General features: G+C 39.4%; 1 protein-coding gene across 1 annotated transcript; it reads right to left on the bottom strand.

Annotated features, from left to right (window-relative positions):
- Nucleotides 1–21,604: 21,604 nt before the first annotated feature.
- Nucleotides 21,605–54,068, bottom strand: INO80D (INO80 complex subunit D). Its single transcript, XM_004674356.2, has 10 exons — nucleotides 53,979–54,068; nucleotides 53,627–53,873; nucleotides 48,048–48,793; nucleotides 39,447–39,555; nucleotides 34,880–35,104; nucleotides 31,134–31,243; nucleotides 29,777–29,910; nucleotides 26,051–26,268; nucleotides 25,162–25,319; nucleotides 21,605–23,061 (listed from the first exon to the last, which is right to left on the bottom strand). The coding sequence occupies exons 2-10, from the start codon at nucleotides 53,842–53,844 to the stop codon at nucleotides 21,896–21,898; spliced, it is 3,084 nt and encodes a 1,027-aa protein (XP_004674413.1). The 5' UTR covers nucleotides 53,845–53,873; nucleotides 53,979–54,068; the 3' UTR covers nucleotides 21,605–21,895.
- Nucleotides 54,069–70,135: the final 16,067 nt, after the last annotated feature.

Below are 70,135 nucleotides of genomic sequence, written 5' to 3'. Positions count from 1 at the left end.
ATCGAACTCATGCGGAAGTGGCTTTAGCTTCTCAGTGCTGTGCTTTAACCCGCTGCGCCACCAGGGAGGGCCTAAAATCAGTTTTAAAGGTTTTATTTTATCCAGTCATTCAAAATATTTCAATATGTAATAACATAAGGGTTTATTAAGAGAGGTTTTACATTTGCTTTTTCAATACTAAGTTTTGAAATCCAGTATTTTATACTTCCGGCTCATCTCAATTTCAGTGAACCCTGTTTTCAGGGCTTGGTAGCTCCTTATGACTAGTGTCAAGTGTAAAAGATCTAGGTCCTTCTCTGGCTCTGTAATGCCCAGCCTGTGATATCACAAGCAGCCAAGACCAGGGGGAATTATTTCCCTCATTTGGCTCTATTTTACCCTAGTGGGAGCATAGAGATAAGGACTCTTATCTTCTGAGGGCTACTTATCAGCGACAGGGAGGGGCATGATGAGGAGAGGGAAGAGGGCATTTCTAATTGGTAGCTTGCAAACAGAAATCCAGCAAGTGCATTAGGAAGCTATGGGTGGCTGCCCCGGTTTGTGAGAGGCAGGGCAGCTGCCCACCCATCTCAGATTCTCCACTGCTCTTCACTGACCGAGCGCTGCTGGGTTTATGCCCAGGGTCCTTAGGTCACAGCCCACCATACAAATCAGTGGTTTGAATTTAGTATCAAAAATAAACATGGAAAGAAAGAAGTTAATTAAAGAAAAAAAAAAAGGTGGGGGGAGAGGAATGTAAAGAGGGAGATAAAAGAATCCCAGGGAGAAGCTACATGCAAAAAAATGAAACTAGATCACTGCCTCACTCCAGTCACAAAAATCAACTCGAAGTGGATTAAAGACCTAGACATAAGAATGGAAAGCATAAAATACCTAGAAGCAAAGATGGGTCAAACACTTCACAACATACACTTCAGCGACATCTTTAAAGACAGAGCACCCAACGCCACAATAGTGAAGGCAAAGATAAATAGATGGGACTACATCAAGTTAAAGAGCTTCTGTACAGCAAAAGAGACATTACTAAAAACAAACAGACAGCCCACTAATTGGGAAAACATTTTCTTACACAAAAGTAGCGATAAAGGACTGATCACAAAAATATACGGAGAACTGATGAAACTCAACAAAAATAAACAACCCCATCAAAAAATGGGCAGTAGAGCTAAAAAGACACTTCTCCAAAAAGGAAATGCAGATGGCCAACAGGCATATGAATAAATGTTCAACATCACTTGCAATAAGGGAGATGCAAATTAAAACCACAATGAGATACCACCTCACCCCAGTGAGAATGGCACATCTTCAAACAACTAGCAACAACAAATGTTGGCGAGGATGTGGAGAAAAAGGGACTCTCCTGCACTGCTGGTGGGAATGCAAACTAGTACAACCATTATGGAAAACTGTTTGGAGGTTCCTCAAACTGCTAAACATGGAGCTTCCCTACGACCCAGCAATCCCACTCCTAGGTATCTACCCAAAAGACACAAAAACACTGATTGAAAAAGATACTTGTACCCCCATGTTTATTGCTGCTTTATTTACAATTGGAAAAACATGGAAGCAGCCCAAATGCCCAAAAGTAGATGACTGCATAAAAAAGATGTGGTACATATATACAATGTAATATTACTCAGCAACCAAAAAAGAGAAACACATGTCTTTTGCAGCAACTTGGATGGAGCTGGAAAAGATCATGCTTAGTGAGATAAGTCAGAAAGAGAAAGAAAAATACCGGATGGTTTCACTCATAGCAGGAGTATAATGGACCAGGAGAGAAAATAACAAAAATAATGAACAACCATATACCAGAGACATGTTGTGGGGGTGGAGTGGGGAATGGGATCAAAAGGGGGGGGGGGGGGGGAAGGGAGGGAAATGCATGGGACTATGGTGGTGGCACATGGGTGATTTGGTGATGGGAAACCCGCAGGGATTACAATCGAGATGGAAAAAAAAATGTGCAAAATGATGTAAAAATAAACTTTTGTAATAATTAAAAAAAAGTGAAATTATAATTCTAATGCTAAGAAGAAAGAGAAAGACCATAACAAACAGGATACACTCTAAAATTACCCAACATAAGAAAACTGAAAATATAACCAGTTTTCATGGGACAAGATAACCAAATGTTGAAATTACCAGATAACATCTTCATTGTTTTTTGTTTTGTTTTGTTTTGTTTTTATTTTCTGTTGGGGTAACATTCCTTTAAAATACTATATAGCTTTCAGGTATATAACATTGTCTTTTAACATCTGTATGTACAAAATTATAATTTCCACTAAAATTTTAGTTACCACCAAAAAAAAAAAAAAAGAATCCCAGGGAATCTAAACACTGAGTATTTGTTTCCTCACTTCCTCACTCTTAGTTTCAAGTCTACAAATACGAAGTTTTGGAGACTCACACACACACACTTCTGCATTAGCTCAGAGACAGGATGAGGTCTGTCTCATGGCTATATAAGACAGGAGAGGCTCATTCTTGAGTCTTCCACAGAATTTGCTTATGGAAGTCATAGAACTGTAGGATGACTGATCTCAAACTCCTTTCAAGGAAGAAAGTCATTCAGAAACAAATATATGCATACAAGGACTGGGATACAGGCCAGAAATGCAGGTTGGTGAGAAGATTCACCAGAGACAGAGTGGGGAGCAGAATAGGCAGATCAACTGAAATACACTACTGAGGGGAGCAGTGGGTGGGACAGGAGAAGTCTGCTGTGCCATGTAGATCAACTCCCTGGTGGGGGATCGAACTCGTGCTGCAGTCACTACAGACAGTCTCACAGAGTTGCACTCTAACCCCCTGCACCATCAGGGAGGCCCCGTTACCAACTTATTTTTTTCAAGAAGGCTTTGCATGAGCCTAAGATGGGCAGCCCAAAGAATCTTCCCAGTAGAGAACTCCCATGAACTTGACTTATGTTTTCACAATATCACTGACTGCTGTGCGGTGAAAGAGCCTAACAAGAAGCATGGACAAAATCAGGGCTACAGGCAACTACTGAGATAATCCAAGCAAGAAATGACAGTAGCTTGGACCAGTATAATAAGGATGGTGGTAGTTAAATCACAATAATTGATCATTAGTGGTCAAAGGATGTTGTGGATAGTTTTGGATAGTTTTCAGGATTTACTGAATAACTAGAAGTCGGTATAAAGAAAGGCATAAGAATGACACCGAGGTGTTAAGCTGCAGCAAGTGGAATGACAGTATTAGTCTTAACTCAGATGAAGATCATGGAAGGGTGGAGAGGCTCATACTAGAAACTCAGCTCTAAACGTTAATTACCAAGCCTCTTGGACAAACAAATGGAGATTGTCACGATGGGTGTGCCTGGAGAAAAGAAGAAAGACTGGAAGAGATAATTTAAAAAAAAAAAAACAAAAAAACAGAAAAATGTATAGAGCTTATTGGCCTCATTCAATAATTCCTGAATCGGGCAGCATCCAATCTAACAGAAAGACGCCATGAAGGGCTGTACAAAATGAAAGGCTTTCACAGGCCAGAAGGCAGCAGGAACAAGGTTTATGGCAAGGTTACTGTCCTCTCAGGGAGGGGAGGGTCTATCAGGCAAATTGCTTAACTGGTACTTATTGGGTGATTCCTGATTGACTGGTTTAAGATTCCACTTCTGGGAGAGCCCAAACTATAATTAAATGTCAGTTTGGTGATGTGAGAATTAGCATAAGCAACTTCATGTTGGGGTCTGTTGACTAGTTTTTAACAGACCAGGAGCTATCAAACCTATGACAGTTAAAGCCGGAAGACTGGCGGAGATCACTAGAGTTTGAGTGTGAAGAGAAGAGCTGGAAGGTCACAACCCTGGGACTTCAACTTTCAAAGATGAGGGAAAAGAGGAAAGATAAATATTGGGTGATTTCACTCATGTGTGGGATATAAAGAAACAAAGCAAAGGGACAGACAAAACAAAACTAAAACAAACCCTAAAATGCTGACTGCAGAATTGAGGTTACCAGAGAGGGAGGGTGAGAGTTGGGGAACAAAAGAGAAGGGAGCCTAGTGGGCTGTGGTGGAGGACTGTGTGTGCTTTGGTGGTGAGTGGAGTGTGGTGTGGTCATGATACAGGGTAACTCCAAGGGGAAATGGAGTGCATCTTCATGGTGGCCCTTCAGAACTCAGGAGTAGGGCCCTCCCTATTGGCGCCAGGGGTTAAAGTCCAGCACTCTGAAGCTATCCACAGCCACTGCACCACGAGTTTGATTTCCAGCCAGGGAGCTGACCCACATGGCGCAGCAGACCTCTCCTGTCCCACCTGCTGCTCCTTTCAGCTTTATAGTTCAGTCTATCTGCCTGTTCTGCTCCCCACTCTGTCTCTGGTGAATCTTCTTACCACTTCCCCCACCGCTGGCCTGCACCCCGGTTCCGTATGCATAAATAAATAAATCTTTAAAAACAAAAACAAAAACTCAGGACTAGACTTAAAAGCAGCCCTGCAGAGAAAAGTTGATAAAAGTTTCAGTTGTAAGAGAAATGAGAAGAGGGAGAACACAGATTAGTTGGTCAATTAGTCCTACCAATAATGCTGAGTGAGAATTGGAGATGCAAGCAGAAAACAGGAAAACCTAGAGCCCACAAAGCCCCACAAGTATTAAGCACAGCTGCTTAACTCCACTCGTAGTTCCCAGCAACGCCCCCTTCAGGCAGTCAAGAGTCATGGCAAGTGTCTGGAAGACAGCTACAAGCCTTAGCACCTAAACTCTTTTTTTTGGGGGGGGGTGGCGGTTGGAGCATGTTCAGATATATTTTTCCTTGGTCCAACATCTGAAAAAGTGTAAACTTAAACCACTAAATCAGGCACAAAGCTGTCAAACAGCATTACTTCAATAAAAAATGATACCTTTCAAAAATGCAAAGTGAGAAACTGAGAAGCTTGCAAGTGAGGCAAGAAAACAGACCAAGAGAATCAAGCATTCTAAAAAACCAGTGAAGGGCCCTCCCTGGTGGCGCAGCGGGTTAAAGCACTGCACTAAGAAGCTTAAGCCACTTCCGCATGAGTTCGATCCCCGCCTGCCCCGAGGAGATCCACATGGCGGGGCAGACCTCTCCTGACCCGCCCGCTGCTCCCCTCAGCAGTGTACTTTGATCATCTGCCTGTTCTGCTCCCCGCTCTGTCTCTGGTGAATCCTCTCACCCTCTGCATCTCTTGCCTGTACCCCAGTTCTATATGAATAAATAAATCTTAAAAAAAAAAAAAACAGTGAAAAAAAATCTTTCAAATCGAGTGGCCAACACTGTCAAGTGTGCTAGTAGGATAAGTCAAGTAAGGAACAAGGGCTGACCTTGAACTTCAGAGGTGTGGAAGACATTGTTCGGGGAACAGATGGGGTAGTGAAAGTCTCAAGGGTTCATGAGAGAAGGGGAAGAGAGAAACTGATGACCTTAAACATACGAACTCTTTCAAGGAGCTTTGTTCTAAAGAAAAGAGAGAATGAAATAATAAACACAAGAGGAATGGAAAGGGTTTTGTGTGTTTGACTTTTTAAATGTTTCTCTATTTATGGCCACAAGAACTGGGATTGCCCTGTAACATAGGACCAAGGAAGAAGATGCAGTAAATGCACTAAGCAGCTAGCTGTGCTTAGTGTAAAGCAGACGAGACTTCAAACAAGGTAGGAACAGGTAGGACTTGTCTTTGCTTGCTTTAATTTTCTTAGTAAAATAGGAAACAAGGATATTTGCTAGTTGCAGATGAGGCTAACTAGAAGTTAATATCCAAGATATATAAAGAACACATACAACTCACCATCCAAAAACAAATCAGTTGTAAAACCAAGAGATCTGAAAAGAAACTTCTCCAAAGAAGATAAACAGATGGTCATCAGGCCTATGAAAAAAACGCTTATTTATGGTCAGGAAAGTGCAAATCAAAACCACAATGAGAATCTGTGAGAATGACTCATCTCAAACACCAGAAATAACACATGATTTCACTCATGTGGAATATAAAGAAAGAAAACAAAAGATCAGGCAAAACCAAACCAAAGCAAAACCTTGGAATCCCACTGCAAAACTGAGGCTATCAGCAAGGGACAGATAGGGGAGAGCAAAGGGTGGAAGTTTGGAGTAACACACATGGAAAAGGTGTGAACTTACACTTGTAAAACAGAGAGTGTAGAAAACCATCATTTCAATATAAATAAATAAATAAATGAAACTTGAAGAAGGGTCTCCCTGCTGGTGAGGAGTTAAAGGCTCAGTACTATCAAGCTATCACCAGCCACTGTGGCATGAGAGCTGACCCACATGGGGCAGCAGACCTCTCCAGCCTCACCTGCTGCTTCCCTCAGCAGTGTATTTCTGTACATCCACCTGTCCTGCTCCCCCTCCTCAGTCTCTAGTGAATCCTTTCACCCGGGGGGCCTGGACCCCAGTTCTTGTATGCATAAATTAAAAAAAAAATTGAAGATTAGGTATAAGGTGAGGCTTGAGGAACATGGAGAAAATTTGCCCTTATCCTCTAATAGAGAAGAATCAAGGGTTGTTTGCTAGGCAGCAGTTATAGGTGCACGTTAATGTAGCAGCTATAAAATTATGTCTGTAATCCCACCTCTAATAACTAGGAATCAATAAAAAAAAACTGATGTTACTACTAAAATCATAAGACCTAGACCTATTTAATTACAAGATTCTTTAAATACAATCATTCAGCTTCTATAATTCAAGACATAGGAAGTTAAGACATTTGCTAAACTGGGTTCCCAAATAACCAAGTGGCAGCACCCAGATCTCCATTGTGGGGAAGAGAACCAGCATTTGATAAACATGCCCCTAAATGCAGGCTTTGCAGCAGTGATTGCAATTTAGAGATTTCAGCTGCATATAGTTTTCTTATTTGACATCCAGTAATGGGATGGGCTATCTGAGGGGGAGGAAGGCAGAAGAAAGACCTCAGTAAAGAATGGTTCTGGTATTATGGGTTAGCTTAAATTATATTCTGTTTCTCATAGTCTAGTGTCAAAATGGGATGTTCAAGAACACTCTGTACTGGCTACTAAGGGTATAACAACAGAGGCAGTGTTAGGACCAGTAGCATAAGACCCTAAGTTCACTTAAGAAGCCTCCTCCCCGGGATTCTTCAGTTACACCTTTCAGAACTGACTGAAGTTTCCTACTTGCTGCGTGTGTACTTGTGTTCATACCACATGTGATGTCTGAAAGACAAGTTGGAAGAGTCAGGAGACCCAGGGAGCTTGGAGAATAAACAGAAAAACTAATTATCCTTGAATAATTAATGAACTTAGACTCCAAGGCTGTTAGTCCAACCAACACTCTCAATGGTACTAAAACGAATATCAACATTTCCCAATGCCAACCAATGAGTGGATGACAAATTTGCTCCAGAAAAGCACTGTGCAGAAATTATGAGCATGTTGCTATTCCAAAAATCAGGGATTGTGGGAGCAAAGAAGGTGTCTTTAAAATACCATCTGGGAAAGTCCTGTCTGATCTAGTTAGTTCCATCACTTGTTTGGAGAAGAACTAGGGGAAAGGCAAGGGAAGATAGAACAAGTGGAGTGAGGGAACTCGATTTGGATGGTAGGGAAATGGAGCCCGTTAGATTCTAACAGTTTTATATGCACATAGATGACAAAAGGACAGTGAGCAAATGGGCCGGCTCCCCATGTCCTTTGTCTCCCAGGGCAACCCCAAAACAAAAGGGGCCAGATGACCCCAACACAGAAAACAGTCTGCTCTGTTGCTGATGAGTCACTGTCAAGAGGGAACAAAGCAGTGTTTTAGCAGAGGCTATATTCTAAAAGGGGACAGACTTCCTCTTCAATCTGAAGCCAGGAAGGCACTAGAAACTGTCTCCTAGTGGCTTTTCAGGAAGAGTGGGAGACACGTGGGAAATAGTCTGATAGCAGCTCCTTACAAGTGCCCATGTTCTGAAATCAGCATAGGGATCACGTGGACACAGGGCTGTGCTGGAGTCAGCCCTATACCTTGGTGAGCCAGAAGAGGGTCCTGGGAAAGATTATAAACAGGAAACAAAGGCACGTGTAAAGTCCATTAAAAAAGCCAAAACGCATAGTTTGACTAGGAAGCTTGTGTACTGGTTAGTCATCCTGAGCAAAGGCAGGAGGTTACACGGGCAGTAGTGGCTTGAGGCTGGGTCCACCTGGTGTAAGGAGGCATCACTCACTGGAAAGGCCAGTGGACACCACATACAGGAGAGCCCAGTCTCTGCCCAGCACATGAATGCAGAAACACTACTTTAGATCATCAAAACCAAAACAGAAGAGTTTAAGCTTTTCAGAACAACAAATTTGTAAAGGCTAGCAAAATAACAAAACACTTAAAAAACCATTGTTTGTGGACCTCCCTGGTGGCCCAGGGGTTAAGCCTCAGCACTACCACTACTGTGGCCTGACTTCCATCCCCAGCAGGGGAACTAACCTTCCTGTCTCACCTACTGCTCCCCCTCAGTAGTGTATATTAGCCAGTCTGCCTATTGTGCTCCCTGCTCTGTCTCTGGTGAGTCCTCTTACCCCCTACACCTCTGGCCTATACCCCAGTTCTTCTATGCATAAATAAATCTTAAAAAAAAGAAAACGATGGGCTTGTCACATGAATGTGCATTGGAAGTTTGTCATAGCGTGAGCTCCCTAACTATTGGACTCAACAGACCATGTTAGAATGTGGGTACTTTTTTAATTTTTTAAAGATTTATTTATTTATGCTTATAGAACTGAGGTACAGGCCAAAGGTATGGGGGGGTAAGAGGATTACCAGAGACAGAGTGGGGAGCACAACAGGCAGATTGACAAAGAACACTGCCAAGGGGAGCAGCGGGTGGGTCAGGGGAAACGCCATGTGGGTCAGCTCCCTGGCCCAGGATTGAACTCATGCTGCAGTGGCTTTGGAGAGCTTCATAATGCGGTGCTTCAACCCATTGCGCCAACAGGGAGAGCCCAAGAATGTGGGTACTTTTAATCCTTACTTTCCACTGTGAATCTGGTAGAGTAAGGAGGGAAAATTGTGACTTTTTTTTTAATTTTTAAATTTTTTTTAAAGATTTATTTATTTGTACATACAGAACTGGGGCACAGGCCAGAGGCTTAGGAGCAGCGAGAGGCTTCATCATACACAAAGAGGGGAGTAGAACAGGCAGATCCATGAAGTACGCTGCTGAGGGGAGCAGCCAGCGGGTCAGGAGAGGTCTGCCGCACCATGTGGTCACCTCTGGGACAGGCGGGAATCGAACTCGTGTGGAAGTGGCTTTAGCTTCTCAGTGCTGTGCTTTAACCCGCTGGGCCACCAGGGAGGGCCCAATTGTGACTTTTTTAAAAAATGGGTGAGCATAGGAGGTCAACTCTATGGTGATGGATGCAAATTAAATATTTTTTAAATATTTATTTATTTATGCCTACAGAACTGGGGTATAGGCCAGAGGCACAGGGGAGGTGAGAGGATTCACCAGAGACAGAGTGGGGAGCAGAACAGGCAGATGGATGAAGTACACTGCTGAGGGGAGCAGTGGGCGGGTCAGGAGTGGTCTGCCGTGCTGTGGGGATCGAACTCATGCGGAAGTGGCTTTAGCTTTAGTGCTGTGCTTTAACCCACTGCGCCACCAAGCAAGGCCCAAAAATTACACTTTTATAATGATCATGATGGAGAGCATAGATAAGTCAAATTATAATGATGCCTCTGAAACATGTTATAAACCAATGTTATTGTAGAACAAATTTATTAAAATAAGGGGTCCAAAAGCTTTTTGCTTAGTAGTCTATATTTCTAGGAAAACTCCCTATTTTCCAATGAAAATAAAACTTTATTTTTTTTTAAGATTTACTTACTTATGAATACAAGAACTGGGGTACAGACCAGATGTGCAGGGGTGAGAGGATTCACCAGCGAGACAGCGGGAAGCAGCACAGGCAGATTGACTGAAATACACTGCTGAGGGGAGCAGCAGGCAGGTCAGAAAAAGTCTGCTGCACCATGTGGGTCATCTCCCTGGCCGGGGATCAAATTCGTACTGTAGGGCTGTGGAATGCTTCATAGTGCTGAATTTAAAGCCAACAACCATGTAACTGAAGAAATGGACCAATGTCAACCATCACTCTTCATATCAATTTGTAAAGCAGCGCCATGAAGTTACATCAGCACCAGCCACATCACCAGTTCTGTGTGTATCTGCTTCTGGTCTCACGTGTTCATTTCTCTTAGAGAAACAAGATACAATTTTAGAATGTATTTTAAATACTGGACCCTCCCTGGTGGCGCAGTGGGTTAAAACACAGCACTAAGTCCCAGCCACTAGCATGAAGAGGATCCCCGGCCAGGGAGCTGACCCACATGGCCCAGCCCACCTCTCCTGTCAAGCCCACTGCTCCCCTCAGCAGTGTATTTCAGTCAGTCAGCCTGTTCTGCTCCCCACTCTGTCTCTGGTGAATCCTCTCACCCTGCACCTCTGGCTTGTCCCCCAGTTCTGTATGAATAAATAAATCTTTAAAAAATAAATAAATAAACATGCCTGGACTAGAGACCAAGGAAAACAATTCAACTGCTCCCACACAATGTGAACTGCTACAAAAGGAACACATGCTCAGATTGCTAATTTTTGCTTGTGAGTTTTTTCCTTGCTTCTATGTGTACCACAAAAATCTGTCAGCAATAAAGGCACAGGAAATGAGAAGTCTACATTTAAAAAAGTGAAAACGGATGATTCATTTCCCAGGAGACATTAAACACAGTAATGCCTTAAAGCATAAAGTGTTTCAAGGTTTGTTTGTTTGCTTTTTAAACTTTGGTTATTCTACAGCATCAAGTTTGTATTTGTGAAGTTATGGAAATGGAGGAGCGGCATCTGACTAGAGCCAAGACTATGTCTTCTTAGTTCCTCATACAATAGAACATACATAAAATTTTACTCTATTTTGGGCCTCCCTGGTGACACAGGGGTTAAAGTCTTAGCTCTATCAAGTCATCACCAGCCACTGCAGCCTGAGTTTGATCCCCGACCAGTTTGCTGACTGACCCACATGGCACAGAAGACTTCTATATTGCCCGCTGCTCCCCTCAGCAGTGTATTTCAGTCAATCTGCCTTTTCTGCTCCCCACACTCTCTCTGGTGAATCCTCTCACCAACTCTGCACCTCTGGCCTGCACACCAGTTCTTGTATGTATAAGTAATATTTTTAATTTACTCCTATTTTTTTTTAAGATTTATTTATTTATGCACACAGAACTGGGGTACAGGCCAGAGGTGCAGGGGCAGTGAGAGGATTCACCAGAGACAGAGTGGGGGCCAGAACAGGCAGACTGGCCAAGTACACTGCTGAGGGGAGCAGTGGGCGGGTCAGGAGAGGTCTGCCGGTGGGGATGGGGATGGTACTCATGCTAACTGGCTTTAGCTTCTTAGTGCTGTGCTTTAACCCGCTGCGCCACAAGGGAGGGCCCTTACTCCTATTTTAAAACAAAGTGGAGGTGGGGAGGGAGGAACACCTGCCCTGTATTAGCAGTTTCCATCAATATCAGACAATTACAGTAAAACCAAGGCTACTTCACAGCAAGGTTTATTAATACATCCAAAAGAAAGAAAGAAAAATCATTTTGTCACACTATATACAGATAATACATACAGTGTTTTATACACATATTACATCAGTTTTTACACAAGAAAAATATACATAAAAATGTAAACTTTTGTATACAAAAACCCTTAAACAAATTAAACAAGGACCAGATAACAAAAGGAGACCAATCCATTATTATTTCATCAAATTTTTAAAACAGTAATACAGTACATTCATTGAGATATATATGGAAAATGGGAGCCATCTCTCCGTGTTTAAAGGGAAATTACAAACCAAAAGCTCATCACCTCCCACAGTGTGGTCTCCCCAGCAACACCACACCGTGCCACAGAAATGCCTTTCTATCAGAACCCGGGGCTCTGAATGAGACCTGCCATTCTCTTCTCGCTCCTATAATCTGTGCAGAAAGGAGTGGCTCCTGGCTTTTGTGCATATTAAGTTCCCAGCCACTATTAACACAAACACAGAGAAGGTTCTCAGTTTGTAAGTTCCCTTTAAGCAGCTTTTTCTTTGTTGTAAATATTTTGTAATGTATGGCCTGTTCAACATACTTGTGCGCCAAGGTGAATGAGAACACTGAAAAAGAAGAGCTTTGAGAGCTGCTAGTCCTTGCTACCGTGCAGTTACTTTGTTAGATTTTAAAACTGGGCAACCTGTCTGGCATTGACGGGTTTTGAATACACTACCTCACCTTTGATCTCCCACTGCAACTTGATTCCACCTTGATACCACACTCTAGTTAGTACCACACAACCGCCACGGGGCTTTTGTTAAAGGCTGCTTCTAATACCAAGTTTGAGCTAAGCTACTCTGAAATCACTCAAACCCCAATCTCCCCATTTTTGTCTTCAGAGGGTATTCTTTCTTCACGGTTTTTCCCTAACTTCTTAAAATTGAGGATGATCTACCTTCCTCTCGCTGTAAGATCTTACTGCCGACTCATCACAAAATAAAATATTTAACAGCTTTTGCTTAATATTCCTTCATTCAGTGTGTCAGATTGATATACCAATGAAAAATACCTGAAGCTGTGGGGAATAACAATTAAATCTATTAAGTGCATACAGACTTGGAGTTCTTTTTTAAAAAAAAAATGTCGGGAAGACTTTTAACTAAATAAAGCAAAACATGCTTAAGACTGCTTCATGAGAAGCTGCCACCTCTCGAAGTTGAGTTTTCAAAAAGGCAGAATAATAATTAGGTGATAGATTTCCCTGCAGCTAAAGAGTAGTTAACTTTCCCCAGGCAAAATGATCTCAATGATCATTATTTATTAATGAATGGAAGAGGCAAATTGGTGAATTAAGTCAACCTAAGAGATAGTGGAGGGCACGCACTAATGGAAATGTCTGGACTGCTTTGCAACTGAAATCAACAGCCTGGTCTGTGGTGCGCCTCCATCTCAGAGAGGAAAGCACACAGGGTTGTCCAAGCGGGTCCCCACCTCTCTCTTATTCCCATGGGACAGATAGCATTTTTAAAATGACAGTCTCCCTCAGTTAAAAAAAAGGAAGAGTAAAAGGGAAAGGAAGATAAATAAATAATGTGTGAAAAAAATGTCTTTAGATGAGACTTCTAATGTTCTTTAAATAATTTTTGCTAATGTATCTTAAATCATTACATACAACTGCCATTGCAGTGACAATATTCCAGTAGGGCAGCATTTTGCTAAATGTAAGATTGCCATTTAAAACTCATACATATACATGTGTATATACAGTATATCAACACTATTTATATACATATATATCTAGAGAGCAACATTTCATTGCCTTTGAGTATCTATAGATCTACTCACACAATATATACTGGAGACATACTGTGTGAGTCTATACCAAAGTATATGTACACATGCTTCAACATGTATATATACACTTTTGTCTGTGTGTGCATAAGAGCTTTAAAGGCACAATATATAGGGATGCAAGTTTTCTAAAGAGCTGCAGCAAAGTTAAAACAGAATGTCACAAGTGTAAGAAAGGTCAGAAGGAAATGTACCAGAATTCACTACACAAGTTTTCAATGAAGCAGTTTCATCATGAGTAAAATGAGTTCTCGAATTCAAGAGGCTTACGTTTGACATTTTTCCATTATTCAAAATGCTAAATTTATGACTAACCACAAAAATTGATCTTAAAGATAAATCCATGATAGTAAATGAGAAAATGGACCTTAAACTAATGTTAATCATAAAAATCATTATCACTTTTTTTCAACTTATGTGTCCCAAAATTAAGGTAAAACTGTGATTGGCTTTGTATGAATGGTGTTTGTTGTAATACAAAGTGGAGTGGCCAATTTCTCAAAATTGCTACAGAATTTGTTGCCAAAACTTTTTTTTGTCTTCTAGCAAACTTCAGAGATAAGTATCTTTAAAAGAGAAAGAGAAGTGAAATGAAATCAGTTTAAGTCTGCTGGCTAGAAAGTACATAATGAAAGAGAAAAAACCACAGTAAAGTATGGTTTTTATGATGAGAGATTGACTTTGAAGGTAGCAAAAATGAAGAAAAGTAGAATTGGCAAGTAAGAATAGTTCTGGCAGGAACTAATTATAATAACCATACACAAGACTATAATCCAAAGGACTTCCATTTCAGTATGCTCTGATGATATATTCGAAACTGTCACCTCCTTCTGCTTACAGAATCCAGAATTTTCCATAAACATATAATCTTGCTTAACAAAGGCTGTTTATCTAGTATACACACACATTTTTTAGGGAAATATATGTATATAGCTTTATCTATACACACACATATACATACGTGTATATATAGATTTATACAAATGTATAAATAAACATAATACTTTTCAATCTTTCCATGGACAAGGCAAGTTCACATTCAGCAAAGTGCCACCACACCCCATATACACATCTCTGTACAGATATACACAAAATGGTTTATTTTCACCCTTCAATCAGGGGGAATTTATTCTAGCAAACCCCATTAACCATTAACTGAAGGGAGAAATGGCACCGATACAAACTCCCTTCTTTCATTTGCATGCATATGTACAAGAAATATGCAGGTTTTTTTAATCCATAAAGCAAGAGTGAGTGAAACTGGGAGAAAAGTACAACTATAAAAAAAAGAACAATATATAGTTTTCCTAGGTCTTGACTGTATCTAAGATGAGTGAAGCTTCAAAGACAACTACAAATTCAGTGTATTATCAGTTGTTTGACATATTCCAAAGTACAGGTTTTTTTTTTAATATTAAAAATAAATGTGATCAGAGCATTTAATAACAAATCTAGTTTTGACTATTTTAGACCACCAGATACGCCAGTAATGAATGTATAGCAACATGACAACTTAAAACTCAAAATACAGGAATAGCTATATATATATTTTTTTAATTCCATATGAATCCAGGTAAAGGATAGCATAATTTTTTCCTGTAGCCAAAATATGATGTTGGGGGTAGGGGCACTCTAATGTCATAAATAATATATGCCTGAATAATTAAAAACACTTTTTAGAAATTACTGATATCCTGAAATCCAATCCTCCCAGCTTTGAAATATGCATGGTGAACACAGCAGCCCCTTCAAAAACATAGTTTTTTCTTTTTTCTTCCACAAAGGCCTATAGTTTTCTTAACTTCACCAAGAAAACATGATAAACAATTATTTTCTAACTCAGAATATGAAGAAATATATTAACATAAAAAAAAAAGATTCAACTGATCACTGGTCCCATCATCCTATGAACAAAAACTGCTCACATGCTGATTTGTCTCTCCCTCTGATTTTTATGCTTTTAAAAGCGAGGCTGGTCTTCTAACCCAAAGTTTTGCATGTTATTTTAAAAACAAGGCGCAATATATGTTAATCAAAAGGTTAAAATAAAAAGCACGTGATATCAGAGTTAGCCTTTTAACATAGCATAATGAAGAATTTGGTGTATTTATACAACAGAGACAACAAGAAAGTAATTCTAATACCCTCAACAACATAAAACATAGTTCTATAATACATTCTGCCCCCTTTCTCCATTTTTACCTAAGCACACATTCATCTCTCACACACGTGCCCCCAATGTATATTTTTGTATGTGTGTAAAAACACAGACATCTACATGTACACAAGAAGTTTAATTCTAATTTTAAGTCACAGTGGGAATTCCTTAGTGAGGAGGGATAAAAAGTTCCTGAATAAGACACTGAGAACATCTAGATTGGTTATTTTCTCTATTTCACTTCCCAACTTACAAATTAAATGGTAAATTAAAGAATAACCCCATAGGAAATAAAAGGTCTTAAAAAACAGTTTACAAATTTCAGCTACAGTAGTTGGGAGTTTTACTTGATCTATGTTTTTCTATTTACCCTGTAACTAAGCTTCTAGCCATCATAAGTGTAAACCACCGATCATTTACTAAAGAAACATGATTCTCAACAGTTCTATGAGCGGTGATAAAGGTCTAAAGGTGTTCTACATTTTGAGGCCCCAGGTTAGCCTTTTATTTATATACCTGCAAGGTAGCAAAGGATAGCTAGACACCTTGACACGGCAGAGATCCAGTGTAAAAAGGTGCTTCACTAGTTTGTTTTGTCAAAAAAAAAAAAAAAAGCTCATATATATTTTTTAAGCTATTAAACATAGGCAACATAATTCATTACACTCAATACAGCTTTAGTATAAAACTTATAATTTATGAGGTGATGTTAATAGCATAAATTAATATACCTTTTCTCTTAAAATCTACAATAAGTATTCTGAAAGCTCATTGGGGAAGGAAATTTTTAAATAAAAGATTTAAAGCTGTGCGTGATGGGAAAGGATGCTGGGTGCTGAGAGGAGAGCCTGAAGGAGACAGGAAAGCGGTCCTGTGCCGGACGCTGTGGGCTGTGAAACCAAACGTTTTCTCTTTCGTGCGCTCTCTTCAATGATGAGTCACCTTTAGTTTCTTTTAAAACTAGTTTATTTTAAAAACTGCCCTAATTTCCACAAGGAATCCCTGAGACATACTCAACACTAGACAGTGAAAAGAACTATCACTGTTGAGAGGAGCTGATTCAACCCTTCCAAGCAGATAAAGACCACGGTCAGCAAGCTTCAAGCTTCCCGCCCCTTCCACACCAACCCGCTGGAGCCAACTGTGCCGTAACAAGGCAGGTGGAGACAGTTCAGGGCACATCAGTGTCCTCCCCAAGTAGAAGCCACGGTGCAGTACGTCGCTGCCTTGGCGCCTTCTGCCCTGCATGCTGAGAATTTTTCCACGGGGAACTCTGGGCATATATAGAGCTTACTTCAGTGGTCCCCAGCTCAAAACAAAGAGTGGAAGCTCCTACCGGCACAGATGTGGTTGTGCACGTGTGCATACTTCAGTACTGGAGGGTGGGGTGGGGGGGTGGGGGTGCGGGAGGCAGGGCGAGCAGGCAGACACGAATGGAAGGAAAGCTTTGCTGTCCTGCAAAGCTCGCTAGAAGTTAGACAGGTTTCTCTTTAAGATTATTTTCCAGACCAAATTTTAGATCATCAAAACCTCTGCCACTCAAAGTAGCCAAACACGGCCAAGATACAGGAACCCAGGGTAAAGAGTCACACCAGACCTGCTCTTGCTGTGGCATGCCAAGTTTCCCTTTCTATTAGGAAGCGAACAAGGAAGAGCTGGAGCGAAGAGCTTTGGACACTCAGAAATCAGGCTAAGTTTCATCCACAATCCTCATGTCAACGGCATGGTAACCAGGGGAGACATAATTATTCGCATGTTTTGTGTTTTCTTTCCTAACTCACTGGCCAGGAGAAATGCTTAACAGATGTCCAGATATGTTCCTCACTGATATTTTATTTCAAATCTTTTCAAAGATTGCATTTATATGTTACTGTCAACTACTAATGTGTATCCCTCCTACCTGGCCAGAATGTGACACTGGAATCTCAAGATCATTAAGCTGTGCCAACTTCCTATCAGTGAAGATTCAATCAATTCTTTTCAATGTATGGAGCAGGGAACTGGATTCAATCACATTATCTATTCCCACTCTCACCCACCCCAAGAAGTATCTTTCTCAGATGAAAAAACCCTCCGAGCAATGAAGGTGTCAGTGATGAAAGAGCTAAAAGCATAGACTCTACAGTATGACTGGAGTTTTCTTTCAAGAAATCCTTTAAACTGCCCCATTAAACTGCAGAGTTCTGCTAATCATTTAGAAGACCACCCTACTAGGTTATTTAATATATTCCATATTAAAAATAGAATTTAATAGAATTTTTAAAAGGAGACTAAAAAGAGGATAAACTGGAAACTTTGACATTAAAGTTTTCTGATTATTTCAAACACATTCATTAGTTTAGTGTTATTAATTAATAGCCTCATCTTTGTGTAATAACCAATTCACCACAAGCCTTGGAATTAACCTGGAGAAAAGGCAATTGCCTCACATGGACATCACCAAGAAAGCTTTTCACCACCACCCCGGGATACGAGGGCGCAGGAAGGCCGACAGGCGAGGGACACGGAACGGGCACCTCCATGCTCAAAGTTCAGTGCCAACTGATAAAAACTGAGTGGTACATACAGGTCTAGAGTTAGACAACCTTTCACATGAGATGAAAGTTGTCAGTCAGAGCACATGTGTCATCACAGACATCCTTTCCTGCCAAATCAAAGAACTGTCTTTGTCTCTGTGGACTGTGATCACGGGTGGAGAATGAGCTCTGATAGGACAAGTTTTAGTGTTAGTCACAAAAAAATGATAATTCTAAACTTGCAGTTGAAAAGATTGGGCTAATTTAAGAAATAAATCTTTTTAAAAATTACTTGGCAAAGATAAAGTATTAGACTTTCTTTAACCTTAAGCCACTAAACACAGCAGAATTTTAAGGAAAAGAAAAATCCACTTTCCAAGTTGATCTCCATACCTATTATTTGCTTCTCATAAATTGTAATCTTTTCATGGAGGGACATCAGACATACCACACTGCTTGCCAACAAGAAATTGCTCAAGAAGTCATTCATAAAGCTGTTATCTCACATGGTCGGTTTCTAGAGAAAATAATCCTTCACTGTACAAGCTATGCGACATTAATTAGAAAAAGTTTCCATTGCATAGTCTGTCACTTGGTGGGTTAAGTGAAACTGCTATTTACTACTGTGAATTGTTTACTAGCTACATAACCTACCCAGATGTGCAAATTGCTAAGCCATTTTTACAGAGAAAAAATAAAAAACAATGTCTTCAGTACGTACTTTCATTAAAACAATACTAGCAACTGTGTAGAGTAAAAGTGAGAAAAGACATCTCTTCTTGAGATGCAACATATCACAGCCAGTGAATGGCGTACATTAGAATGGAATTCAGATTCTCAAAACACAGGATGCATCTATTAACTGCAGCAACTCTGTATATTAAATCACATTAACACAATCTAACTGGCCTCTATAAATGGTCCCAAAGAACTGCAGAAAGAGTGGAGCGTTATACACTAGCATAAATTAGCTTCCACCGAATTAGGACCGTATTTCAAATCTGTTTTGATACCAGTATTGCCTTATATATGTTAAGTAGTATTTTAGAAGATACTAATTTTCATATTTCTGGAGTAAAAGACACTTCCTTTCTTTACACATCCACAGCAGACCTGCTACTGACAGACTACAAGCATCCATTAGCTAGGAGGACGTAACGGATATCTCTGGGTTCACAGATGTTTTCTCCTCCAAAAAGGGACTCACAAGAAACAGCAAAAGTAAAGCAAACTGCAAGCTCAGATATTTATTTTGAAGTAGATGAAATGAGAGGAAAACTTTGCTTTTTTGCTAATGCCTCAAAACCTACACTGGTACTTTCTACGGGTGCCCTTTCTTCAGCTATCATCGTGGGCGTCTAAACAAAAATGAATTTACTCAAAATTTTTGGTGTGAAGCTGTAACTGGCAACATTCCTGATCATTTCATGCCTCCTTATTAGAAAGCAGAAAAGGGCTTTTAAATGCACATACAACAGAAAATTGCAAACTATAAAATGTGCAACTTACTGCAAACTCAGCTTTGATAACTGAAGAATTTCAAGCAGCTACCATGAGGGACAAATCAACTACCCATGACTTTCCTTCACTGTGACAGAAGGGCTGGTGAGAAAGTCAATCAATGTGCTCTTCTGCTAACCACCTGCAATTAGCACACAAAGGAGACTAAGTCAAATCACTGGGAATGGACGGTTTTCTAGAGGATTATAATGGGATGTGAAAGAGTTCAGCAAACTAAATGACACTTGAGCAGAGGTAACTACTCAGAATCATTTCATTACAGTACAGGAAAATAAAAACGCTTGCTAACATAGGTTCACAGGTGAGAAAGGGTCAAATTACCTATTCTCACCACTAGGAATAGAAATTTATGGTGATACCAAATATAAGTTTGCTTTGTGACATAATTTATAATTTTAGAAATTTCTCAATCTGCAAAAAAAGGCAAAGCTATTAAAAATAAATCTTCCAATCAATTATCATGATTTAAAAAAAAAAACTAAATATATTACAAACACATTTTTGGCCCACAAAAAGAAACTTCAATAAATACAAAATAGGGCATCTAATGATTCCATAAAGTCACGTGACACTCCCCCTCCATAATCCAGGCACGTGGTATCTGCATAATGCCTGCTGACCACCATCATTCCTTTAAAAAGCAGAGAAAGAAAAGCTTTCAAAAGAAGGGACTGGTTAGAAGTAGCATGGCATAAAGAGAATACACATAGGAAGTAGGAAAATACATCCAAATCTTTAACTATTGAAAAGGAATTAAGATCAAATATTCCCTGACAAATGAATTATTATATCACACCATTAATAGATATGTTCTCTCTACTCATCTTTTAAAATATATATATATGTAAATTAGACTACTCAGGTATAAATAGCCAATGGTATATCTCAGGGGACAGTGAAACTTCTCTGCAAAAGCAGAGAAAAGATGCCTTTAAAATCTAGTTCCATGGGAGTGGCAGGTAGAGGGGAGAAGGCAGGTAAAAAGAAAACTCACATATTCATTCCATAGTCACCAACTTACTAAACTACCCATTATGACTTTTAACCCTATAATCTTGGTACCTTAAAAATGATTCCCCCAAATTTAAACCTAAGTACTTAATTTTTTTTTTAAGAGTACTGAAGGGTGCGTAAAATTTTTCTCATTTCCATATTCTGCTTTGTAAGAAACTTTAAAATGTGTGTCCTTCAGATATTACACATCACTTCACAACTCGTACACTGATTCTACAAGTGTCTGCAACATTTTACAAATCTTACCAAAAATCACTACCGTAAACATGAAAAATTCAAAAGCAAAAGATGGATCAGGGAATCGGCAGGTCCCACCTTTCCATGTCTGTTTGGCCTACCCTGCTTATACGCTGAAGATTTTCTTTACATCTTGCAAATAAATGTATTCCACAGAGAGGGATTCAAAACAAATGCACGTATGCAAAAGCAACAGAGCCGCCAGCCTCAGAATCTCAGCAGCTGCAGTCCCACACCCCAGGCACGCCCAGCACTCAGCGCCCCGTGCTCCATCTTCCTTGGGGAAACTTGGAGAAGGGTTGTGCTATTCTCACCTCCAATCCACCACCCTCTCTGTTCAGGAAACTGGGTAAACTCAGTGGGAAATGACCAACCTTATCAGGGTTGTGAGAGGTGGGAAAGGAGCGATAAGAACCTCATATTCACTAGGGAAAAAAAAAAAAAGACACGAGACAGCTGCTCCCTGCCCGGCACAGGAACACACGCAGGGTGCGCACATACACACACTGGTGGTCGGGAGACCAGCTTCCTTCTTTTTAATGAAACATGATCACAACTGGGAATGGAATCCTGGTCTCATGTGGCTTTTAGCGGTTGGTGAGAAGTCAGAGCCGTGATCTGCCCCTACACACCGTTTGCTACCTCTTACACAGGAACTCAGTTAATAGGAACATTCTATCTAGAGCCACCTATAAAGATCTGGCAATATAATGGAAAGCGTTGATCTGAATACTAGGAAATAGTAAAGGGCACTGGTAATCTGAGGTATCTTCCACTTCTAGGACTTGCTGCTAAAAATCAATTCTATCCAGTCACTGTGCTGAACCACTAAGGGAACCACTGGGGTACAGTGAACCTGCCAGGAGGGAATGAGCACCAGTGCGAAGGAGCACATGTGAACACTGAAGCGAGGTCCACCGCAGGGCGACTTGTTTAACTGGAAAAGGGAGTTCCCCTCAAGTCCCCATCTGTTATTTTTAAAATCTTCTTTAGGAAAAAGGGAAGGGGTGGTAAAGAGGAAACAAAGATAGAAAACACCAAGTTCCCCACCTGCCTGCAAACACAGACACGCTCAGTTAGGGGAGGTGAAGGGAGAGGATGCATTATTGGTACTTGTAGCTGTGGCACCTGTTACTGTGAAGCCTGTAGGAGGGGCTATAGAGCTGTGGCTGGGCTGCAGGTCCTTGGGGATGCCACTGTGAGAACTCAGCTGGTGGCCAAAGGCTGCGCTGAACTGAGGGAGCTGCTGCTTGGGAGAGGTGGAGGCCATAAGTTCAGCAGAAGGCCCCATGCCACTGAAGCTGGTCTGCGGTAACCCCGGAAGCACGCTGGAGCTGCTGGGGGTCACAGTGGCGAAGGCAGGCTGTGTGGTCTCTGAGTTCGAGGTGGTGGGTGGCGTGGATAGGGAAGTGGAAAGCAGATGTCCATCTGCGCCAAGAAGGTTGCTAAATGGAGAGGGATCGCCCAGGTTGACAGGGAGATTGCCCCAGTGAGTTCTGGGGTTTACGACTCCTCCAAGTGGCACCTCAAGTTGCGTGGGGAGCAAGTGCTGCGCCATGATGGGCATCTCTGCCGAGAAGGTAGCTGCCATGTTATCACCAGAGTAAGATGTTGTGTGGGGAGACGTGATATGGTCACTGTAGGGAGACGGCACGTGCTCACTATCATAATGGCTTCCGTGGGGCGAGGAGTGTGAGTGATCACTGCTGTATTGCTGTCGTGAGGTGATGAGGTCGTCTGCCTTGCTCAGCAGCGGGGCAGGATGTGGCCTCTGGGAGGCATGGCTGCCGTCATGAAGTCCATGAAACTGTCCTGGGAAGGCCCTCTCCCCAAGTGCACTCTGGCTGATCAGAGTGGCAGAAGTAAGGCCAACGTTGGCTGGGGCGGAGAACTGCCCCTGGATCTGCCCCGCCAGGGGTGTAGGTGGGTTGGACAAGGTAGCAGAACGGAGCAGATTCTCATCCAGCTCGAGACTAGAAAAATTATCATGTACTATACGCCCATTCAATAGCTCCCCGAGGTCTGTGTTGACTTCTCGGCTCAAGGACTGAATTCCTGAAGCTCCGGTTCCTGTGGAGAACACCCCTATTCCTCTGTCTGACAACTCCTGGACTGGCACTCCATCCGACGGGGTAAGTACCCCAATGGTAGTCAGGCACTCGAGAGAGGTCACAGCCTGCAATGCCCGTTCAAGTTCCTCGGCCTCTTCGGTAGTTGGGAGGAGGTCTCCGTTCTTTCCTAAGGAACAAAAGTCGCCAAGAGTCAGTAGAGTGTCACCCACCCTAAACCAGAAACCCTAAACCCTAAACCATTGAATATTTCTTAACAATGTTCTATTGAAAGTCAAGTTTCCAAGGTTTGGGTTGGAAGGAAAAAGGGGGGTATGAAGCTGCAGGACGGGCCTGAAGTAACCAGCTGTCCCGGACCGTGCATCATCTCTTCACTTTATTTATAGTACTTTTAAAAACCACTTTATCTTGGCTCTCCCTGGTGACACAGCGGTTGGAGCGCTGCACTGTGAAACTAAGCCAGGCCATGGCCGCTTCAGTGAGTTTGATCCCCAGCCCCAGAGGTGATCCACATGGCGTGGCAAACCTCGCCTGTCTTCCTGCTGCTCCCCTCAGCCGTGTACTTTGTCAGTCCGCCTGTTCTGCTCCCCACTCTATCTCTGGAGAATCCTCTCACAGCCCCTGAATCTTTGACCTGTACCCCAGTTCTCTATGTCTAAATAAAATCTTTAAAAAAAAAAAAAAGCCTAACTTATCTTGGTGTAAAATTCTCAGGGAGTCTCAGGATTCCAAGACTCACAATGACCATGAGGCTATACATTAATTTTTTGCCTCAAGTTACTAATAGAGAAAGCCTATCATATCAGCTCAGATTTGAGACAGAACACTGAGGGGTCCAGCTTGGTTCTTCTACTCTTAAGACTTCCAGTCGGACAGGCAGCTGTGGAAAACTCACATACAGACATTCGTATGTGCATTTTGTTTCTGCACAACATGAAAACACTCAGCTCATTTCACAGGTCATTTTTCAAATGCTTTGATTTATTCTCTAGTCCTTCTCACTCATTCCTTCCCATTTCTAACCAAATTGCATAAAACTAGATGTTCATGGGCCTACACTAATGCCATTTCCAAACTAAAAAATCTACTGCCAACAACTTGGCTAACCACAAAAATATCCAATTTTTAATAACAAAATAAACACACTAAGGATATAACATAGTTCACTGAAAGCGCTTAGCAACTGGTGATATTAAGCAAGCTTTGGGAAACGTATACATCTACTGAAGTAGGGAGTATTGAAATTAGGACAAATTTTAAAAGATTTCAGTAAACACAAGTTTTAAAATGTCTTTGTTCAAAAATAAATGTAAAATCACCCATTCTTTTTTAAAAAGATTTATTTTTTAACATATATGTGTGTGTGTGTGTATACACACACACACGTATATATATATATATGTATGTAAGAGATTTTATTTATTTTTACACAGAAGAACTGGGGTACAGACCAGAGGTCCAGGGTGGGTGAGAGGGTATTTATTTTCGCATGTAAGAACTGGGATGTGGCCCTCCCTGGTGGCGCAGCGGGTTAAAGCACTGCACTAAGAAGTTGAGACCACTTCTGCATGAGTTCGATTCCCGCCTGCCCCGGAGGTGACCACATGGCGAGGCAGACCTCTCCTGACCCGCCCGCTGCTCCCCTCAGCAGTGTACTTCGTCGATCTGCCTGTTCTCTTCCCCACTCTGTCTCTGGCAAAGTCTTTCGCCACCCCTGAGTCTCTGGCCTGTACCCCAGTTCTGTATGCACAAAAATAAATAAATCTTTAAAAAAAAAAAAAAAAAAAAAAAAAGAACTGGGATGTAGGCCAGAGGTCTGAGAGATGAGAGGATTCACCAGAGTGGGAAGAAGAACAGGTGGATCTACTGAAATACACTACTGAGGGGAGCAGAGAGCGAGACAGGAAAGGTCTGCTGTGCCATGTGGGTCGGCTCCCTGGCTGGGGAATGGAACTCATGCCATGTGGCAGGTGATAGCTTGATAACACTGAGACTTTAAACTTTGTGCCACCAGGAGGCTCTAAAATCACTCATTGTTAGGGAACAAAGTTATAAACCTGGCTGTCAGACTATCACTTTCCTAAGCCTGTCAGATGGTTAGACACTCTGCACATTCCTCACCTCCTAACCTACTTTTAGCAGTGTTATAGTTTTGTAATTACAGTGAAAGATCTCCTGTATGTGCTTCAAACATTTCAAAACATACTATTTCCCTTCCTAAAGACTCATTTTTAAAACCAGTCTTCTTGAATCAAAATGTTGACAGTACCTTCAAAAAAATCAAAATCCTGTAAGTCATCAGGTAGCCGTGGCAGGACATCTGAGAAGTCCTCCTGGTTCAATTCCAAGTCGTGTGGAATGTCAGAGATCTCATTGGCAATGTCATCCGGCAACTCATCAGCACTCAGCTCTGGCGTGGACGGGCTCCTGAGGGACAGGACATGGTTGGCCCCCCATTCCTTGTCACTTCCACACGCATGTCACCAAGGCAAGTTCTCCAACATGAAAATGACAAGCCCTAACCAGTGTCTCCTTTCCCACCTTAGGAGAAGGAAATGTGAAAACAAAAGAACAGCCTTCCTGTGCACAGCCTCCTATTTCGGCAGCTTTACCCACATATTAAGAGAAGATACCCATTTCGAGGCAATCTTTTCAAGCTGAGTTAGTAGCAATTTGGTGTCTCAAGCATGTCTTCATGCTCTTTAGAAGACTTTGGTAATATATATATATGGTAACACACACACACACACACACACATATATAGCTAAATGAGATAAAACTGAAGTGTCTAGCTAAAACAGAAACCTTATTCCTCTGGTCAAAAAGCTTGCTCCAGCCAAAATTAGTGATAACAGATTTCCGATGAAATATATATGAAATATGTGTTAAAATACAAAAAAAAAAAAAAAAACCACGAACATATACAATAAAATTCTCAATCTCAACATGTACTGTCTTTGGTATAACCTAAAGTTTCATTTCAGAGCTAACCTCAGCAGATAGTTCGTAAAATATGCACTGAAAACTAAACTGTCTAGGTAGATATACTGGCTAGCTGCTATAGTTTAGATCTTTACTCTAGTCAGGTCAACAGAACTAAATGTTCTAGAACTATCAGAACATGTAAAGAAAATGCAAATTCGGGAACCGTCACTGACCGGATCTGAGAGGCCTCCACTGGCAGTGAGACGCTGGGGGGCATGCTGAGGTTCCCTTGGGGTACTGCAGGGGGAATGGGTTTTTGGGGTCGACGAGGTCCACGCCTTCTTTTCTTCTTGTGTTTTTTGGTAAGTGCAGGAGGCTTGGTTTTTTTCCTGGGTTTCCTCTGCTGCTGGTGCTGAACTTTACGGGAATTATCGCCTCTCAAGAAATTATCCTTTGGATTGAATAAATGGATATTTAGACTGAGATTATTTGTAAAAACAAAAACAAACAAAAAACACAACCTAACAGCTATATAACTATAATCAAATGAATAAAAAATTTTTAAATCGGACTCAAGCCAATTCAACACACACAAGTAGTTTTTCCAGCATTCAAAGACAATTTGATAGGTATTGTAAGAAAACAAGTAAAATTTGTGCTTGACTTATTCTCCTGTGGAAAAAACATGGATGCAAGTATACTTAAAGCACAGAGAAAATTGGATGATAATAATGCAAGCATCTTCTATGGGTACCTAGAAATCAATTCAGTTTTGAGGGATTAAAAAAAAAGTAGAATTGTTATCAATTGGGAGAAGGGAGAAATTATTCTATGTTAAATAAAGCAACACAAATGAAAAATAATAACAAATAACTAGAAATGGCTGATGCTTCGGGTTTACACGTGATAAAATATAAAAGTAAACTGTGGGCCCTCCCTGGTGGCGCAGCGGGTAAAAGCACTGCACTGAGAATCTAAAGCCGCTTCCGCATGAGTTCGATTCCCGCCTGCCCCAGAGGTGACCACATGCCGTGGCAGACCTCTTCTGACCCGCCCGCTGCTCCCCTCAGCAGTGTACTTCGTCGATCTGCCTGTTCTGCTCCCCACTCTGTCTCTGGTGAAGCCTCTCGCCGCCCCTGAGCCTCTGGCCTGTACCCCAGTTCTGTATGCACAAATAAATAAATCTTTAAAAAAAAAAAAAAAAGTAAACTGTAAAGAAGTTCAGGACTAGCTCATGTATGATTTTCAATATCTCATTCTAAACTTTATTTTACAGGTAATGAGGGATGATTTCTGATGGGAGAAGTAACCTGAAAGAGTAACTAATTGGTAGCAATGTAAAGAGATGCACAGAAGCACAAACTGGATGAAGACAATCATTTTAATTAGGGGGTTCTTTCCACTGTTGATCCAAGACAAACAGCTAAAAGAGTGGGAAAGAGTTGCTAAGACAATTCTCAAGAACAACAGGTCCTTGAATGTGGTGAAGAAGATGAAAGGTATGTAAAACTGTCCCTAGATTACTTGATTTGGGTGACTGATGGATGATGAAGCTAGTAGCTGGAATAAGTAAGAAAATAAGAGAAATAAAAATAAATTTAAAAAAAGAGACACATAAGGAAACTTAAGGAATTCGTTTGGCTTACATACAGTTTGAGATCTGAAGATGTCTAGGGAAGGAGAAGAAAACTGTACTAGTACACAGGAATAAAGAAAGCGATAAAGATATAGACTTGATAATCATAACACAATACAAGTCTTTCAAGGAACTTAAGGGCCAGGAGACAAAGTAAAGAGGGAAGACAATGGGCTACAGCCTTTCAAATGATGTCAATAAAGAAGATAAACCAGTAGAGTAAAACAAGGAACTGACGAGTTAACTAGCTTTCTTCAGCTAGAAACCTTAAATCTGAATGCCATATTTCATCAATTCCAGGATACACATTTCAATATCTCTGCAATTAAGGAGGATTTTGCAATCATGGTACTTTACAACTGCTGTTGGCCAGGTGCTAATTATGACACTTGGCGCCGCCCACACGTCCTTAAAACTGGTCACAGCTCTTTGTGGCGGCATTGCTCAAAAAAAAGGTCTGTGTGTGATTGGCATCACATGTGGAAAGGAAGGTGTTGTATATGCAGAAAGGCATGTTTGTAAAGCACATATTCAATATTAAAGACAGACCACAATTCCTTTTTTTTCCAATCACAAAGCAACAACCAAGCAAAAAAGGAAAATACCACAAAGCTATGTGACAGCTGAAGTAGAAAATGCTGCCTTTCACAAGTCAAGTAATACAGCTGAACCATGAGTTGAAAATCGGTGTCTAAGTAAGTTTAAAGAAGGTATCTAATTAGTTAAAAGCAAAAATTGGAAGTGATAAGAAAAAGAAAGCACCGTGGAGAACATTTTTCTGTCTTGGTGGTATGTAAAACAGTAATTTTCACAAGTGATGATTACCTTCGATTTAATGAATTCAGGAATAACTCATAACTAAGTGCATTTAAACTGTATTGTTCATAAAAGAAATCTAAAAAACAAAACACATTTGGTGGAGAAGTCACTGAGCAACATAATGGAAACTTGGGTGCAGACTCTAGTGAACATTTATCAAGTGTTAGTGTCAGAATCACAACCTTAGACTATTAAATCTGGGCCACTGGCTATTTAGATACCCTGTACTACTGAAAACTGTCAAATTCTCACAGAGGGCAAGAGTTGGCTTACTTTTTTTAGTATATATGGTACCTGGCATAATACCTTCAAATAGCAGAAGAATTGAGCAGGTGTCTGATGTGTGAAAACAATAAAAATGCTTTCATTTTATGTGATTTCCAGGCATATAAATGGCTAACCAGCACATGAAAAGATGATCACCATTTCTTAACACAAGGCACATGCAATTCAAGAAAATCTCCCTCTCATTTATGAGAATGGCTATCGTGAAAAGACCAGATACAGCAGTATTGGTGAGAATGGGGAGAAAAGTGAGCCCCTGCACTGTTGGGGGGAAATAAACAGGTGCAGCCACAATGGAAAACAGTGTGGAGAGTCTTCAAAATAGTAAGAGTGGAAAAACCAGGTGACCCAGTTATCCCACTTCCAAAAGAAATAACGTCAGATGAAAAGGACAAATAATGTACGATTTCACTCCTATGTCTAAGATAACAAAACAGTACAAAAATTCAGACTATCAGACCACAGGATGGTTAGAGAAGGGGGGGAAAAGGTGGGTAAATGGAGTTCAGAGGAAAATGGAGCTAGACTTCTGGTGGTGATCACAGTGTAATGTATACAGACGTCACGTTACAATGCTGTATATCTGAAACCTGTATGCTATAAACCAATGCTACTGCAATAAAAGTCATTTTAAAACTAAAATAAATGATTACATAATTATTTAATTCGGCTCACTAATCTCTTTGGGAAAGACTTATCTCTTTCCCAAATTATTCTGAATGAATTAGGGCTCATGATACTAGCAGTAACTACAGCAATAATTAAGTTCAATACTATTAGGTAAAGGTTTGGCTTTTGACTGAAATTACATCAAGTATGTAAGATATTTACAGGTATATATAAAAGAAAAATACAAAGTGGGAGACATGGGCGATGAAAGCCTGGCAAACTTGCTAAGTATAAGAAAAGGAATGCTCAAAAGTATAGATGAGGGGTAAATACAATGACCAAGTCCAAGTAACCACTAAGCATCTTCTAAAACAACACTGTTCATGTTTTTTAAATAGTGGTATGAAATTAATTCAATGCATTGAGACAAGCATTTTTTGGGACTATTTTCTAACAGTAATAGAACAAGCTTCAAAATATCAGGCACTGAAAGTATTACTTCACGAAACTTGTTTCAGTGATTTACATATACACGCAGTTGATACTTCCTGCTGTCAACAGCGATCAGAGTCTGAGAGTCTCTGTTGCAGGAAATCAGATCTGAACTTACCATTTTTTTGGCATGTTCTTCACACAGAGGTGTCTGGTGTGTAATGTCAAAAACGGGCACAGAGCATTGCTGTCCATCTGCAAACTTGGCCGTGCAACTTGAGAAGAGCTGCTGAGAGCGGTTCAAGAGGATATCTGGGTTTTTTTAAGTTAGGGATAAAATCGCTGAACCTCTATTTCATGTTCCAATTTCTGTATAAAATTTACTCTTTCTCTTGTATTTGATAAGTATACATTTTATTATGTACAAAGAATAATGTATCAACCCAACTACTGATATGGGAAAATTATTATAATTGAGTTTATTTATCATCACAATTTATCAGAATTTATTTCTGAAGGAGTCGATTTTGCTAATGGGCTGTGAGCACAAGCTTCCTTAATGGCCCTTCTGATTTCTGTGATTTGTATAAGGGTCATTTCCTTCTTACACAATGACTTTTAAAGATTCCACTATTAACAGTTAAATAGCCAACATCTATTAAGGAAAACCCCTCATATGATACTCATCAAGAAGAAAAAATTTAAAAACAAAATTATAAAAATATAATGTGGCAAGACTGTATTTTGTCTATCGCATTTCCAATACCAAATTGAAACCTTTAACATAGGAAAAATTATTTTAAAATCAAAACCTTACTATTAAAATTGGAACATCAGCTTTACAGTATCAACATTTTTATGCATCTGTACTTTTATCAACTAAGTACATTTTCACAAGAGTTACTGTATGTCTAATAAGGAAGTATCTTCCCGTTTTTCCTTTTTGCTTTTATAGTCAAGACTTTCTTAAAAAGCTGTGAAGATACACAAGAACAGAAATGAGGGCAGCAATCAGATAGTAAAGAAGAGTAAGTCATTGTTACTATGCAAAATTTTTAAATGCTACTCAGTTTTAAATATTTAATGAGATTTCAAAACCATCCTGAGGTCCTTCTTAACTTAGGTTTCCTGCAATTATATTCACTCTAAAGATAACTTCTTTGCTAGTCAGTGATGTTTGCTTCCATTCATTTTCAATCACCACTATACTCAGTATCTAGAGTACATTAATCTTACACTAAAAGGAATACTGTACAACTGTATAGCTTTCTTGGAAGAGTAAAAACAGTTTTTGTATAATATGATTTGACTTTTCCATTAGTAGTTATTTAACAATAATTTTAAACATTAAATAGTTATGGCTTCAAAAGTCATTCACTTGATTTAAGAATGAAATACAGGACCTTTCTGCTTTTGTTTCTCATAGTGCCACCTATAATAAACTTTTCCCATTTCTAAAGAAAAGCAAAAGAAAAAACAAATAGACAGCCATAAATGAATCCACACTTTTCCGATTAACAGCATTAAGAGGATACGCTGGAAGCAATGCCTGGTGAATGGAAGGGCTTTGTTAGTGCACTGTTCACCCTTCACGGTTCCACTGCACACCGCTGGTTCCGCCTCCCTCAGCTTGGTCCGACTTATGCTAAGGCAGGGGAAAAAATTTAATTAAAAAAGGGTTCAAGAATTTCAGGCAGTTTTTCAAAATTATGTTACCACAATGTAAAACCACCATTTTACCTACATACATTAATTAAAATATACAATGAGTTGCAGTGACCAATTCAAGTATTTCCCCCAATCTATTGACAAAACAAATTACACTGCAAGGGCTTGACTGAGTCTGTATTTTTCTTTTTTTAAGATTTTTATTTATTTATTTTTGCATAAAGGAACTGGGATGCAGTTCCTAGAGGTGTGGAGATTCACTAGAGACAGAGTGGGGCATAGAACAGGAGGACCTACTAAAATACACTGCTGAGGGGGGCAGCCATTGAAACAGGAGAGGTCTGCTGTGTCACGTGGGTCAGCTTCCCCGCTGGGAATGTAACACAGTTGAACTCGAGCTGTTCTGCTGAGCTGTTCTGGTGATAACACTGAAACTTAAGTCCTAGACCACCGGTGAGGCCGGGTGGTTGTTAATTTTTTTTTTTTGTGGTTTTTTTTTTTTTTTTAGTGCTATTTTGGTTCCTTTTATTTCATAGAGATAAGCGATAAAGATTAGATCTGACAAGCCTAATTCTGAATCTCAGCTCAGCCTCATACCAGGTGTGTGATTTTGGGCAAGTTACTCAGCGTTGCTGAAACCTCTACCTCCTCACCCATAAAGTGGGAAAAAAAGAGTCCCTTCAGCTGACAATTCGGCAACAAAAACCATATCTAAAATACTTATCACCATATAGTCTAAAGAGAAAACAGTTTAGAACTGATAGTCACTGTTGCTATTACTATCATCACTAGATTTTGGTAACATCAGGCTGCTAAGCGGTAAATCTTGATCTAATAACAGGAGGAAGTAGTTACTGAGATGCAAAAATGACTAATTTGCTCTCATTTGCCAAACACACTCACTTCGACATATTTTTAAGTTTCTATGTGCAATGTCATCTAATATTATATCAATCTATATTTTTTACATTAAATATTTAAATCTTGTAACTTTATTTTTAAATTTTACAAATAGGCAACATATCCTCTTGTTTAAAAAAAAAAATGCTATCAGCAGCCACTACAGCACAGCTAGGGAGCTAATCCACCTGGCACAGCAGACCTCTCCTGTCTCTCCTGCTGCTCCCCTCAGTAGTGTAGGTCAGTGGAGTGCCCATTCTGCTACTCACTGTCTTTGGTGAATCCTCTCACCCCTCACATCCTGGCCTACACCCCAGCTCTTGCATGCATAAATAAATAAACCTAAAATATATATACATATATATACATATATATATATATATATATATATATATATATATCCTCCAGGGCAAGGATAGAATCTCATTTCTATCCCTGTCTGACAAGCTGGTTCCCACTCCCTTGATGTTAAACCACTCATATTAGCTTATCGGTGTGACTCCACAATAATCAAAAATTATTAGGCATATATTTACATAAAATTTAAACAAAAGAGTTTCTATTATGATAATTATTACTTTCAACCAATAGTAAATGCAAATAGAAAACCAGAACGTTGTTTTACTTAAGCTTGCTTTCTGTAATATCTGTTGGCATCACAAGAATGGGGAAGTGGGTCATTCAGGGTAGCCCATAAAAAGGATATAGAATTCCAAAAGATAAAGCTTTATGGTCTTGGCAGTTAAGCCCAACTTATCTTGATTTATAGAGAATGGATAATTTTTATTGAAGAATTTAATGTTTTTCTGTCATCTATCAGATCCAGTGTGTAACACAATCCCTCATTTTCTTTAATCTAGATTTCAAAAACTATCATTTCTTTTTTTTTTTTAAAGATTTATTTATTTATGCATAAAGACTGGAGTATAGGCCAGAGATTCAGGGAGTGAGAGGATTCACCAGGGACAGAGTGGGGAGCAGAACAGGCAGATTGAAGACATACACTGCTGAGGGGAGCAGCGGGCGCGGCAGGAGAGGTCTGCCAGCCATGTGGGTCACCTCCAGGGCAAGGATGGAACTCATGCTGAAGTGGCTCCAGTTTCTTAGTGCTGCGCTTTAACCAGCTGCACCACCAGAGAAGGCCCAATCATTTCTTTTTTAATCACTAATATGTTCCAACTCACTACTTTTATTTCTTAAAATCACCACAAATCAAGTACCATAGACAATGAAAAGTAAAAACACTTGACAGATATTATATATATTTTATTTTCTAAGTAGTTAACAGGGGAATAATTGCCAAAATTTTGATGTTTGTACTATGAAAAAAATGTGCTCTAGGGTTCCATTTTGTCTGTTCTGTTGGATCTTTGATTAGCATTGAAGCTTCAGATAATTTCCCAATATATGAGATTTTCATCATTCAATAAAATATCATGTAAGTATAAATCATGATTTCAATAAAATTTAAGAACAGAGGAATGGCTCATTAATATCTTTAAGGGAAAAACTGAACAAGAAAAAGTCTTAAATAGCAGAGATCTGATTTTGCATAAGTAATGCATAAAATAGAGTCTGAGGACTGATATTTGCAACATGAAGTCATTAAAAGATACATCTTAAAGCACCGGTATCATAGAAAATAGCCATAATTCAGTTTTAAATGGTAAAAAAAAGCAGGAAACAAAAAATGTGTAACATGACCTCAATTGTGGTTTTTTAATGCAAACATGTAATTCACCGGGGATCTCACCCACACGCAGATACACACTATGGTGGGCACGCGTGCACATATACACATTCACAAAGAGACTAGACCGCAGATGTTCCTAGAGCGCATTCTGTTTTGTGAATGGTGATATTATGGAGCTATTTCCATCCTCTTAGCTTTATTATTCCAAATTTTGTTCAAATAGCTAGTATCTACCTTTTAAAGGGATTTCTTCCCCCAAAGAAATACAACAAAATATTATGAATACATAATATGTGGAACAAGGTAATTACTAAGAGAAAATAGATCAGAAGAAAAATTTTAAATACAAGTAACAAATACAAAATACTATTTCTGGAATTAAAAAACCATAAATAGGACCCTCCCTAGTGGTGCAGGGGTTTGGATTTCAGCACTATAAAGCTAACGGCAGCCATTGCAGCATGAGTTTGATCCCTGGGCAGCGAGATGACCCACATGGCGCAGCAGACCTCTCCTGTCTTGCCCACTGCTCCCCTCAGCAGTGTATTTCAGTCAATCTGCCTGTTTTGCTCCTCATTCTGTCCCTGGTGAGTCCGTTTGCCCACACCCCCAAACCCCCTCTGCCACCACACACACACACACCCCTTGGGCTTGTATCCTAGTCCTTGTATATATAAATAAATAAATCTCAAAATAAAAACATAAATAAGACTTACATAACATCAACACTTCTAAGCACTGTTTTTGTTTTCAAGTCAAGTAACATTCTTAAATCTTTATTGTATAAATTTTAATCCAACTCCAGCAAAACTACAGTAGTGTTTCAATTTTACTGTCAGTTTATGGTGGCAGTATTCTGCCACCTCTATAAAACTCTATCTGAGCCACAAAAACAAAATGCAACGCTTAAATATTTCGGCCTTACACATCCTTAACCCACTGTGTTTAACTATCCTCTTACAAAACACAGAAAAACAGACCAAGGCAAGTTCCTGTGACGAGCCAGCTGCTGGGGACTACCTGGTTCGACTGCATGCGGCTCTCTGCAGCTCCTGGATCAACTGCCCAGCACACTCCGGCTCCCTGCTGGCCGCCTGCAGCAGGGCCTTCCTAAAAGCATGCCGGCACTTCTTCTGGCGGGACTCTGCCCGCTCCAGGCGGCAGAGGTGCTTATATTTCTGCTGAAAGTAAGTGCAAAGTTGGGTCACCCTGGAGCTCCTACTCTCTGTATCATCATCGTCGGACCTGGAAATACAGGGAGAGAACCGAAAGACTGATTACAGACAAGTCATTTTAGAAAGAGGGCCAGGAAGGTGGCTGGATGCACAGGGTTAGAACCGGTGGCATGTGAGGGCATAATTAACAAAATTAGAGTGAGCGACTTCCAGTTGAGCTGCAAGTAAGGCAGTATTGCAACAACAATGCAGCAGAAAATTCCAACAGCTTCACTAAATTTAACATTCTGGGCATGTCACAATCAGACACTTAATACAACCCTATTTTCCAGATGTTAAGTGACATGGGGTTCTTGGAAAGAGAATCATATCTTTAGCTTCACTTACTAAAATGTCTGAGTAAATGACATGGCAGCTATGAGGAAATACTGAGCACAATTTTACAGAAGAGAGGTCAGACCAGAAGTAGAGCAGTGAATGCTAACAGTGCATTATCTAAGCATTGCGTGTTAGATGTACTAGTTGTTTGAAACCAGCCTTCCAAGCACAAGGGACGATGGTGATGGTGCACAGGTGAACTGGTGGTGGGAGTTTTAAGGGGATGACAGCTGAGAGGAGAAAGCATACACTGCATAAAATGAAAGAATGATATAAAATAAAATAAAAATAAACCAGTCTTTCCTTGCTAAACTTTTGTTTGTTTTTGTTTTCCATATTTTTAATGACCAAAGCAAAACAGATTTAAAATTGCAGCTTCTGGAAGAACCATTTGTTCTTGCCAATTTAAAGGGCAGGTTTATTAGGGAAAAGGACAGAAGACTAAAAGATGCTTGCACAGACACAAGTGGGCAGGAAGAGCTGCTCTGAAAGGGACAGGTTTGTTGAGAGAGGCCTGCATGGTTGCAGGTGGCTGGCCTTAAGGAGAGCTGTCTCTCTGAGGGACATCAGTGAGGAAGTCTTGGCAGGTCACAGACAGCAGGAGGCTGCTGCAGAGGGAGAGAGTTGGCGAAAAGAAGCACCTGTGTAGACACAGGTGGGTAAGATGGCTGTTCCTTGCTTAATTAAGCTCATAAGGAGGTTTTGTGGTAGGGACCACAATCATTTGATTTCTATCAGCATGACAGATAGATAGATAAACAGAATTTCATATACAGGGGATCCTGCTACAGCTCTTATCATTATGCTAATAATGACTGACATGGCTCTGTTTAGAAGTTAGGAATCTGTACCCCGGGAAGTTAGAACGACTGCTTTTGTGCAAAGCAAGTGTGATCTCACTTTTCTGTTAAGAACAGTGCCTAACCACATCTTAAAACAACTAGCACCAACAAATGTTGGCAAGGATGTGGAGAAAAAGGAACTCTCTTGCACTGTTGGTGGGAATGCAAACTAGTACAACCACCATGGAAAACTGTTTGGAGGTTCCGTAAACTGCTAAACATGGAGCTTCCATATGACCTAGCAATCCCACTCCTAGGTATCTACCCAAAAGACACAAAAACACTGATTCAAAAAGATACCTGCACCCCCATGTTTACTGCTGTTTTATTTACAATTGGAAAGACATAGAAACACCCCAAATGCCCAAAAGTGGATGACTGGATTAAAAAGATGTGGTACATATACACAATGGAATCCAAAAAAAAGAAAACACACACACACACACACACACACATATGCCTTTTGCAGCAACATGGATGGAGCTGGAAGGGAAACCAGATGGTTTCACTCATAGCAGGAGAATAACGGACCAGGAAAGAAAATAGTAATAATAATGAACAGCTGTATACCAGAGACATTTTATGGGGGTGGAGTGGGGAATGGGATCAAAAACAGTAGGGAGAGGGAGATGCACTGGACTATGGTGATGGCACATGGGTGATTTGGTGATGGGAAGCCCACGGGGATTACAACTGAGATGCACAAAATGATGTAAAAATAAACTATTATATTATTTGAAAAAAAAAAAGAAGAACAGAGCCTAACATGGCCCTCCCTGGTGGCACAGTGGGTTAAAGCACAGCACTAAGAAGCTAAAGGCACTTCAAGACAAGTTCAATCCCTGGCCCCAGAGGTGATCCACATGGCACAGCAGACCTCTCCTGACTCGCCCACTGCTGCCCTCAGCAATGTACTTCATCAGTCAACCTGTTCTACTCCCCAATCTGTCACTGGTGAATCCTCTCACCGCCCCTGCTCTTCTGGCTTCCGGTTCTGTATGCATAAATAAACAAGTATTTACAAAAAAAAAAAGAAAGAAAGAAAAAATAGTGTCTAACAGAATTAAGAACTGACCTGTGTCATTTTACCTTCTTTCTCTTCTAGCATAACAAAAATGAATAACGTGATATCACAGGCTGTATTATCTTGCTAATCTTCCGTATATCATTGCTTGGTTTCCCTTTTTCTTCTGAAATGGTATTACTTTTTTTTTTCTATCAAAACAGTCACAGGTGACTCTAAACTTCTGTTCAGTCTGTCCTAAGTAATGTGTTATTTTAGTATATATTCTATTACAGGTACATTTGCTAGAATTTGTAATGCAATTTAGATAAGACATATACTCTAAAATTTAAAAATTCAAGAGGATAGAATCAGAAACTAACACGTGGCCAAGAGAACAACAATTCAAATATCTAAACACAAATTAGAAAAATCTAGAAGCTTTTGAAGTTTCAGATTCACAGGTATCTTTACTTTGAATTGACCCCTGAGGAGCACTACAGCAGCTCTTTACTTTTCTGCTTGCCTCTTTCTTGCCTCAGCCCTCATTCCACTTCTGGGAATTCTTAGTCATTTCTCGAACTTTAGCATTGACTGACATTATAATAAAGACACAAATCTGTTTTCTAGCCCACATCTTACAACTAAATTTCATATACAAGGTATTTATCCTGTGTGTCCTTCTACTTCTAATTAACCAAGATGTGCCATAATTAAGCAGGACAAAATACTGGGAAAGAGAGGAGCTCAGAGAAGAGAATATTAAAGACCTGCAGAGGGCTCCACTCAAGTCTGTACCTGAGCACTGTGTGGGGTGAGAATACCCAGAAAAATTACATGAAAAGAGTAGGACAAACAAATCCTTTCAGCTCACTCAGGGCCAGTGTTAGTTTGGGTTCCAACCATCCAAAGTGGAAAAAACCTGCAATACTCAGGGTTCTGGAGAATGTAGTGCCTCAAGAATTCGCCCTAACCAAAGGCTGCTTGTTGTCCCATTTAACAACATTTAAAAAGCAAGACTTGAAAGTCTTTTTTAAATAAAAATTACACCTCCAAACAAGACTCAATAATATTTAAATATTAAGTATGTTACTTAGCTATTTTAATATTTAAGATATTTAAGACAAAAATAACAAAAAATAAAAATAGTATCTGACATTAAAAATAATCAGGCATCCGGGGGCCTCCCTGGTGGCACAGGGGTTAAAGTCTAGCACTATCAAGCTATCACCAGCCACTGTGACATGAGTTCAACCCCTAGCCAGGGAGTTGACCCACATGGCACAGCAGACCTCTCCTGTCTCAACCGCTGCTCCCCTCAGCAGAGTATGTAGTTAATCTACCAGTTCTGCTCCCCACCCTATCTCTGGTGAATTCTCTTATCACACCCCACACCTCTGGCCTACACCCCAGCTCTTGTATGCATAAATAAATAAATCGTTAAAAAAAGAGAGAGAAAAATAAACCGACAGAAACAGAACTCCAAATGATACAGATGATATCTAATAACTGGCATCAACAACCAGTTATTAGAACTATGCTCCATACATTCAAGAAACTATAGGAAGAGAAGGCAGAAATGGACTGAATATATAGTGCTCTTCATCAATAGCAACTAGCAGTACTTCCAATACTGATGTTTAGGTCACCTTGAAAAATAAAATAGAAATCATAACTACCACATATGAATCATCTTTCAGGTACCAGGCACTGTGCTGAGTATTTGAAAAATTAACCCAAAATACCCAAGTTAAGCTAGCATGTGTATTACACTTAGAAAGCATATTTGATAGTATACATACCTAAGAAAGCTTAAGCTCAATTATATGTCTGAAGGAATATACTAATGATAAGTAAAGTCTTGAATGACATACAAAATGGAACTTCAGAGAGAAAAATGTGTAGCATTTTGCAGTACTAAGAGAAGATCTGAGGCCACAGTGGAAATGGATGCATCAATTCTAAATTCAACTGTAAATGGTTCCTTCAATGATAATGGGACAGGCACAGAATGAGATTCACTAAGAATAGTCAAAAGCAGCTTTCCTCAAATAACGTAGTATTTTTCTCCCATGTACCTATGTGACTTCTATTACAATAAAAATAGATCCAGTTAAAAAAAAGTAGTACATACAGAGAAAAATCAATCTACCACAGTAGCAACATAAGAGTAAAGCTAAAAGACTTACGCGTGTCTTTCATATCTGAGTGTTTCTCGGATGGACCATGCAACCTGATATGGCGAGGCCTGCTCTGAGTCCTCCAGCTCCTCTCCACTCTCTTCAGACCAGTCCAGCCCTAGGGCAGATGGGAGGATATTGCAAGTTAAGAAAATCTGCTATTATTTAATTTAGATTAAAAGGTACAGAATACTAATGCCGATAAAGCAAGTACTATCATAGTGAGAACAAATACTGCTGATGAGTCTCTTCATGTTCTTACAAAGATATTAATAATGAACATATGATATACACGCAGGTTTTAAAAATGTCATTATTGGCACTCCCTGGTGGCGCAGCAGGTTAAAGCACAGAACTGAGAATCTAAAGCTGTTTCTGCATGAGTTCAATTCCCGCCTGCCCTGGAGGTGACCACAGGGCGTGGCAGACCTCTCCTGGCCCGCCCGCTGCTCCCCTCAGCAGTGTACTTCGTCGATCTGCCTGTTCTGTTCCCCACTCTGTCTCTGGTGAAGCCTCTCATCGCCCCTGAGCCTCTGGCCTGTACCCCAGTTCTGTATGCACAAATAAATAAATCTTAAAAAAAAAAATGTCATTATTGGGGCTCCCTGGTGGCGCAAGAGGTTAAAGTGCAGCACTATGACGTTATCCATAGCCACTGCAGCAGGAGTTTGATCCCGGGCCAGTGAGCTGACCCACATGGCGCAGCAGACCTCTGCTGTCTCAGCCGCTGCTCCCCTCAGCAGCGCAGTTCAGTGGATCCGTCTGTTCTGCTCCCAACTCTGTCTCTGGTAAATCCTCTCTCACTCCCCACACTTCTGGCCTATACCCCAAGTTCTTGCATGCATAGTAAAGAAATAAACCTTAAAAAAAAATTAAAATATCACATATAAAATGTGCTAATCTACTGTTGATTAGTAATAGATTTGGTAAACAGAGGACTATTGGTATAAGTTTTGGGTGAGTCAAAACCTTTAGGATTTTTTTCAACTGTGAGAAAGTTGGTACTTTAACCCTACGTTGTTCAAGGGTCACTGTGGATTAGTGGTTTTCAGAGGATAGAAATGAAGCTGGACAGAGCTTTGGTGTGACTCTAAAAAAATAGTATGATGGAGTTTTGTGATAATGGACCAATTCTATATATTGTGATGGTGGCAACAAAGATGTACACAGATATAAAATTCTACAGGACAAAACATACTATACTAACATTGCTTATTTTCTGGTTGTGGTTGTGTAGTATAGTAATACAAGATGTTTTTCTTGCAATTTCCTGTATATCTGCAATTATTTCTAAATAAAAGGTTTTTTAAAATTAAAAAAAAAATTAAAAATGGCATTATCACAAAAAGGTTATATTCCAAGGATGAACTTCTTTCATTAGTTATTTCACTAGTGGAGTCAAAGTAACATGGGTAGAGTGTTCAGGTTAGGGGAAAAAAGTATAATTTCTTATAAATACCAAAACATCATACACCAAAAAAAGTCAGAAAAATATAAAATATTCAAGATAATGGGAGAAGAAGCTGAGTATGTGTTCAGGCAAGAACGAAAACCAAAAGATGCTGAGGGAGTCACTCTACACTTCAACCAGGGCCTTGGGGTAAACAGACAAAGGCAGATGTGCTCGACACTCAATCCAGTGGCTGCCACCCTCTGGATCTTGCCCCCAGGGTCAGAGGAAACAGGAAGGTGGTGATGTTCTATTTCTAATGTGGCTTGGGTGTGTTTTAATTCATTTAAACAACAGCTGCCATATGTTGTGTTTCACTTTGAAAACCAGGTTTACCGGAAAAAGAGAAACATCTATTATGAACAATGCTTACTTACTTTGTTAAATTTTTTAATGAGTAGAAAACTGTTACCTCTCAAAATGAAGGTTTTAGCTCTTTAAACGTTTATATCTAGAAGAGGGCTTACTGACACTGCACGTCTATATACCCCAAATACACGCACATGCTATACAACTTTCACTTTCTATCTCCAAAACTTACGTTCTGTCTTCCTCAAAAATTAGATCCTCAAAGGGGCCCCCCCTCCCTGGTGGCACAACGGGGTAAAGCGCAGCACTGTAAAGCTAGGTGTGGACTCATCAGCGCAAGTTTGATCCTGGCCAGGGAAGTGACCCACATGGCACAGTGGACGTCTCCTGTCTCTCCTGCTGCTCCCCTCAGCAGTGTACTTTGTCAACATGTCTGCTCGGCTCCCCACTCCGCCTCTGGTGGGCCCTATCACTGCCCCTGCACCACTGGCCTGTGCCCTAGTACTATATGCATAAGTGAAAATCTTTAGAAGAATATTAGCCCCTCAAAAGTCTTATCTTCATTAGACAGTTATGCTACAAATGACCTCACATATTTCTCCCATAATTCAAATGAGTTTGCCTGTGCCAAATAGAGGAACTAAGAAAAGGGTGATTGAAATGCAAATTATAAATGCTTAAAATTAAATAACATCGTCACTGGCATCAACAAATCTCAAATCTAGTTAACAAGGGGACTCTCTAAAATGTCAGGCCACCTCAAAAAGTAAGTTCCTTTGTCACCACTAAAATAATTAGTAATTTGTTTAAAAAAAAAATAGAAAAATAAGCAATTGGCAGCCAGCCTTTTGCCTGCTGCTTCTCAGAGTATTTCAGTAAATACACCTTTTCTGTTCTCAAACAAAAAGCCCCACCAATTAAGAGATCACAATATCAGCTTCAGTATGTTGAAGCATGAGGCCTTTCAAATATAATATATAGTCACAATTAACGAATCTTTAAATTTTTTTAATAATTAAAAATTATAAAATGAGTTATCTTTTATCACTGCCAGGACACCTAAACTTTCTCTGAAAATGTCAGCTCTAAGCTATAAGGACTAAAGTGGAAGTATTTCTCCAGTTGTGAAATTAACTGTACAATAAAATAAACCTTTGATCTTAGCTTCATTATCATTAGTTTTAATGTAACTAACTGAGATAACCAGCCCAGACAGGGCTGTAACCTAATTACAAGACTGCATTTTTCTTTAAGTACTTTCTGAAATGACTGCAGGTTGTGGTTGATCATACTAGTGTATTACAATTACTGGTTTCTCCAAAAGAATCTTTTCTTTGGAAATGTGGACCTCAGTACACTTGAATTTTTTAAAAAATGAAAACATAGTACCCTTTAAGTTTTCATTCTGTTCAAAATGACTGAAAGTCAGCCCTCAAGGCAACACAAAATTTCACAGTTTAAAAAAGTTAAAATCTGGGCCTTTCCTTTCAACCCCTTTGACACAGGGGCTGAATAAAGCACAGCATTATGAAAATACCCTCAGCCACTGCAGCACAAGGTCCATCCCCAGCCCGCAAGCCGACCCACTTGGTGCAGCAGACCTCTTGTCTCACCCACTGCTGCCCTCAGTGAATTTCAGTTGACCTGCTTGCTCTGTTCCCTGCTTTGTCTCTGGTGGATCCTCTGGCCTGTACCCCAGTTCTTGTGTGCATGAATAAATAAATCTTAAAAAAAAAAAGTAATCATTCAGGAATAAAAGTTCAAGTAAAAAGTCAACAGATAAAAATGGTGGACTAGTATTTTTTCAGAAAAGTTGAATCTGTCTCAAAAGTTAAAGTTCTCCTAACACTTAATGAGTACTACAGAAGACTAAAATATAAATAATAAAAGAATTAAAAGAAAATGCAGGCCCTGCCTGGTGGCCTAGTGGTTAAGTCTCAGCACTATTATGCTGTGGCCTGAATTCCAACCTTGCTAGGGAGCTGACCCACATGGCACAGCAGACCTCTCCTTTCTCTCCTGCTGCTCCCCCAATCAGTGTGTTGCAGTAGATCTGCCTGTTCTGCTACCTACTGGTCTCTAATGAATCCTCTCACCTCCCACACTTCTGGCCTAGACCCCCATTCTTTTACACAAGCAAAAGAAAAAAAAAAAAGTAAGTATGTATGTTTATATACACCAAGAATGAAGGGGGGTAGAGAGAAAGCCTCATTCAAGAGAAGTAAATCTTTTTAGAAAAGAGAATACATAAAAATATAAATTTCTAAATTCTAAAATTACTAAAACAGATACTCAAAAGCCAGTAACAAATGGGAGGACTCAGCAATACATACAAAATATGTTTAAAAAACTTTTACCAATCAATAGAAAATAAAAGCTTCAATTAAAATGGGTATAAAAAACTGAAAAAGGCAAAATTTATAAATACAAATGCTCCAAAAGCATATGGACAAATATTTAAACCTACATTAGTAATTCAAGATAGCAAAGTATGGTCCACAGATTTCTGGGGATCCCTGAGGCCTTCTCAGAGAATTCCTGAGATCAACATTATCTGCAAAATAATACCAACACACGACCTGCCTTTGTCACTGTGTTGACATTTGTACTAATGGTATATAAACCATGGTGGTTAAAACTGTTGGCACCTTAGGAAATTCTTGATATAGCCCTGTTTATTAAGGATGGTGTATTTTATTAAATCTCTACTCTTGAATATTAGCCTTTATAATACCAGAAGTATCCATTAAGACTTCTGCAGCAGATGGCCAAAAAGCATATGAAAAAAGGTTCAATATCACTTGTAATAAGGGAGATGCAAATTAAAACCACAATGAGATATCACCTCACACTAGTGAGAATGGCACATCTTAAAACAAGTAGCAACAACAAATGTTGGTGAAGATGAGAGAAAAAGGAACTCTCCTGCACTGCTGGTGGGAATGCAAACTAGTACAACCACTATGGAAAACTGGAGGTTCCTCAAACTGCTAAGCATGGAGCTTCCACATGACCCAGCAATCCTACTCATGGATATCTACCCAAAAGACACAAAAACACTGATTGGAAAAGATACCTGCACCCCCATGTTTATTGCTGCTTTATTTACAATTGGAAAAACATGGAAGCAGCCCAAGTGCCCAAAAGTAGATGACTGGATAAAAAAGATGTGGTACATATATACAATGGAATATTACTCAGCAACCAAAAAAAAAAAACAACACATATCTTTTGCAGCAACATGGATGGAGCAGGAAAAGATCATGCTTCGTGAGATAAGCCACAAAGAAAAAGAAAAATATCAGATGGTTTCACTCATAGCAGGAGTATTATGGATCAGGCGAGAAAATAGTAATAATGAACAGCTATATACCAGAGACATTTTATGGAGGTGGAGTGGGGAATGGATTCAAAAACAGTGGGGGGAGGGAAGTGCACTGGACTATGGTGATGCACATGGGTGATTTGGTGATAGGAAGCCCATGGGGATTACAACTGAGATGGAAAAATGCACAAAATGATGTAAAAAGAAACTATTTTATTCTAAAAAAAAAAAAAAGTGCATATGAAAAAAGCCACTTGATGGCTGTAATGACAAAGAGCACTTGTATGACTGTGTTCACTGTGACTTTAACTGCTGTTTTTTTTTTTTTTCATTCAGCACATTATTATCTGAGTGACTGACAAACTATGGTTATTAAGACTTGACTATCTGGCAGTCATTTTTTTCTAAAGTGAAACTATCACTTTTCAAGTACATCAATGGACAGTATTGGTTGCCAATGACAAAATTCAAATTTTTTCTCAAAAGCCTGATTTTCTGATTTTTGGAAAACTTAATTTAATCACACTAACATGACAACTTACTAACAGTTGACAGGCTTTTCTGAGAAAATTAATGGTAATATTAAAAAATGTGATTTTTTTAGTTTTGCAAAATGAATTTTATCAAGATTTGGAACATCTGTGTATCTCAGTAAGCCAGTATTCTTCTAAGTGACCAACTCATGAAGTTATAAGATCATGGATGAGTAAAAAGAGCCATTCAAATTACAAGACAGACCAATGAATTTTAATGTAGCTGCATGTAACATTCATTAATAAAGTTGTAAATGTCTACATTACAACTAATCATTTGGGTTTTGGTGTAGAGTCAAAGAAAAATAGCTACAATTATTTGATAAAATTCCTCACACTCATCTAGTGGAATACTATTCAGCTATCAAAAAAAATAGGCCTCCCAAAAGGCTCATGGTTAAAGTCTCAGTGTTAATCAAGTTATCCCCAGCCATGGAAAGAGGAAGGGTAACACCAGGCCAGGGAGCTGACCCACATGGCGCGGCAGACCTCTCCTGCGCTCCCTTCAGCAGTGTATTTAGTCAATCTACCTATTCTGCTCCCCACGCCGTCCCTGGTGAATCCTTTCACACCCTACACCTCTGGTCTACATCCCAGTTCTGGTATGCATGAATAAATAAAAATAAAACTCTTTTTAAAAAGGAAAACAATGTTTTAGTCCCTTTTGGGACAAAATGGATGGGCTCTTGACGTGACTGTGCTAAGTGAAATAAATCTGAAAATGAAAGACAGATACTGCTATTGAATGGCCTCACTTATTTATGGGATATAAATAACCAGAGAACAAGCCTCCCTGGTGGAGACAGTGCTGTAAAGCTATAGTCAGCCACTACTGCAAGAGTTTGATCTGCAGAGAGCTGACCCACATGGCACAGCAGACCTCTCCTGTCTTGTCCGCTGTTCCCCTCAGCAGTATGTTTCAGTGGATCTGCTGTTCTCTCCCCACTCTGTTTCTGATAACTACTCTCTCACCCCCTCTACTGCCTCTGACCTATACTCCATTTTCTTGTAGGCATAAATAAATAAATCTTAAAATTTTTTTTTTAATGTAAAGCTTGGAATTGGAAATTCTGATTCTTAAAATAGATGTAAGAGAAAAATGAATGGTATGAGGGTCATTTACAGCAAAGGTCTATATCTATAATTGATCATATAAACTGGAAATAATTCAGAGATAGAATTCACCTATGATAAATTACATTGTATATGAAAAATTACTAACTGGGTAATACATTGTGAAAACCTTAAAAAATGGTTACAAAACAATGCCTATAGCAGGAATCCAATTTTATATATCTAAAAGAATATAACAAGGATTACCAAATGGATATATACGAAAATTAGGATGTTCTAAGTTCTATTATTTTTAATTGCCGAAAGTCAGACCTGGTTTAATAACGTATTTTATAACAGACGGAACAATATAAAGACATAGACAAGGAATTATTAATTCCATCTCCCTAAAAATCACACCCTATCCAAATTCACAGTGCTAACAGGCTGGTAATGTATACACAGTCATACTTTTCCTATGTGAAATAGGCAAAAGTATAACTATATTCTTGACCAAAGATAGAATAATCTCCCTTACTCATTTACTTTGTTAGTCTTTACAAAAGTGGGAAAATACACTACCTCTGTGCTTTTTCTATTTGCTAATATATCAGGGGCACATCTAGGTAGAAAGATAAACATTCATTCTTCTTAATTGCTGCAAGAAGAATTAATTCTTCTTAATTCTTACATCATAAGATACATGTGTCAGACCCTCCTGACACATAAAATACATGTGGTGGCACAGTGGATTAAAAGCACAGCACTAAGAAGCTAAAGCCACTTCAGCATGAGTTTGATCACCACCAGCCACGGAGGTGACCCACATAGTGCGGCAGACCTCTCCTGACCTGCCCGCTGCTCCCCTCAGCAGTGTACTTGTCAGTCGGCCTGTTCTGCTGCCTACTCTGAATCCTCTCACCATCCCTGTACCTCAGCTCTGTATGCATAAATAAATAAATAAATCTTAAAAAAAATATACATGTGTCATAATTTACACAAAGTCTCCTACTGGTTGTTCAGGTTATTTGCAGAATTTTAATATTGCAAGTAATATTGCAATAAACATCTTTGAACACACATCCTATATTCTGGCATTTTTTTTAATGCATAGGATAGTGAATTTGCTGGTTACACATATACTATTAATTTGCAACTACTGCCATATTACTCACCAGCAATGTATAAGATCCCATATCTTCATCAACTCTGATAAAACTTTTGTTAATTGGATGTTATTTTATTTGCATTTCCACGCCTGCTATGGTGATTAAAGTATCCCCAACCTTTGCCCATTTTGCTACTGGGGTCATGTCATGCAAGCACTTTTTCCTGTAGTAAAAACCATAGCTCACACCAAATTCAAGAAGAAATTCCAAAATAGTTAATAAATGATCAAAAACAAAACAGCCACACTAGTATAGAAAATAGGTGTATAAACGTGGGATCAGGAAGACTTTCTAAAAAAAAAAAAAAACAGATGACTAAGAAACAGCAAAGGAATGACAGACATTTGATTACATTATATTTCTATCTGTATTTCTTCAGATACTGCTGTGAACAGGTATTACTTAATACTGCTTTGAGAACTTAAAAAAAAAAAAACTGTTGGCAGATAGTAACACCACTATCATGATTCCAAAGTCCTATGATAAGACACATAAAGAAGTTTATTAGACACACAGCATACAAACACAACTGTCGTTAACACTGCCATTGCCACTGCTCATAGAAATCAAGACTAGAAGTGGTAAACTCCCAACTGGTATTTCTGCATCTGGTCACCGAGTGTTACTCCCCGGTCGCATATTTACTTGAAGGCATCTGCCCAAGTGCAGACGTCTAACTGGACCTATCACGACAGTTATGAAAACAAAGCCTCCACAAAACGGCAGGTTCTGTGTGATTACACGCACGATAGGACAGAGGGGACAGCTCACCTAAATGTGGAAACAGATCCGTGTCCAGCTGATGCTTCTGGGTGCACAGTTTCACCAGTCTCTGTAGTCGACTTATACAAGAGAAGTGTGGCGAGAAGGCTGTGGCTTTCATAAGGACCTGATCAGTCCTGGGCGGGCCCACGACGGGAGCCCTACTGGATGGCAGGAGGGGCAGAGGCCTCCGGTGAGACGACTGCCTGGCTTGTGCTATAGTGTGTGTGGTGGAGGCCGCTCCCTGCATTGGTAGGCTGGTGTTCTGAGGTTGAGGTGACTTGCAGACTAAACCCTGCGGTGGCGCTGGAGGTTTTAAAGAAGTGGATAAAGGTGACAGGTGGGAGTGCGGCTGCAGAGGCTGTTGCTGTGGAGGTGCAGGAGGGGGACTAAAGTGCTCTTGTCGAACTTTTAAAATCTCTGTCTCTCTCTGGCGCTGCCGATTCTGGGCCAGCTTGCTCTGCAACTTCTTTCTCACGGTGGCCCCTTTCTTTAGGTCATCGTCTTCCTCGTTGAAAGCAAACGGATCTTCCAACTCAGTTTCCAGGTAGTGGAGAGGGACCCTTGCCCCTGGTGGAGAGAGGGACATTCCATCCAGTCCATTGGGCATCTTCAAGGCCAACGTGGGCACCGTCAGGCTAAAGGCCATCGTATCCATCTGATGCCTGACCTTTACCTCATCTATAGGATCATTCTTTTTCTTCCTCTCTTTTTTCGGGATAAAGCCAAGTACCTGCAAGTGGCTGTTGCAGTACCTTTAAAAGCAGACACATACACACAGAAATGTTCATTATACATATCATGAAAAAAAGAATTTATAAAGCTGCATATTATAAAATATGCTCCTAATATGTTCATGCATGACTAGAGTAAACCTTGACATCCATGGGTTTAACACATGCAACTTTCGCTACTCTCCAGCAGTTCTTAAGTCTGTGTACTTTTGCTGAAGCACCTAAGTAAATGCACATGTAGAGGCTGCCAGACAGAACCTAGCCATTTAGTTTGTGAGTGGCCTTTGAGAACAGTTACAGTGTCTCACATGGTTTTGCTACTCTCTATTCACAGCATATGCAGTAGCTGAGCAAGAGCCAGAGGCTCACTTAAATTTCTCTTATGTAGGAAAAAAATTGACTGCCATTCATGTATTTGGAGACACACAAAGATCTATGACATAATCCTTACAAATGGCAAGTATCTAGTGTATGTGAGAGAGAAGGGAAGGAGGAAGTAAACCAGTGAGACTAGTAAGTGGGAAAACAGATGAAATGAGTTCCTCAATTGCCACCTATAACTACACAGAATATCTCTGGTACTTAACTGTAGTAAGTACTGAAGTAATTTTCTTTATAAAAATGAGAAAACTAAAGCTTTACAGGAATTAAATAACTTGCCCAATTTACCTAAAAGTGATAATAGTGGAAAGCTGAACAAAAAAATGAAACTCAGGAAGACACTATCAGCCTTCAATCCTGAGGTTACTTTTAAAATAAATGCTACTTTAATGTATTATGAAAGGATAGATTCTCTTATATAATGCAAAAGTATGTCATTCTTATAAAGCACACTAAAAACCTATGGAGACAATTAACCAGCAGAAAAGCAGTATTTTCTAAACTAATATTCTTCCTTCAGTTCCACAGATACTAACAAGTATCCAGTAAAAACTAGTCTGTGTGTAACTAAATAGGAAATATGCTGGTTACAAAGAATCAGACAATAATTTGTTGTTTCTTCCTGCTGAACAACTTCTCCAGGCCTGTGTACACTAATGTGCATCATCGGGCACATAGGGAGATGTGCCTATCTGGCAGCATTTCCAAAACTTAACACCTGCAAGGGAAGACCCTACACCTCAGAATCTAACCAGTGTTGTCAACCAATGTTACTACAATCAGAAAAAAATAAAGAATATATCTGTCAGAGGCATCCTTTAATTTTAAATAGGACAAATAAGAAAACCTCTTCTGTCCCGAAGAGATGTACATGGTATGTGATGTGCCACCTAGACAGCACTGGGTCCTACAGATACTTTATCAATAGAGCACTAAGAGGCCCTCCCTGGTGGCACAAGGGTTGGCCTCACCACTATCAAGCTATCACCAGCCTATGTGGCATGTGTTCGATCCCTGCCCCGGAGATGACCCACATGGTACAGCAGACCTCTCCTGCCTCTCCCACTGCTCCCCTAAGTGTGTTTCTCAGTGAACCTGCCTGTTCTGCTCCCCACTTTGTCTCCCCATACACATACACACTCCCCCCCCCACCTCTGGCTTACAACCCAGTTTTTGTATCCATAAATAAATCTTTTTTTAAAAAATAGAGGATAAAGCCAAGCCAGCACCTTGAAATCCAGCAAAAGCAAATATGCATACAGCAGCCCTCTTTCCACCTACCCTCAACTCTCACACCAGTCCATCGGCACTCTTATAACATGCAGGCTGAAAAAACCTTGCCTCTTGTAAAACAAAGAATTCTGCATAACTAGAATTAGAATAGTTTCCTTAGTTATGCACAGCATTCAAATAAGTATACAAATATGAATTTTTAGTATAATAGGTGATTGTGAGTGGGTTCTTTGGAGAGATGAAAATGCTATAAAATTAGAATGCTGTTAACAGTTGCACAGCCCTGTGAATATTCTAAAAAATGCTGAACTGTACACTTAAAATGAGTGAATTTATGTTAACTAAATATACCTTAAGTTGTTTCAAAAAAGAATAAATGTACAGGAAATAAGAAAATTACTGGGCACATATATACCATCCATGTGTATATGTGTACACAGATATGTATGTATATACAACATTATAGCAAAAAATTTTAAAACATACTTAACAACCAACTTAAGGGCCCTCCCTGGTGGTGCAACGAATTAAAGGACAGCACTGTGAAGGTGGCCACAGCCATTTCAGGCCAAGTTCGATCCCTGGCCAGGAAGCTGACCTACATGGTGTGGCAGACCTCTCCTGACTCATCTGCTGCTCCCCTCAAGCAGTGGGTTTCAGTAGATCTGTCTTTTCTGCACCCCACTCTGTCTCTGGTGAATCCTTTGATCCCTATACCTTTGGCCTATACCTCAGTTCTTGTATGTGTAAATAAATAAAATTAAATATTTAAAAATGTGAAAGCTTGTTTTGAAAAGGATATTAAACTTTCTAACTATATTACACAGTATAGTTATATTGATCAACATACAGGTATAAGTTTAGAAACATTATTACATTAAGTTTAGAAACATTATTACATTAATTCAACCTAGAGTATTATCATCTATTGACGTCTGTTTTAAACAATTTTCAAACAAATCTATGAACTAACTTTTTTTTACTTATTAAACATAGTTTCTCTTGACATAGCAACACAAAATTTTTATCATTTCTTGTTTTAAAAATTGTAAATTAGGGGTCTCAGCATTATCAAGCTATTGCCAGCCACTGTGACCTAAGTTTGATCCCTAGCCAGGGAGCCGACTCACATGGCGCTGTTCCCCTCAGCAGTGTATTTCTGTAGATCTGCCTGTTCTGCTTTCCACTCTATCTCTGATACATCCTCTCATCCCCTACCCCTCTGGCCTACACCCCAGTTCTTGTATACATAAATAAATAAATAAATAAATAAAAACAAATCTTTTTTAAAAAGTAGGAAATTACTTGGGAAATAAAGGTTATATGCCTTACAGAATGAATATTTCAGAAAACTCTGAATGTCTATTTCTTGTTGTCTTGCTGTTAGCTACTAAGAAAAAACTGCTTCAACTAAAATTAAAAAAAAAAAATTTAAGGTTGGCAACTGATACAATGAATTTCAAAAATATACATACAGGTATTGGCCCTCGTTAAGCACAGCATTGTGAGGCTGTCGGCAGCCACTGCAGATAAGTTTGAGCCCCAGTCAAGAAGGTGACCTACATAGTGTAGCAGACATCTCCTGTCTCACTCACTGCTCCCCTCAGCTGTGTACATCTGCCTGTTCTGCTCCCCACCCCTGCATCTCTGGCCTGTACCCCAGTTCTGTATGCATAAATAAATAAAAATCTTAAATATACATATACATACACACACACACACACACACACACACAGGAGGGTTTATAATAGCACTTGGATTAAAAGATTGATTCAAGCTCAACCATTCTTCAATTAAAAGGAGCAAGGGGCCCTCCCTGATGGCGCAGCGGGTTAAAGCACAGCACTAAGAAGCTAAAGCCACTTCAGCATGAGTTGGATCCCCACCTGCCCAGGAGGTGACCACACAGCGCTGCAGACCTCTCCTGACCCGCCCGCTGCTCCCCTCAGCAGTATACTTCGACAGTCTGCCTATTCTGCTCCCCACTCTGCCTGTGGTGAATCCTCTCACCTCCCTGGTACCTCTGGCCTGTACCCCAGTTCTGTATGCACATATAAATCTTTAAAAAAAAAAAAAAAAAGGAGCAGGGGTTAGAAATGATTGTTTTTAGTATGCTAAAACCATGTGGTTTCTTTCTCACCTGATATTAAAATTTTATTCCTTGCCTCACTACGCAGCTATTTCTAACTTTCAAGTACTGTAATATGAAGCCTTAAATGCACATTAGAAATTCTAAGAGAGTATTCCCAAATCACCACATTATACTAATTCATTTTGGTTAAATCAATCAATACTATTTCATCCTAAAGGTGAAATTTGTTCATCATAACATAAAACACATTTTTCATCAACTTTATGCAGGTGACATTTGCTTAGGTATAGGAACAAGGATGAAGGCTGTACATATATTCCTAAGATAGTAGGAAGTTCCTATTTTCTACCTAAAGATAAGTATTTGAGACTCTGAAAAATAAGCATGCATCTCCAGTAAAACCTTACTACAATGACCAACATGATTTCTGGAGAATTAAAGAAAAAGTATATGAGATACAGTGTAAAATTTTCCTGTGAACATGGAAAATGAATAACAAGTATAAAAATATCCCATATTGTTGTTGTTGTTTTTTAGCAAAGCATATATTTCTAATTCTAGTCATAAAGCCCAACCATACTGTGAAAGTACACTTTCTAAATATGGTAAACACATTCTATATGGAACCCGTTATAACAAAAAGAGGCAAGATTATAAAACAATCCCACGTACAGTTCAGAAGACTGTTGGGAAGTACATCTGAATGATTCAAGTACACATTCCTTTAAATTATTTCAGTAAATATATACCCTTTGTGACTTTTCAAATACAGATTTAAAAATTCCAAAATTACTATCATTAATAACAACCTATATAACTTCTATAATTTCTCTCATTTAGGCAGAAGACAACAGGGTAGAGAAATCAGGAGTTATTTAGCAAAGCGGTAAACCAACCAATATCAGTACTAAGATTTCAAAAAACAATTTTGAGGAAAAAAAAATTTTTTTAAGGAATCTCAGAAAGTCTGTAAAATCAAATCACTCCCCAAATTTGCTTCACCATTCTTTTTAAATGGCCACCTCTCGTCCTTAGAAGCATTTGCAACTTTATAGAGTGAGCACAGAAGTCAACATAAAAAAAAAGAACAGGAAAAATTCCAAGTCCACTAATTAAATCCAGGGCTGATTCGTATTTGGGGCTCTTACCTACGATCCTCTGACTTGGGGATGGGGTTGGTGCAGCGTTGGCTGTTATACTTGGCCACATATTCACATTGCTTGAAGGGGGCAGTCTTGTCCTCCAGAACGTGTCTGATACAGAAAGCGTAGCCGTTGAGTCGCCGCTGCTTGCACAGTTTGGGGCTATATGAGCACAAGGGCTTATTGTCAACCTCAGAGAAGTGTATATGTTTCCCTTCATACATCACGTGACTCTATTCCTTGTGAACATCAGCTAAAAGACCACCACAAAAAAAGAAACCCAAATGGTAAGTCAGAGGACATAAGGCAGATAGAAGTTGAGAATTTCACTGAGGGGCTTCTAGCCCCTCAGCCATACCTGATTTTAAATCTTCTGCACCAGAGCAATGTTAAGACAACCCCAAGGATACCAGTTTGGAATGCTGCAGAATCAAGATGAAGCAGATTGTCTACAAAAATATCAAAAGGCCTAGTTAACAAATAGACATAAGCAAAGTTGCTCACCTGGGAATTAGAACGCTAGGCTATCACCCTTCCAAATAGGAAGGGTTCTTTCTTCATTGCAATTCAATATACCAATATAGAGTTCAAGCAAGAAAATAAGAGACATTGTAAAATCTTAAGTTACTTACCCTTCCAAATTGAACTAAATATAAATAGCTTTTACTCTGCTTAGGTTTTGTAAATACCTCAAAGCTATAGGGTTCTTCCACCAAACAGTCATAAGGTAGCAGACATTTTATCTTGTGACTAGTATTTGTATACTATACATATTTTCAGAACCCAAATCCCCTTCCAATACCAATGGAATGAAAGGGAGACCAAAGTTTCCCTCTGAAATTCCTACTGGCAAAATACCTGGCAACTTTATAATAAATGTTCCTATGAAATACAAGAAAAGAACAAATTCTTGAATTTTTAAAGAGACATTCCCCTCTAAGGAACCCCTCCCCACTTCAGCCATCCAAAGTATAAATTACTTTAGTCCAAAAACTAGTCCCCGGCCACCCTCCGTCATTCAGCCCAGGACTCTGCGTCACGTGGTACTCCCACGTACAACAAATAGGCCAACAGTCACAGCTCAGGATCTTGGGAGCTTTAATGAGGAAAGAGTAGGGGGAGCGGGAATCACACAATACTCGCTACACTCTCTCCACACACAAAGTCCAGCAGTAGCATTTACATACTGTAACACCTGTAGCCGTGAGGAAATAGAGTTAGCTGTGACGTCAGGATCATAGGATAATGATGTCAAACCACCTTCTTTCACACTCCAAAAGGCACCCAGATGCAGGATGCAACAGTTTAGTGACAGAATAACTCAGGACATATTCCCCTTTAAAAATGGAATGTGAAATTCTTTACACCAATGAATGACAAGATACATGAATGACTGAGGGTCCCGACCTGTCTGCCCAAGTCTTAAACATGCCATTTACAGTGCTGCCTGGAACAAATCATTTAACCTCTGTAATCTGTTTTCTCCTGTACAAAACAGGGATAATAATAGCTGTGTTATCAGCTTGTTCTCAGGAGTAAATGATACAAAGTATGCAACACATTAAGTACCATTCCCAGTACACATCAAACACTAGACAGATGGGAGCTATTATTTACAAATGTTAATTTTTAATATTCCTACATTCTACCTGCTGACCAAAAGGTGGATAATATTACTCCCCATATTTCACTTACTCTAGAAAGAAAAAAAATGGCAAAGATTTTAACATAGTTAAAATTCATATTCACACTGTTAAAACACTTGCAAAAATGTAAAACAATGCTACTTAACTAATTGAAAAAAAATCATACTCACTGCTAACATAGTCACCTCAAATAACACAAAAACAAGAGCTGTCCCTTCTCACTTCATTAGGAGGCAAAGAAAACTGAACAAAAAATTTACTTGAGCTGCCCTAAAGTTCTAGATGTTCAGGATGGGAAGTATTTCAAAGCAAGTTCACGCTGTCTTATTTTACACTCTTTGGCCTGCTTATCCACCTGGCACACATAAAGATTTCAATGAATTAGTTGAAGTAAGTCTACATGTACTTCAGGGGGGAAAAAAACCATGCTGGATATAAGTGGGAAAAAAGTCATTTATAGAATCAATTTGATTGCCCTTACAAATAAAAAGCAGTATATATGTATGAGAATTATTTCATAAGCCACAGAAGTCTGAAGGCACACATGTTAGGATCTGAAGGGTAACTTACTTTTCACTCTGAAACGTCAATATTTTAGACAAACACATCACCTGAAAAAATTGATTCCTCCTCTCTAGTTTTTTTTAATTAGCTAGAACTGCTGGAACAATATTAATGTCTACTACCAGTGTGGCTAACTTTAATAATTAAGAACAGCTTCAGGTCAGTGGTTGAAATTAGGCGGACTTTCATCCTAAGATGTATTTCCCATCTTTAATTCACTGTTTCTTTTTTTAAAAGCTAGAATTGATAGCTAATTTACTGAAAATTCTCCTTCAGTTTCTAGGAAGATGCTCCTTTTTTTCCCCTTGAACTTCTGAAAACAGGATGGTTAGTATTTCCTGATCCTGAGTGCTTTTTACATTCCTGGGATGAAAGCAATTTGGGCATCATATATTATCCTTTGAATGTGTTGATGAGTTACACTTTCTAATATTTAGGATTTTTATCTTTTAAAGTGAATTTGTGTGTATGCTGTGTCAGAATTTGAGATCAATATAACAATTTCAAAAAATAACTTCTCTGTTCTTTAACAATTTTTAAAGCACTGCAGTTATAATGTTCCTCAGACGTTTGCCTCAGCCCAGCAGTGCTTTTGTGACTAGGTTTTAATGCATCTGCACGCAATTTAGTCGTACGCCGTCTTACATCTAGTTCCCTAAATATCTGTGAGTCACATGTGTTATTTGCGATTTCTCCTGTTGTTGATGAATAGGTTCAAGAGAGAGCTACCTGTTTAATATTTCCTACCATCAATCTAAAATCTCTGGGATTTGTTAATACCTGTTTCCTCATTTATCAATTTCTGACTTTATCTTTGCTAGTACCTATTTCTGCTTTCTTTCCATTTTGTTACTTTTTTTAAAACTAGACTCCTGCATTTTCATCCTTTTCTTGTTTAGTAATTAATTTATATCTTACGAATTTTCCTGAGTTCTGCTTAAATAATTCCTATAGGTACTAATATACAGTTTTGATTACCAGTACTTTCTGGATGATGTGAACCTGATTTTTTTATTTTCTCCTTTCACCCAAAAATTATTTAATTTTTGTGGAGGGTAGAGATGCTTTCCTGTTTTAGTGCTATTCAAGAATGACCATAACCTGCATATATGTCTGCTTTTTTGACCTGACTCAGATCTTTCTGGGGTCAAGCAGATACCCTTAAGTCCTCATTGCTTCCAGGACATGTGGTTTGTCATTCCACATATGCTATACATATCCAGTATGTTGTTATTTAACAACAGTTGGGATGTACAAAATCCTCTATGATTTGTGTGTTCCTCATTATTGTTTTATAAAGTGTACTACTTCACCCTTTACCATTACAAAGAACTATTTGTTATGAACCTTGCTTGACACAAATAGCTAGACTCTTATTTTTGTGGTCTGAATGTACTAGTTAAGTCTTTACCTATCCTCTGCTCCCAGGTTTTCTGTGTGAGAGGAATTGCTTTAGATAATGGGTCAGCAAACTATGACTCAATAGGACAAATTTGGCCCACTGTCTGTTTTTGCAAATAGTTAAGAACACTGTTCTGCTCGCTCATGTATAGATTGTGTCTAGCCGCTTCTGGGCTACAACAGTTGGGCTGAGTAGTCGCAACAGAGGTTTATAGATTTAAAATCTAACACACTTACTAAAATATTTGTTGGTTCCTTTTTAGATGTCTTTTACTGGGTTTGATGTTTTTGCTCCAATCTGAGTGCTGTTTTCTTTTAATGAATGAATTTATTCAATTTATAATGATTATTTATATGGCAGATACTTCATCTTAATTTCACTTTTTTTGCACAGCTCCAAGCTTTCAATTCTCTCTTTTAATTACATATTTCAATGTACAGTCTATTTTCTGGTAAGATTTATAGTCTAGATTCTGTTTCTTTGTTCCTCACTATAAAAATTAATGTACTTTGCATGTCGTGGCTGATATGAAATTTCCCATTTGTAATTACTGATCCAACCTCAACTCTCAGTATTTTTTTCTTCAACTTATTATCTCCACTTTGCATAGATTATAACATGTTAATGCTAGTTCTTTGTTTAAATTTATTTTATCCAATCACTAACTTTTAATTTTCATTTCTCAATTCAAAATTTTGTAATATAGTCACCTCCCTTCTCAATTCCCCTAAGGACTGATATATGGGAACTATATCACTGTCTTTCTATATGGAAATATATCATATATTATATTTACACTATAGCTTGCCTAGACATAAACACTTAGAGCACTTTTTTTTTTTATAGTCTATTGACTTTGTATATTTTCCCCTATGTTTTCCAGAATGGAAATGCCTGAGGTCAGCCTGTTTATAAAGGACTTGATTTCTTGTCTCCACCCCACCCCATTTTTTTTTTAATTTTATAAGTTTATTTTTACATCATTTTGTACATTTTTTTTTTCCATCTCAATTGTAATCCCCATGGGTTTCCCATCACCAAGTCACCCGTGTGCCATCACCATAATCCCGTGCACTTCTCTTCCTACCTCCCCGTTTTTGATCCCACTCCTCACTCCACCCCCACAAAATGTCTCTGGTATATGGTTGCTCATTATTTTTGTTATTTTCTTGCCTGGTCCATTATACTCCTGCTATGAGTGAAACCATCTGGTATTTTTCTTTCTCTTTCTGACTTATCTCACTAAGCATGATCTTTTCCAGTTCCATCCAAGTTGCTGCAAAAGACGTGTTTCTCTTTTTTGGTTGCTGAGTAATATTCCATTGTATATATGTACATCTTTTTAATCCAGTCATCTACTTTTGGGCATTTGGGCTGCTTCCATGTTTTTCCAATTGTAAATAAAGCAGCAATAAACATGGGGGTGCAGGTATCTTTTTCAATCAGTGTTTTTGTGTCTTTTGGGTAGGTACCCAGGAGTGGGATACCCAGGAGTGCTGGGTTGTAGGGAAGCTCCATGTTTAGCAGTTTGAGAAAGCTCCAAACAGTTTTCCATAGTGGTTGTACTAGTTTGCATTCCCACCAGCAGTGCAGGAGAGTTCCTTTTTCTCCACATCCTCGCCAACATTTGTTGTTGCTAGTTGTTTGAAGATGTGCCATTCTCACTGGGCACCCCACTCCATTTTTAGTAAAATAATTATATTTAAAAAACTAGAAACCATTCTAAAATCTCAAATTTTTTCTGTGTGAGGGAAATTCTTAATGTCTTTAAAAGCTTTTTTCTGCTTCATTTATTCTCATCTCTTCATTTCTCTTATCAATTATTAGTATGCTACATTTATTGTATTGTTACATTATCACTTTTTCTAGTTTTAATTTTTATTTAGAATTTCTACTTGGATTATTCAAATTGCTGAAGCTACTTCTATTATCCTACAGCTGCTTTGAAAATGACCTTCATTTTTTAATGACTATTTGTCTTTTTTACTCTGACTTCATCAGATCACTCTTATCTTTCTATTGTTTAATTTACTTCTTGAGCTTTTATATCTCATCTTTTTTTTAACTTTTTTAATATTTTTTTTAAAGATTTATTTATTTATTCATACAGAAGTAGAGTACAGATCAGAGATGCGGAGGTGAGAGGATTCACCAGGGACAGAGTGGGGTGCAGAACAGGCAGATGGACGAAGTACACTGCTGAGGGGAGCAGCGGGTGGGTCAGGAGAGGTCTGCTGCACCATGTGGTCACCTCTGGGGCAGGCGGAGATCAAACTCATGTGGAAGTAGCTTAGGCTTCTTAGTGCAGTGCTTTAACCCTCTGCGCCACCAGGGAGGGCCTATATCTCATCTTTAATCAGTTTCAGAGGACCCATGTCTCACCACGAACTTTACAAACCATGTCCCACCGTAGGGAACTATTCATAACTTTCACTTAACCTGTTTCTGAAAATGATTATCATCAACATTCTTCGCTTGGGGCTTGGCATGATGGCAGACTATTCTACCCAACTCACAGGGGTCCATGTGGCATGGATTTTATTTGTTTTTTGAAAGATTTATTTATTTATGCATATAAATAAACTGGGGTACACACCAAAATGGGGGGTAAAAAGATTCACTAGAGACAAAGTAGGGAGCAGAACAGGTAGATGTGCTGAAATCCACTGCAAAGGGGAGCAGCAGGTGAGCCAGGAGAGGTCTGCTGCACCCTGTGGGTTACCTCCCTGGCCAGGGATTGAACTTGTCCTGCAGTGGCTGGCCACGGTAGCTTAATAATACTAAGACTTAACCCCTTGCGCCACCAGGGAGGGCCCTGGCATGGATCTGAAAGAGTAATAATTTAGACTTTCTATTTATTAACCAAGATGAGCTGCTGTAAGGCTGTTTACTGCAAGTTTCTCCTCTATGCCAAACTTCTTGTAAAGGTAGCAACTGTACAGATCTTGATTCAACGCAACCTCTTCTGCTACTCAGGGCGGCACAATGTGTATATATGCTCAACCTGACATTCTAAGCATGGGGGTTACTTGTTTTGTCCCCATAGTGTCACCTACTTGGGGAAAAGCTGCTACCCTCACTTTGCTTGTTTTCTATTAGAAGAAATCATCCTTTCTTGCAACCTGCTTTATCTTCGCTCAAGTTCCACCACCCTTAATATCACTAATACATATGGACTGAATATCACTAATACATATGGACTGACTATAAGGTTTTGGTGATATCAAACATTAAGAGTCTTTCCTGTTCCTCATTCTCCTTGTGCTTTTTCTGTTGTTGGTTGAGCGGTGACAGAGGTTGCAGCACTCTGCTGTCACTAACCAGAAATCTCTCTCAAAATCATAAAACAAATTTATCATCTAATGTTTACAATGCTATTTTTGTAATGATTTTCTATTTTAAAAAATCAGCATGCTATTAACTTGAGTCAATTCATTTTAAGTGTCAAATCCACATGATTTAGCTTATAACGGCAAGGATTTATTAAACACTTCTGAAAAGTTCATCTATAATATTCACAGAAGTTGTGGCAAATAAAATAGGAAGAGAGAATATTTTGCCCTTAGAAGGTTATCATCTATAAGTTGAGATGTATTTGAAAAGAAATGAGTAATCAGGGAATCCCCAGGGTCCCCATCACACCACCTCTACAAACAAGGCTGCTCCATCTCTCTACAGCAATGGGCACGTTTCCTCCTGGGGCCACCTCCGTGAGCCGTCTTCTTACTCTCCATAACACAGCTTAGTGGTGACCACACCCAGACTCCCCAAAGCTGGGTTAACTATATGCTCCTCGTAAGTGCTCTGTATACTACTGCTTGGGCACTTACATTCTACTTCAGTTGCCTATTCTTCCATTTGACTTCTCTCCTAGAAAATAAGTACCCAGAGGTCTGAAGTTTTCCATTCATCATCATCTTGCAGGGCCTACCACAGTACCCAAAAGCTACTGGGTGCTCAATAAATGACCTATGGACTGTGTATTTCTGTGACAGTGACTCTTCCAAAAGGTTACTGTCAGTACACTCATCCACTGACCAGTCAATATTTTTAATCACTAAGTTGTTATCAGATAATCTATACAATGACATCTAACATAGTCACATAATCAAGAGAAAATTTTCTAGTGTATCAGATGCAGTAACATCAAAAGTCTCCATCAAATAGGCCCTTCCTGGTGGTGCAAAGGAGTAAGTGACAGCACCACAAAGCTCTCCAAAGCCACTGTGTCATGAGTTCAATCCCTGGCCAGGGAGCTGACAAACACGGCTCGGCAGACCTCCCCTGACCTGCCCACTGCTCCCCTCAGCAGTGTATTTCCCCACTTTGCCTCTGGTGAATCCTCTCACTCCAGCACCTCAAGCCTACACCTCAGCTCTTGTATGAATAAATAAATAAACCTTTCCAAAAAAGTTTTCATCAAGCAGATGGCATATAATTTGCTGCCCAATGTCTATTAGTAAAAAATGTTCTTCAAAAAGTAAAGACATTAAAATTAAAATCTGCCTATTCAACTTCCTTTTAACTTGTAAGAATTTAATTGAACTGCCCTCTTTCGGCATTTGCCAAAGTGCCAAAGCTCTTCCTAGTTACCCTTGGCATTATAAAAGGTGTTAAATATCAACATCTCATAAACAACTTCTCTTCAACCTTAATTTTTTAAATCTGTGATTAATTTTCTTCTCCATTTCTTGAGTTTTTAGTGTTTTACTGAAAAGTCAATTTTTATGTTCTTCTTTGCATATTCATTTTGACCAATCAAGTTTTCATTTTGAAATCCTTCCTTTAAAAGCTCGATTTAATCTTTATATCTTCAATTTCCCGATGTAGTCAGACTCACTTTATAAAACATGAAAGGATTGTTGGGGGAAAACTGCCCTCTACTTCGAAATCTGACTTCCTTCTAAATGAGCATTATTTAGGATCAAAATCACTTGGTCTATAAGCTGGAAACTAGCATTCATTTGGTCTCTACATTAACAAGATTTTCCTTTTTAATTAAAGAAATCAGAACAGAAGCATTAAGGAAGTTGTGGCAAATAAAATAGGAAGAGAGAATTTTTGCCCTTAGAAGGTTATCATCTATAAGTTGAGATGTATTCAAAAAGAAATGAGATATCAGGAGAGAAAACCTCCATTTTTTATGTCTACCTCTCACAACTAAAGTCCTTTCCTTACCTTCCACTTTACCAAAGCTGAAGTTCAAACGGTTTTCAAGCTCTACATTCATTTTAAGATATAAAGAAGAAATGAAACATTTATATAAAGTCCACATGACCTCAATCAACTGTCTTATAGACCCTGAGACTTAAAAATTCTACCGTTTTCCAAACCATGAAGAAAAGCTGTATCTAAACTCCTATCCAAAAAAATGGAGCAAAAAAATTAATGTGATGAATATAATCATTTTAAAAAAGAAAATCTTAACCAGAATAAATGTATTAATAGCTGTAGCAGATAATATATTCAGTTGTGGAGACAACTCTGAATATAAACACATCTCTGCTGCCTTAAAGAAAATGTAGATAAGTGAGCACTTCAGAGAAGCAACAGAATATACACCCCCTTATCTAATTATTACCAAAAAGCAAAAATAACTATTATAGTGCCACTAGAAGAATACTGCCACAGCAAATATACCCATATAATGGAATTCGAGAAGGATATATAGTTAAGCATAAAATCTTTTAAAAATCCTCCTTGACACCATGTGCTGAGTTTAACTGGAAAATAAAACAATTTCTTTTTTCAAATACATTGGAATAAGGTATAAACAGGGAGAGGTGTGAGAAATAGAAGCTTTTAACAAAACAACGGGCTCCCTTTCCACCTTACCAACAGCAACTATAAACCAATTTGACAAAAATATGAACATTATTCTCCTTGGGACTGCTGCTGTCACCTCCACGTGGGATCGCTGTGTGTCACTGCTGTTCTTTTGATTCTCACGTTTCAGAAGCTTGTTCATTTCACTGCCACAGGATTTCCCCCTAATTGCCTTCTGTAATTTTATATCCTACCACCTTTAAAGAGCCTACACCTACAATATACCTTCCAATATTTTTTAAATTAGCATGAAACCATATTCTCACAATGTTGGCTTTCCAATATTTGATGCAAATTAAAATATTTACTTTTCCCAGAAACATCTATTTTAAAGTCTTAAAAAGGTTCCATTATCCATGTTAAGCATATTTTTTTAAATAAAGTGTAACTCAATGCAATGGAGCACAAAGTGTAGATACTAAACTGGTAAGCACACCAATTTTTAATAGACTCTAATATCCCACATATCAATGTGAAAAGTAATAAAATCAGGTTCAGAAATGATGAAAACCTATCAATTGATATGACTCAAAAAAAGATCAGTGTCAAAAACTGCCTATCACCCAAAAATATAATCAGTATTTGATATAAAATTCAAACTAAATGCTTGTTGAATGTCTACTATGTGCCAAATACTGTGTTCAAATGCCACTGTGTGGTATATTTTGCATTATCAAATAAATTAAAATGCTGTAGGCTAGTTGAGTTCCTCATCTAATATATTTTTTAAAAGTTTACGTAGAGGCCGTGAGCACACGTGGGCTCTGGTGGGGGGTCGGAACTGGCACTTGAATCTGGTCTACAAACTACCACCTGAGCCAGTGATTAAGGTTTCAGTTTTCCCAGGGCCGGGAGAAATTACAACACTATGTACTTCACTGACTTCTTTAGAACAAATTAGGTTACTTCATGAATCATGCTTAGCATGGTAACCATCAACTAGTAAGCACTTAATATTAACTACTGTTAGAAGCAGTAAGTAGTAGTTGATTGGTATTATCATTTTAATCTAGAATCTGCAGAACTAAAATGCAATCTCCACTGCTAACTGTTTTCTGAAAGGTACAGTGTAATTCTCCTCTAAGTCAGGCTCGCCCACCATCAGGGTGAGGGTAACAGAATCCACTGAGAACTGTTTTTACATTTTACAATCTAATATTAAATATTAAAAATACCTCCTCATCATATAGAGCATCAGTCTGCTGATGTTCTTATCATGGAAAACACTAGCAGAAGGAGCGTTTTTATTAGGCTTTCACGACTGTGAGTAGCAGTTAACCCTCCTTTTTAACAAGTGCTTTCTGAGTTTCTACCATGTCACAGTCACTCTCAATTGTTACGGAAACCCTATACAGAAAGAGAGAAGAAAGAAGAAAAACTAAGTTGTGGCTATAGTCCTCAAAGTTCTTTTGTTCTAAGAATCTGAAACTAATGGCCTCTTTGTTGTTCAATTCCACACACACTTCTCCATCCTCTTACTTGACCTCCCCAGCCTACTGCAGTTGACCACTTTCTCTTTCTTGAAAATATCTCCTTTCCCTAGCCCCCACATTCAAGCGTCAGTGTTCCCCAAGAGTCTTTTAATCTTATTTGATAGAGCTGCAAGATGAAACAGGCGGCAGGGGTGGGCCTCAGCAGACTTTGCTCACCTAGAGAAGGCTGACTCAAAACAGCTCCAGCAAGTTGTCCCAATTACAACAAAAAAATGAAAACGTGGACCAAGGGTCTCCAGGTCTTTCAACTGTTAAGAAAAAAAAAATCCAAATTTCCTCACATGGCTTTTTTTTATGCCAGCAGCTCATTTAAACTGTTAAAATACAAAACGTGTGACCCTGAGTGAGTTACTTTACAAATAACCGTGCCCTCATCTATGAAACAGCAGTGATTAAGTCACTCACAGAAGTGTGAGGCAAATGAAAGGTTTCTACTACAGACTTCCATTTTAATTTCCCTATACATCTACCCCAAGAATAAAAGTTTTTACCCCAGATTTCAAACCAAAAGCACAAAATTGTGAATGTGCATGAATGCATTGACCCATTAAGGTTTAAGAGATTTCCCTCCCCCAAAGAAAACTTTAAAAGTTCATCAAATTCTAAAACAAAACAAACCTAAGAACCAAACCTAAAAACAAACCTCAGTCAAATTCTTCACCTCTCACCAGTAGTCTGCTTGAGGATGGTTCCCCAATCTTCACCCCGTCAACCTATGCAGACTACTTTACTCAGACCAGGCTCTACCACCTGCTGCTCTCCATCTCCAACGCCACCACCTTAGCAGAAACCTTCGTCTTCTTAGCAGTTGCTTCTTTGGTCTAATTTCAGTCCTATCCTTTTTTATTCCACCATCTGTGCAACGCAAATCCACTAAAACGTAAATAACTAATTTGGCCAAACTGACTGCAGGCTCTGTGGATAAATTTAAAAGGAACCCAAACTTCTCAGGATCTGGCCTGTCTGACCCCTCTTCCCTTTTACTCCAATTTCCCCAAATCCTACAATTTGCAACACAGAGTACCCTTTTGTCTGCAGGCATTGATTCACACTTGCAAGTCTTACCTCCAGGAATGCCTTTCTAACCCCTCCCACTTTTCTTAGCTGAAAGGCTTGCCCCTAGGTCACAATAAATAGGTTTCCTGCTTCCAGATTAATCTAGCTTTTTATCAATTTGTAAATCTCAGCTAATTTTTCTGCTAGACTAAAAACTCCTCAAGGGCAGAGAATGTGTCTTTGTATAACAAGGCCCAGGGCTAACACCAGAATTTAATCAGTTAAATGAAAGAAACAGCAAAAGTTAAAGCAACTCCTACCTTTCAGTCAGGTAAACAGCTTCAAGGTCCCAAGGTGAGCCCACCAAAGCCACACACTACTCAATTCCTTCAAAGCACAAACAAGCAGGTAACTTGAAGTGATTAAAGGCAGCAGTTTGAATTCAAATAAACCCACCTTCTTTACCCACTCCTTTACATTTACCAATTTACCGAATTCAATAGCAGAGACAGGGCTAACATCACATTGCTGACTTTCTATAGACTAAATATTTTTTTATGGCACAGAATATTTGCCCCTAGAAGGTAATTATGATATTCTGTGGATCTGTACTTAAACACTAACTAGTAGGAGTATGTACTGCATCAACACATTCACACTGAAAAACTCCACACAGTGATATTAAAAATCTTTAACTAAAAATCTTAAAGGACCTTATATAAAGGTCAGGTCCCATGTACAATTTTAAAGACTTTATGAGCAATTTCTCATTTAATCTTCATAGCAATCTCATGCAGAAAACATGATCACCCCCTTTCACTTTTGAAGAAACTGAGAATGAGAATTGGTCATTAGTACTAATCACAGGCAACATTCAAGGCCCATTTGCCCAATAATCAATACAAAACCAAGTCCAATACAATACAAACACAAAAAAAACAACTCCAATACAGTATAAAACCAAGTCCACACTTTTGGCCAATATAAAACCACACAACTGTTAAAAAATCTTGAGATTGTTTACACTATACACACCCACCATCACACAAAAAGAGAAAGAAGGCCAAACAAAATGCTAACAATGGTTATGGAGTAAATGGGTTTAATAGGAAAATATGAACATATTTCACTTTTAGACAGAAAACAAGTAAACAAAAATGGTCATTAGGTGGGGCCAATATCAAGTATGATGGGCTAGGAGAACCTTTAATGAACACCTACTAGGAGCCAAGCATATCAGCTATCTAATCTAATCCTTATGGCAAATAAATGTTATTTTCATTTTATGGATAAAAAAAAAAAAATGAGTACCTGCCTACTGGAAGACCTGGGATCAAGCCTAAACCCCAGTTCAAATACTACAGACCACAGGATACCAAGTTACAGATAAAGTTTAGCCAAAGAGTTGTCTTAAAAAATAAACCACATTCTGGGAAAGAATCAGAACCAACTAGTCTGGCATCCACAGTGAAAGGATGAAAGATAGAAGCCTGTGGTTTAACTTTTAGTCATGACCGTCTCTACAGGTGTCAAAAACAATCAGGAGCATGTATAAAATCAACCTTCACTGTCAGGGATGTGGAGGAAAACCACACCTGATGGGGAGACCCCCTTGAGGCTTTGCCAAGGCCAGGCAGTATTAGCAGAAGCAGACTTAGTTGGGCCTAACTGTACAGGGAGTGGAGTACTGGCACCTGGAACAACTTAAGGCCTCCAACCCAGTCTCACCTATTCATCTATTGTTTACAAGTTCACAGGTGTGTGGTAGGGAGGAGGAAGATAGGACGTTTTATCACTGAGGACAGGGTTCTGTGGACAGACAGAAATGACCTCTCACTGGCCTAAGGTGATGGCACACAGGTGAACTGGTGGTGGGAAGCCATGGGCATTACAGCTGAGATGAAAAGGTACACAAAATTAATAATGATATTTAAAAAAATGCAGAAAAAAAAAATGACCTCTCATCATCCACTGGTTCTTAACCTAGTGAGAGCTGCTATCCATGGGGGAACACCTCACACAAGAAGGAGTGGGTCAGTGATTTTTTTTTTTTCAAATAACATTTAATTTTAGACGCTCTTAGAAATTTAAAAAATCCATAAAATCTCATTTCTTTCAAAATACTAACAATAAGATATACTGAGAAAAACACTTTGGGTGGGGTATAAAAAGTTGGAGTGGGGCATACAATCTTTCAAAGGAAATAAACCATGATTGTTTCAGATTTATTTACAAATTAAAATTAACATCTACTTTTGAAACTAAGTATTTAATAGCAGAAAAGTATATTCCCTTAGCAATTTTTAATTGATTCATTATTTGCCCTGAAAATCTCTTATTTAATTTCAAATAAAATATAACTAAAAATATTAAACTCACTATTCCTTCAGGATTAAAGTAGCTTTGGAGGCAATTAGATTAGAATTTAATACATGCTTGGGAAATGGTGGGAGAAAAATACAAAGCTTTGGGAATTTGTATATTTGCAATTTTTGAAAGCTTAAGAAAGTGAAGTCAACACTGTACCTAAAAAAAAAAGTATAAAGCAAAGATAAGGAGATTTCTTTAAACGTTCAAATGTCCTAATGGACTCAATGGTTTCTTCTATCCAATGTGCTATAAATTAAGGTCAAATTATAAGAGAGGTTAATTATTTTTGCTATACAAGTATATGAAATGTTCAAGTCAATAAGCAATTTCAATTAATCAATAAAGTTAAACAACCATTAGCTGAAATTTGCATTTTTGTATGATATCCATAAAAATCTCAAATATCAGGATTGTCTTAAATAAAATGCTAAGTGACTGGCTATCTACCCTGGATATCTAACTTGTGGAGAAACACAAGTTTTACTGAGGCAGACAGGAAAAAGCCAGATTAGTTAAGAATCACAGAAGACGACTCCAAACAGCAGTCAGCACTGACAAGTCAAGGGTTATCCAGCCAAGGCTCTGCCAGCCCCAGCTTTTCAGTGGGGAAGAGTGCTCTGGGTCTGAGGTGTCAGAAGGTGGAACCTTCTGCTGGCTGAGCCGGGTCTGCTACCCAGGCAGGACACACACACACACACACACACACACACACACACACACCTACACAACTAGCTGCCTCAGGTCCACTAGGAAGAGAATGAGAAAACAAAAGAAAAAGGAAAAATAACCCTCCAATCATGCCCACGTGGGTGTTGGTAGTAGCGTTACAGGGCAGGGCAACCCGGAGACACAGCCTTTACCCCCTAACAGTAGGGGGAAGGGTGCATTTCATTTCTATACTATTCCACAGCATTTCAACGTCAATACTAAAGACAAACAGGAGGTAGGTAAGTGGAGCCACAGGAAACATGCCACCCCTAAAACTCAGGAAATCTAGATTTGGACATTTAAGTGCTCCACTTAATTTTCTTTCTTTTTTTTCCTTTCAAAGTGCAAGTCACTAAAATACTGCTAAAACTTAATCTTTTTAAATATAGGGGAGGGGGGAACCCTACCCCAAAACCACACAAGTGCCAGCCAGCTAAGTTCAGTTCCCAGAGGGCGCTTCCACAGACCCCATCTGAGTTTGGGCAATAATAAGTTTACTTAAAATCCCCATTTCCTCTTCCCCCTCCCCTCCACCCCCCATTTCTAGGGTCGAATATAAGAGTCTCACATAAATTCAAGTAGTTATTATCAGAATAAATAAACTACTGATCCTTAAACTGTAGACTACTTCAGGAAATGCTCTGCCCATCTCCTCTCCCTCCTCAATTTTAATGCTTTCAAGCATTTTTGACAACCAGGGTCGCCCCCGGGCTCTGTTCACGTGTTTGTTTCACCAGAGAGTGACCAAATAGGACAGGAAACTCCCACCTCGGGGTCTGCTCCAAAAATCCTGCCCCCCCCCCTTCTCACTCCTCGCGGCTCCCTACACCTTTCCCTGTTAGGGCTGTTCAGAAAGGGGGGGAGGGGGGCCTGAGATCCAAAGGAGAGCGGTATGAAATGAGGAGTGATACATCTGAAAATAACACCCCCAGTTGCTGAGGTTGGAGTGGAAAAGGCGATTTAGGAAAGCCTGCCCGGTACAAATACTACCTGAATTTACCTCCTCCCCTCCCTCTGCAAAAAGCCCAGTCACTAACAAGCTCAGAAAAATCCCTGGCAAACTTTTCCAAACGGGAAGCGAGGGCCCTCTCCCCAACCTGGGGGCTCTCGGGGAAAAGGACTGGAGTTTGCAGCCCGGGAAGGGCTCGCCGGGGAGTGGGGTGGGGCGCGGGCGAGGGGTGCAGGGGCGGAGTACCTTCAATGGACAGGAACTGGCAAAGAGTTTCAAAATAGCCGAGTGCTCTTCCCCACGCCCTCGGGGGTCCCGAGCGCCGTGACCAGGGTCCCCGAAAGGAGGGCAGCCCCAAATTCGGGCCTAAAAGGAAACTTTCCGGGCCGCGGCTGCACCTGACTCCTCACCGCCCCTCCACCCCACCCCACGCCCGCCAGGCCGCCCGCCCCGCCCCGGCCTGGCTGCCCCGAGCGCAGAGGAGGGGGGTGAAATAAATTCAACTATAGCCCGATTGGGGGCGGGGGGGCTCGAGGCCGGGGGGAGGGGTGGGTGGGCGCC

The sequence above is a fragment of the Condylura cristata genome, unplaced genomic scaffold (assembly GCF_000260355.1).
Source record: "Condylura cristata isolate star-nosed mole 26May11 unplaced genomic scaffold, ConCri1.0 scaffold00002, whole genome shotgun sequence".
NCBI lineage: Eukaryota > Metazoa > Chordata > Mammalia > Eulipotyphla > Talpidae > Condylura > Condylura cristata.
The sequence above is the reverse complement of the archived record's forward strand: the minus strand, read 5'-3'. Positions and strand labels throughout refer to the sequence as shown.

Excerpts from the sequence above, each read along its gene's own strand:
- INO80D (XM_004674356.2), bottom strand. The coding sequence starts at position 53,844 with ATGTATGAAGGGAAACATATACACTTCTCTGAGGTTGACAATAAGCCC. Across the intron at positions 35,105-39,446 it reads CTCAGATATGAAAGACACGC|GTCCGACGATGATGATACAG; the intron begins GTAAGTCTTTTA and ends CTGTATTTCCAG. Across the intron at positions 29,911-31,133 it reads CACCAGGCATTGCTTCCAGC|ATATCCTCTTGAACCGCTCT; the intron begins GTATCCTCTTAA and ends AAAAAAACCCAG.